General features: G+C 55.4%; 5 protein-coding genes across 5 annotated transcripts; all 5 read right to left on the bottom strand.

Moving 5' to 3' along the window:
* Positions 1-7,207: 7,207 nt before the first annotated feature.
* Positions 7,208-9,675, bottom strand: LOC138718556 (forkhead box protein J1-like). The gene is made up of 2 exons (XM_069853062.1): positions 9,172-9,675; positions 7,208-7,987 (listed from the first exon to the last, which is right to left on the bottom strand). The coding sequence occupies exons 1-2, from the start codon at positions 9,673-9,675 to the stop codon at positions 7,208-7,210; spliced, it is 1,284 nt and encodes a 427-aa protein (XP_069709163.1).
* A 5,927-nt stretch (positions 9,676-15,602) lies between these two features.
* Positions 15,603-18,071, bottom strand: LOC138718555 (forkhead box protein J1-like). Its single transcript, XM_069853061.1, has 2 exons — positions 17,568-18,071; positions 15,603-16,382 (listed from the first exon to the last, which is right to left on the bottom strand). The coding sequence occupies exons 1-2, from the start codon at positions 18,069-18,071 to the stop codon at positions 15,603-15,605; spliced, it is 1,284 nt and encodes a 427-aa protein (XP_069709162.1).
* An 18,642-nt stretch (positions 18,072-36,713) lies between these two features.
* On the bottom strand, positions 36,714-39,182 carry LOC138718554 (forkhead box protein J1-like). Its single transcript, XM_069853060.1, has 2 exons — positions 38,679-39,182; positions 36,714-37,493 (listed from the first exon to the last, which is right to left on the bottom strand). Exons 1-2 carry the CDS (start codon positions 39,180-39,182, stop codon positions 36,714-36,716), a joined length of 1,284 nt encoding a protein of 427 aa, XP_069709161.1.
* A 5,929-nt stretch (positions 39,183-45,111) lies between these two features.
* On the bottom strand, positions 45,112-47,580 carry LOC138718500 (forkhead box protein J1-like). Its single transcript, XM_069853009.1, has 2 exons — positions 47,077-47,580; positions 45,112-45,891 (listed from the first exon to the last, which is right to left on the bottom strand). Exons 1-2 carry the CDS (start codon positions 47,578-47,580, stop codon positions 45,112-45,114), a joined length of 1,284 nt encoding a protein of 427 aa, XP_069709110.1.
* A 5,929-nt stretch (positions 47,581-53,509) lies between these two features.
* LOC138718499 (forkhead box protein J1-like) lies at positions 53,510-55,978 on the bottom strand. Its single transcript, XM_069853007.1, has 2 exons — positions 55,475-55,978; positions 53,510-54,289 (listed from the first exon to the last, which is right to left on the bottom strand). Exons 1-2 carry the CDS (start codon positions 55,976-55,978, stop codon positions 53,510-53,512), a joined length of 1,284 nt encoding a protein of 427 aa, XP_069709108.1.
* Between the last annotated feature and the right edge of the window lie 12,125 nt (positions 55,979-68,103).

Raw genomic sequence — 68,103 nt, 5'->3', positions numbered from 1 at the left:
CGTCCCCTGCCTCTCATTTATCCACTCTTCCGTGATCCCCTCGTGTTTAGGCACGGCACGTCCACAGGATGATCCAGAACATCCAGAGAGACAAAGGGAGCGGGAAGCTGAGGACACCTGGCTGACTTCACCAAGCGCAAGCCGCATTGCCATGGTAATGAGCACATCAGCAGGAGACTCGTGTGAGCGAAGGGATCCAGAATGAGCGGGGTGGCATGGCCTCACTGTCTCCAGTGAGGGGGTTGCTGCTGTCCCCGAGCAGGGACCCAGCAGCAGCTTCAGCTCTCTTGGCTTCCACCAAGCCCCGGTTCTCCGCGGGCCCAGCGCTGTGCCCACAGCCTCCACCCTTCCTCCCCCATGCTGAGGGCTCTCTGTCCCCGTGCTCCATTGTGCACCGAGTGCAGCCCCTGCTGCCAGCTTTCCTGCGGGCACTGCTGCCAGGACATCTGTGCCCAGAGCTGCTCCCCCAGCTCAGCGGAGTAGCACCATCCGGGCACTCGGTGAGACGTGTCTTCCCTGCCTTCCTTCCACCCGCAGGCATTTGGAAGATACCTCGAGCCTTCTGAGAAGACAGAGCTCATCCTCATGGCCATTAAGGCCCTGAGAGACTCAAGCCTGGATGCCAAGGAGGCGGCGAGCAGCATCCTGGATGTGGCCATGGGAGAGCCCGCCTCATGGCTAGCGCAGGTAAGTGGCATGTGGCTGCCTTGCTGTGCCCTTCCCTTGAGCGCTTCCAGGCTTTGTGTGTCCCCGTATCCCTCTCTCCCTCACCCAGGTGCCTCAGGCACCTGGCAGCACAGTCGGATGGGAAGTGGTTTCTTGGGAAATGGCTGCACTCCAGCAGCAGCCCTGACCTCCCCTGTGTGCCCTCCAGGTTCCGGACATCGTGAGGTGCATCTATGAAAACAGGGAGTGCATCTGCACGGCATCAGCCCGGCACAGCCTGGACTCGCTGCTTCTGCTGGTGACCGACTGGTGTCCCAGGGAAGTGGTCACGATCCTGTTGGGGTTGTCTCCGTCGTGTGACAGGTACTGACCCCAACAGTCCCTGTGAGCTTCTTCCATGCCCAGCAGCAACAGGAACGCTATCCCAGACCCCTCCTGCTCACCCAGGCAGGGACCCGGCCCCCAAGCAAAGGTCTGGAAGGGGCCGGGGCTGCAGGACTGCCTGGATCCTGCGGGCTGTCCCAGGAACCGCGCGGTGTCGAGGCAGCTCTGCTGACAGAGCACTCTGGTCCTGCAGGGCTGCTCTGGCCATCTGGGATGTGCTGCTTTCCCAGCCCCACACGGTGGAGAAGGCCTTGAGCGAGCTGCTCCGACAGCTCCAGGGCAAGTGGCTGCACGGCGTCTTCAGCTCCAACGCAGAGGAGGTCGCCTGCTTCCTTCGTTTGTCTGTGAGTGGCCAGAGCAGTCCTTGCTCGCTCTCTGGGCTGCATCTGCCTCTGTGGGAAAAGGGGCCCGGCCATCTCCCCTCCCACCTGCCCCCAGATGGTCACCTCCTCCAGGACATACGGCCACGGCCCCTTGGGGCCGGCAGGGACCGGCCCAGCACTGGGTTCCTTTGCGCCAACTGTGCCAGGGCCACCCCACGCTGCGTGGGCCCCGGAGCCCTTGCCCTCAGGGAGCCTCACGGTGTGGGGAACCCTGCAACTCCTGCCAGTCTCCCACTGCTCTCTTTCTTCCAGCTGCTGGCCTCAGGTTACGGGAACGCAGAGGAGATTGCTGGCCAGGACCAAACCCAGAGGTTCCTGCAGCGTACAAGCCCGGGTCTGCTCTCACTGGAGCTCACAAGCCTGGTGACACTGTCGCAGAGACCTGAGACGGTGAGTGGGGCACGGGCAGGCTGCAGCCACGTTGGCAGCCTGGGGCTGGGGCTGTGGGTAACGCGGAGGCTAGTGCTCAGTGGCCAGAGAATTTGTGCTAGGGTGCTCTTTCCCCATTTTGCGAAAGGGAATTCTGTGCTTGATACAGGCAAGGAAAATGCTAGACCTGCTGCCGGACGTCATGGGCACCCAGGAGAATGCCGGCTCTGAGGACAAGATGAAGGCTCTGCTGGTTGTCCAGAACGTGCTGCGTCATCTGGGGAGGAAGGAGGCCAGCCCCGTGGCTCTGCAGCTGCTGGAGAAGCTCCGGCCGGTCTTTGATGATGTAAGGCTGCTGTGGGAGCCTCAGCCCCACCGCTCGGCCCTCTGCAAGGACAACTGCCCATCAGCCCAGCCCCGCAGGGCTATTTGGGCCGGGGTTTTCCCTCCTGGCTGTGGAGTCTGGCTCCAAAGCATCTCCTCTCACAGCAGCCCTGCCCTCGACCCTGCTCTGGGAGCGGCTCTCGCTCCAAGTCTCCTGTCCTCCTCCCTTCCAGGAGTGCAGCCAGCTGCGAGAGCTCTCCATCTGCCTCTTCAAAGATGCGATGCAGATGGTGGTGGGGAACAACAAGCAGCAGACAAAGGAGCATGTGTGGAGAAGCCTGATCCCACTGTTCTTTCGCATGAGTGACCAGACCAAGAGCGTGGCCAAGGTACAGATTACGAACCTGAGCAGGGATGCGGGGAAGGCTGAGCTGACACCACAAGTGTGGCCTGGGCACCAGGGAGGGAAAAGGGCTGCTGGCAGTCCGACACGAGGAGTCTGTGTGGTCTCAGGGTCCAAGAGCTGGAGTCACTGAGGACGGGGCAGACCCTGCTTCCCTGCATGGATCCCACCACTGCCTTCCTGTGGCCTCCTGCCACAGAGGCGAGGAAGATGGGCTCCTGTTTCTCCCTCCTTCCCCCATTCACCTCTCCTCCAGCGCACCCAGAGAGAGGATCAAAAGGAAGGAAGGAGAAGCTGGCACGGACATCTCCCACGCCTGCAATACGTGGTCCAGCAGGGCTCAGCAGCAGTCCATGGCCACCAACACCTGAGCACGAGAGTCCCTAGAGACTTTCTGGCTGTCCCTGCACGTGCTGGAGGCCAGGGCTTTGAGTCCCTGGAACCCCAGCCCCTGTCCTTCTCCACAGGCAGCTCAGGAAGCCCTCCTCGTTGCTGCAAAGCTGCTGAAGTTGAGAAATCTCACCCGCCTGACCCAGACGCAGCAGATATTCCGAGTTGGGGAGTACTTGGTGAGGACAAGCCCCAAGCCCTAGAGCCCAGTCTGGACAAGGGGACAGCCGTTCCTGCTCTGCTCCAGCCTAGAGCCCAGAGCCCAGAGCCTGGAGCCTCCTTCCCTTCCCCTGGGCCCAGAGCCCCCGGGGCTGCTTCTCCAAGCCCCTTTCCCCTCCCCACTCTCATGGTGTGGAAGGAGACCCTAGGCTGTCTGGGCCCTGGCAGCGGGACAGAAGGGTCACAGGACCTCCAGACCCCTATGCCTGCAGCTGTCTCTGTGCCTCAGCGCCACAGGGCTCCTGTCTGGGAGATGGGAATGGCCTGAGGTGGCAGGGGTAAAGGGGATGCTGGTCCAGCTGCCTGGGAAGGCTGCGTGACACTCTGTGCCCCTCTACTCTCTCCAGCTGGTGAAGGCCAAAGGCAGAGCTGCAGAATACCTGCACGAGAGCCTGGCATACTTGCAGGATGCTCAGGACACCTTGCGAGAGGCGGCCGTGCGGTTTGTCGGTGAGCCACAGCCCCCGGGGTCCCTCTGTTGCAGCCTGGCCCCAGTCCCCGCCGCTGCGCTGGCAGCAAGGGGAGCCCTGGGGCTGCCAGAGCCCTGGGTGCCCCGTGACGGGCCTGGGCAGCCAGGGCTCGGTGCCTCCCTCTCCCACCCCTGCCCACGACGCTGGGCTTGGCTGCAGCCTCGCTCAGTCCCTCACCCCAGCCCGGCACTGCCCTTCCCTGGGGTCTCCCTGCTGAGGGGGAGCAGGGGCTGCAGCCAGACCGGCAGAGCCGGGAGCTGTGCTGCTGGGAGCACGCTGGGGAGCAGGCGGCTGACAGAGCTCTGTGCCTAGGGCTTGCCGCGCGCCACCTGAGGCACCAACGGGAGGAGAAGCTGCCTGAGATCTGCCAGGGTGAGTAGGGGCAGTGCTGTGCGTGCCGGGGCTGCTGGGGCAGGGGACAGAGCCTGGGCAGCGAGCTGCTGCGCCTTGCCCTGCTTCAGGGTTCGAGGGCAGAGGAACATCTCGGGGGCATTGGGGGCCTTCCTGAGCAGCAGCTGCCAGCCGAGGTATTTGTCCCACCTGCTCCTCCCGGCCAGGGAAAGGGAAGGGTGGGGCTGGCAAGGTCTGGCGGAGATGCCTGAGGGTCTCTGCAAAGAGGTGGGGTTCAGCTCCCTTCTCTTTCCTTTGTCGCAGCCCTCCAGGTTTTGGAGAAAGATCCCCAGCTCTCCGTCTCATCTCTGGCAACTCAGAACATCCATATTCTGAGAGCTCTAGGGGAGCAGCCAACGTCACCACGGAAGCGGTGGGCGCGGTGCTGCTGGCCCTGGATGGCCGGGCAGGAGTGAAGCTCTCCTCAAGAAAATGCCTCCATTGGATGAAAGCTGGAACCTGGTTGGTCTCTTGTAGCAATGATTGGGCACGTTGCTGTAAGATTTGGTCAAATGTTCGATTTCTGTCTCAACATTTTCTCATTTTTAACCTCCAAACTTGACTGTATAAATCACAAATTCAGGCCTCAGGAAAACGGCCAGAGCTGGCACGGAACGAATACTTTGTACCTAACTACCTGTACCTTCCTCCTTATCTCAACAATGTTTTGTACCTGTCTTCAAACCTCCTTGCTCCCTACCATTGTGAAAGATCCATGAAGCAAGGAGGAAAAGACAGGAAGATTAATGACGGGACTTACCACAGACCCATAACCAACACAGCATGCGTGCAAGGTGATGATGACTACTGGCCTTCATTGGGAGACCCCAGGTTGACCACTGGCGCCAGGAGGAGCACATGCGCAAGGGGAGGAGACCTGCAGACACTCCTCTCTTGGCACGTGTGGCCTGCTACGTGGAGATAGGCACATCTCCACAGGCAAAGGTGGGTCACAGGTGTATTGACTGGCATAAAAGACAGCTCTGGAGCAGCTGAATTAGGGGGGAACAGAAGACCGAGACAGAAGAAGACCCCCCCACCCTGGGATCACCTCCATCAAAGACCAAAACAGCAGAACGCCTTCTGGACCTTGTCTCCCAGAGACAAGGGACCCGTGGGGACCATCTGGGGACCCGTGGTGGTAGCCATGAACCCCTTTTCCTTCCCTCTTCTCCCCATCTCTTTCCTTGTTCTCTGTCTCTTTCTATCGTACGTCGCTTTACGGGCATAAGTAATAAAGTGCCAGGTTAGATTGAAGTTTGACTCCCTTGACTCTTTGAATTATTTGCGCTCTGAAACCATAAATGAAACGAACCATCACGCGTCCACGAGTGGACCGTGACAGTTGCCTGGAAAGCTGTTACTGTTAACGCTGTTAATCCCTACGAATCATTTATTACATTTATTGTTGTAATGAGTAAAACTTGATTTCACAGAGTATTGGAGAGTTTGGGCTTTTATGCTGATCGCACTTTGTGCTGCGCACCCTGTGTTAAAACACCTCGGAGCTTCCCAAACCTGCTGCCTCTTGACCCACTGCCCCCACCGCGCCTGCCCCAGCAGCTGAGCATGAGGTGATCTTCTTCACAGCCCTGGCAGAGCCTGACTGCTTCTCAGCTTAGTTGATTTTGCAAGGATTTGGTTGTTTCTGCAGCTTCTGTGCAGCTCTGCTCACACTCCTGTGCCCACCAGGTCTCCAAAGCCACTTGTGTTTCACAGGGCATGTGGAGGGATAGAGAAGAGGAGGCTGAGGGGAGACCTTGTTGCTCTCTACAACTAATTTTTCACAGAAAGGGTCATTGGGCACTGGCAGAGGCTGCCCAGTGAGGGGATTGAGTCATGTAAATGGCAGGTGGATGAGGTGCTGAGGGGCACGGTTTAGTGGTTGATAGGAATGATTGGACTAGATGAGCCTGGAGGTCTTTCCATACCTAGTGATTCTGTGAATACGCAGGTAGGAACATGGCATGAGCAGAAGGACAGTGTCGAGTGCTTACACCATGTCACGCCCAGGAGCTCCGCGCAGGGACAGGGAAGGATGCTCCAGGGGCTGGGAGCAGCTCCCAGGCCTCGGGACAGAGCCACCCTTGTGCCACAGAGAGCGTGTAGCCGTTGTCACGCAGCTGGCTGTTTGTGCATCAGTTTTCCCGTGAGGAATCACTGTGCTGCTGCGGAGCGGCGTGAGGGCATCTGTGTATCCGGGCCGGGTGTACAGGCAGGGCTGGGCTGGTGGGGTGACCCCCACCTCCAGGAGAGAGGGTCTGACAGGGTAAGGAGGGGCTGGAGGAGAACAAGGAGGCAAAAGGCTTGTTCTTATTTATTCTTTTTAATTGTAAATAACATCCCATTAAAAGGTGAAATCACACACAAATCTCTGCAGCCCTTTGGCACCGTATGGAGGCCCCAACAGAGGGAAATATAATGAGAACAGCAAATAAAGAGAGGCCTTATCAGTACAGACAAATACATCCACACCACACTCCAGAGCCTGTAGCCCTGTGCCCACTGGACACTATCCCTACCAATGTGGTGGCATCCCAGGGGACTTCAGGCGGTGGCACCTGGACAAAGCAACAGCCCAAGGCCCTGCTCTGCCCCTTGCGTGACCTGAAGATATTCAATTCTCAGCTTGCCTCGTGCTTTACTCGGGAAGAAATGCAGAACTTTTCCAGGGAAGTTGTGGCTGCATCATCCCTGGAGGTGCTCAAGGCCAGGTTGGACAGGGCCCTGGGCAGCCTGATCTTGTGGGAGGTGTCCCTGCCCATGGCAGGGGAGTTGGAACTAGATGATCTCTAAGGTCCCTTTAACCCAAAGTATTCTACGATTCTGTGGTTCTATGATTCTCCCACCTCCACACTCCCACCCTCTCCCCAAATTTGAGTACAAATTGCAACAAGGATAATGGCATTTTTTAAAGGCTTCTTTATTAATTCATAAGCTACAACCTCTCTCAATAAATATTGCGGCTAACATTAAAGGTCCTAAATGCTGTTGTTACTAAACAGAAATTCTCTACAATCTTTGACTTCTCAACAAGTCTAAGGCAAACCACTGACACTACAGCTTCTGCTCACTCCTACCTGATGCCTACTCTATCTCTAATAACCTACAGCGAAGGAGAGGTGAAGAATCCAGTTCTTGGAAGTCCCAGTAGCGTGGGGGGAGCATCCTGCTAAAGCACACGTGGGCTTTGATCGGTGACTGGCCTCTTACAAGAGGGAATCCAGATTGATCCAGTTGCTGACATCCGCTATTACAGAGGCATCGTTGACTTCAAACAACTGCTCCGCATTGGCAGAATTTGAGAGATCGCTTGTCCCTTCATCACAGAGATGCTGCAGGAAAGAAGTGGCCACGAAGCTTTCGTCCAGGCTCAGGCTGTTCTGGGAGGACTCAGTGAGGACCTGCTCCGGCCCCTGGGGACATTCAAAGTGGTGCCCTTGTGCCATCAACTCCAGGTTGAGCGTTTTGAGGCTGACTGGAGATAAGAGCTCCAGATCCCCAAAAGTGGAGACCTCTCTGTTCAGGCTGGGGTCAGAGTCCCCTTTCAGGGATCCCAGCTGGGTCTGCTCCTCCTGGCTCAGCAAGGCAGAATTGGAAAGCCGACCAGCTTTGGCTGTTTGCTTGGGCAAGGGCTGCTTGCGCTTGAGCCCTCTTTTGCCATCCACTGGATTCCAGTTCTGGTTGCCAAGACCTTCTTCAAACTCCTTCAGCAGCAGCTGTGACTCCATGTTGACAGAGAGGACTTTATTGGAGGCACAAGCTGAAGCGGCCAGGGAGGCACCACGCTGTGCTTCTTGCTGGGCTTTCGCAGTGGAGGCTGGGTGGATCTGCACTGGGCGCATCCTCTGCTTTTTGAAGGCACCGCTCTTGAGCTGCTCAACGTATTGCGGGTCAAGCTTCCAAAAGCCACCTCTCCCTGGCTTGTCCTTCTCTCGAGGCACCTTGATGAAGCGCTTGTTTGAGGAGAGGTTGTGCCGGATGGAGTTCTGGGAAAAAAGAGAAAAAAAACAAGGTGGAACAATCATCGGCTGGTGCCGCAACTATCTGCGTGGGGAGGCTGGTGGAGAAGCATCTTTGCAGCCAGGAGGAAGAGGAGGGTCTTTACATCCATGTGGCCCCATTACCAGCGGCAACATGTGGCATCACCATGGTGGACAGCACCATCAGGGCCCTCCTCGCATCCCCAGCTTGACCCACACCTCCTGTTAGTGTTGCGGGGAAAGCGGTTTGCTAAAATACAGGCACATGTCTGCCTGCTGCCAGGCTGACACAAACCGGACGGGCAAAACTGGAGAGGCACGGGGGCTGTCCCACCCCAGCCCTGTGTGTCCCCAGAGGTGCCTTCTGGCCCAGAGGAGCTCCGGGTAAAATCACTGCATCCTCATCAGCCACTGCTTAAAGGAGGTGGGGGGAAGACTATGGGGAAGAGAAAGAAAGAAAAAGAGGATTTTCTGCTTTTCCAGCCATATTTCCTGGTGGGTTAATATATTAATCCTTCCTCCCTGCAAGAACCTTGTGTACCTCCTGCATCTCTTCCTTCTGTCAATGAACACTTTGAATTAAAAGTGTGGTGAATATCCAGCCATGAGTTTGCAAGAGAATGTCAAGATTCTGGTACTCAGCTTCTCCCATAGAGTCCCTCCCGTAAGTTTTCCAGCACGGGGAGTCTGGGGAACACCTGTGGCCCTGGAGAGGGACCAAGGGCTTCCCTACCTTTCTCTCTGGTGGGCTTCAATAGCCTCCAGACACCCACTTGCCCAGGGAGGTGGTGGACAGTTCCTGGGCGGGGGGCTAAGAAAGGTTTAGCTCAGCCCTGCCTGGGGGAGCAGTGGTGCAGGATAGCTGGCACGCTCTGGATTTGGGCTGGGAATAACTAGAGCAGAGGGAGGAGCAATCCAGGTGCCTCCTGCCCCACCACATTCTAGAAAGCCACCCGTGCTGGAGAGTGTCCTCTGAGATGGAGCAGGGCAGCAAGCTACAGGAAGCTGAAGTGGGAGACAGAGACACCTTCACTCCAGAGTCAAGAGGAGATGCAGGGACCAACAGCGCAATGGGGACCTTTCCACTCCAAAAATGACCCTGAGCTCTCTCTTACACGATGGAAGCTGTGAAAGGCCCTTCCCAGCCATAAGGGGAGATGGGGCAGGGCAAGAGTTCTCAAATGTCCTACCTGCCACACGGGATCAGCTTGACGGAAGTAGCAGAAGTTGTCGGTAATCCACTTGTAGATGTCTGAGAGGGTGACGTGGGGCTCCTTGCTGGCTTCCATCGCCATGCAGATGAGGGTGGTGTAGGAGTAGGGTGGCTTGATGTAGGGGTTGGTCTGGTAGTCAATGCCCTCCGTCAGCTGAGGGTGCGTGGACACAACGTGGTGCTCCGTCATCCAGCTGGAGGAGGAGATGGGCATGCGGGGAGTGTGGGGCGTTTCCATGCGCACTGAGTCAGTGCCCAGGGGTGAGCACGGTGCGGCAAAGCTGGGGATGCCCTGACAGCTGTGGGGGTCCGGGCTGCTGGGGCAGCAGGAGGAGTTGCCCATGCTAGCGCTGATGATGGAGAAGTCCAGCAGCCACGTCAGGTTGGGCAGGCTGTCGTCCACATCGTCCGAGTCTCTCCTGCTGCCCTCCTGCCCTCTGTCCTTCCCTGTCTCCTCGTGGCTCAGCCACCTCTCAGCCATGCCTCATCGGCAGCTCTGGAATTCACGGGGTGCGTCTGAAGCGGAGGGAGGGGACGGAGCAGATCCTGCAATGACAACAGGGAAGGGATGAGGCTCTCTGAGGAGCAGCTGCTCTCTGGCCTGTGAGCAAGGCTGGGACTGGGTGCTCCCAGTGCCGCTGAGTGAGATCCATCCCCGGGCTGCTGCGCACCAGAGCCGTGACACCTCCCCTGGATGATCTACCAGCCCGGAAGCTTGCGAAAATTCACTCAAACCCCTACATCCCAGTATCACCCAACCCTCGTGGGCCCAGCAAGTCTTGGATTCAGAAAGTAATCAATAAAACAACAACGACTAAAACCACCCCTTACGTAACCAACATCCAGCCCTGCTGTCCCAAACAGAGTGGGCGTTTCTCCCACACGTTGCTAAGCAGGACAAAATGTCAAGATGAAAGACCTGGACAAAACGCCTTCAGCTTCCCTCTCTTCCACGTTATTCCTGCTCCTCCCTGCTCCTGGCACCCCAACACAGCGGTGGGGGACCGCGCAGACCCACCCCAGGCACACCCTCACGCAGAGCCAGCTGCCCGTTCAGCCCTCCGTTACTCCCAGGCTGGGGATGCAGTGTCTGCCTTCCCTGCTTTGCTACGAACCTGCGATCCCGTGTCTTTGGGCAAGGAGCGAGCCCGCCGAGGCCGGCCGGGGACGAGGAGCTCTGCACGGGCTGCGCGGGGCGGCTGGGGCTGGAGGTTACTCCTTTCGAATGACGCTGCGCCCAACAGTCAGCGGGGGGCGGGGCCAGCAGAACCACCTGCCCCGCTCCCACAGAACAGGCTTTTCTCCCCAAAAGAAGCTTCAGGGCAGCCACACCTTGTTCCGAAGCTTGGTGCCCAGTGTCACCACCCGGCCCCTGCCAGCTCCTGTGCCCACACTAAGGGAGATCCCAGAAGCGCTCGTTGCTGCCCTTGGTTCCTCCAACAGTATCCCCAAATGGATCCAGGTTGGAGATGAGGCCGTGTCTGTCCAGAGGCCAGTGTTTCGCCTGGCAAGAAACCTTGTAGCTGCCCACAACCTGATAGACAACAAGGATTACCTGCCCGGTAAGACAGCAGTTCAAACCCTGGCTGTCTGCGTGGTCGTTGCATCCCTTCCCCGGATCTGAGAGGCTTCTCTTAAAACAACACCCTGTCTGCAGAGAAGGTCCAAAAATATGACCTGTTTGGGTGATGCAATGGTTGCAATGGGCACCCTTGGGAAAGGCCTGCGGAAGTGACACTGGATGAGTGCCTCCATCCATCTTGTGTGGTTTTCCAGGACACAAGGAGCTGGAGCCCCTCAAGTACTCAAAGGTGGCCACGGCTGCCTCTGAAGACTGATCAGGTCTACATTCCACTAGGGCCAGCAGCATCCCAGTGATGCTCTTCTGATAAGGTTTCTCTTTCCACTTTCCAGGGGCATTTGCTGAACTGCCCTCAGTTGCTGCTGCTAGCTTGAGTCATATTGAAATCCCAGGATTCCGGAAAATGAAGAATACGGTGATGCAGAAGAAGTCTCTGGTCAGGTGAGGCAGGCAATCTGAGGCTGGTGTCTGTACAGGTTCACTTTTGGACCAGGGAAGAATCCGTTTCCAGCCCCAAACACATACCATTCATCACTGCCCAACAGTGGTGACGGCAGCGCTCAGAGGGCTGGGGTGGGGCTGCTGGAAGCCCCACATTTCAGAGGGTTGGTTCCTCTCTGGCCCTTCAGGAGAGTCCCCTGCATGGTTCTGCTCAGGGACAGCTGCTTGTCAGCCGAGCGTCCTGACGCAGGGATTTTACTCTCCTGAGCTGAGCGCAGCCATCAGTTGAGGTGCCAGTGGCTGCACACACAGGCACGTGGCTTGTTGCATTCTCAGGCAAATTTCCCCTGTTGTGTCCTTTCCCAGGAGGCAGCCAGCCATCCCACAGGACTCCGCTGGAAAAACCTCCGCTGGAAAAAAGCTGGTTGTGACTAGCCAGCCCAAGGGTAAACCCACACAAGGCAGCCAAGCAGCAAAGCAGAGCCAAATGCAGGCAGGGGAACCTCAGAGCTGCAGAGGAGGAGGACAAGGAGAAAAGAAAGTTCCTGTCAGACAGAAATTACTGTCAACAAGTTCTGTGACCAGGATGTACGATAAACCTGAGGTCTTCACTCCACAGCCACCAGGACTTAGGACAGCAGAATTACTGAAATCAAGGCCTGAGGCATTCTGGTCTGTGCTGAAAGAACCTCAGAAGGCCATATTAGCAGGATACAGCTTCCAGCCCTCCCTTTTGGAGTTCAGGTCTAAACACCAGTCACTGGAGACCACACCCATCACCTCCATGACTGAGTGGTCCTGACTGCAGCGATCAGGGCTTGGGGTGCCAGGAGCAGCAGGAGCATCACCTGAGGCAGCAAAACAGGTACGTGGCCCAGGTCCGTGTTGTTTAGAGCGAACATCAAGAGATCCCCAGGCCAACCTCACGCTCAGAGCACATCCCATCGGGCTGCTCAAGGACATGCCCAACTGAGGGATGAACACTCTCTTGGTACAAGGTGTGCACACTCTTTGGGTAAAAAAAAGCTTTTTTAAAGCTCAGGTTCTTGGCTTTGAGCCATAACCTACCTGGGTTTGGCACAAAGCCTGTAAAATTTTGTAGTCCAAAGCTACGTTTTGAAGGCACAGAACACAAATCTAATGGTACAAAAGCCTCAATTTGGAGCCTAAGTCATCATTTTTAGGGCCCAAAGCTCTTTTTATTAATTTCCAAATGCTCATTCGTAGAGCCCAAAGCCACATCTTCAGGGTCCAAACCTTCATTTTAGGTCAAATACATTAAACTAGGCCTGATGCTTAGTTTTCAGGGTCAAAACCTCAGTTTTAGATCACAAAGTCTCATTTTTAGCATCCAAATATTAGTTTGAGACACAAAAGGTCATTTCAGATTCTAAATCCTCATTTCGGTATCCAAACCTAAGATTAAAGAACTCAAAAGTTTTAGATTTAGGGTCTAAATTCTCATTGACGGGGTCCAAGCCTATCTTTTGCAGCTCCAAGTCTTAATTTTAGGACCCATCATCTTATTTTAAGGCCCAAAGCTTCATCTTGCAGGTCTACACTCTCATTTTTAGGGCCAAAGCCACTTTCTTCCTAAGACTTGCAGTTGTAGAGTTTGAGTTATCACTGTAGGGTCCAAAGTACCATTTTCAGTTTCAAAAGTAATAGTTAGAGTCCAAAGCATGAGTTCTAGGGTACAAAGCCGCAATGTAATTGTTCAGACTCGTCATCTAAACCTCATTTAAGGCCTTAAAGCCTCATTTTTTTATTGTTGAAAGCCTTATTGTATCATCCAAACATATTTTGGGTCCAACATTTTTAAGGCTCAAAGAATCAGTTTCAAATCCAGATCCTAATTTTTAGAATACAAGGCCTCATCTGTAGTGTGTCAACCCTTCTTGGTTGGGGTACTAAGCTTATATTTTAGAGTTGTAATCCTCATTTTAGGGTATGAAGCTTTATTTTTAGGGTGCAAAGTCTTTAGTTTACAGACTCAAATGTGGAGAGCCAAAACTCGCATTGATATAGCCCGAAGTCTTTTTATTAGGATCCAAAGCCTATAGGACATGAAAGCCAATTTTAAGAGTATAAATCTACATTTTTAGGCTGCAAAGCCAGAGTTGAATGCGCAAGGCATGTATTGACTGGCATAAAAGACAGCTCTGGAGCAGCTGAATTAGGGGGGAACAGAAGACCGAGACAGAAGAAGACCCCCCCACTCTGGGATCACCTCCATCAAAGACCAAAACAGCAGAACGCCTTCTGGACCTTGTCTCCCAGAGACGCCGGACATCTGGGGACCCGTGGTGGTAGCCATGAACCCCTTTTCCTTCCCTCTTCTCCCCATCTCTTTCCTTGTTCTCTGTCTCTTTCTATCGTACGTCGCTTTACGGGCATAAGTAATAAAGTGCCAGGTTAGATTGAAGTTTGACTCCCTTGACTCTTTGAATTATTTGCGCTCTGAAACCATAAATGAAATGAACCATCACGCGTCCACGAGTGGACCGTGACAGTTGCCTGGAAAGCTGTTACTGTTAACGCTGTTAATCCCTACGAATCATTTATTACATTTATTGTTGTAATGAGTAAAACTTGATTTCACAGAGTATTGGAGAGTTTGGGCTTTTATGCTGATCGCACTTTGTGCTGCGCACCCTGTGTTAAAACACCTCGGAGCTTCCCAAACCTGCTGCCTCTTGACCCACTGCCCCCACCGCGCCTGCCCCAGCAGCTGAGCATGAGGTGATCTTCTTCACAGCCCTGGCAGAGCCTGACTGCTTCTCAGCTTAGTTGATTTTGCAAGGATTTGGTTGTTTCTGCAGCTTCTGTGCAGCTCTGCTCACACTCCTGTGCCCACCAGGTCTCCAAAGCCACTTGTGTTTCACAGGGCATGTGGAGGGATAGAGAAGAGGAGGCTGAGGGGAGACCTTGTTGCTCTCTACAACTAATTTTTCACAGAAAGGGTCATTGGGCACTGGCAGAGGCTGCCCAGTGAGGGGATTGAGTCATGTAAATGGCAGGTGGATGAGGTGCTGAGGGGCACGGTTTAGTGGTTGATAGGAATGATTGGACTAGATGAGCCTGGAGGTCTTTCCATACCTAGTGATTCTGTGAATACGCAGGTAGGAACATGGCATGAGCAGAAGGACAGTGTCGAGTGCTTACACCATGTCACGCCCAGGAGCTCCGCGCAGGGACAGGGAAGGATGCTCCAGGGGCTGGGAGCAGCTCCCAGGCCTCGGGACAGAGCCACCCTTGTGCCACAGAGAGCGTGTAGCCGTTGTCACGCAGCTGGCTGTTTGTGCATCAGTTTTCCCATGAGGAATCACTGTGCTGCTGCGGAGCGGCGTGAGGGCATCTGTGTATCCGGGCCGGGTGTACAGGCAGGGCTGGGCTGGTGGGGTGACCCCCACCTCCAGGAGAGAGGGTCTGACAGGGTAAGGAGGGGCTGGAGGAGAACAAGGAGGCAAAAGTCTTGTTCTTATTTATTCTTTTTAATTGTAAATAACATCCCATTAAAAGGTGAAATCACACACAAATCTCTGCAGCCCTTTGGCACCGTATGGAGGCCCCAACAGAGGGAAATACAATGAGAACAGCAAATAAAGAGAGGCCTTATCAGTACAGACAAATACATCCACACCACACTCCAGAGCCTGTAGCCCTGTGCCCACTGGACACTATCCCCACCAATGTGGTGGCATCCCAGGGGACTTCAGGCGGTGGCACCTGGACAAAGCAACAGCCCAAGGCCCTGCTCTGCCCCTTGCGTGACCTGAAGATATTCAATTCTCAGCTTGCCTCGTGCTTTACTCGGGAAGAAATGCAGAACTTTTCCAGGGAAGTTGTGGCTGCATCATCCCTGCAGGTGCTCAAGGCCAGGTTGGACAGGGCCCTGGGCAGCCTGATCTTGTGGGAGGTGTCCCTGCCCATGGCAGGGGAGTTGGAACTAGATGATCTCTAAGGTCCCTTTAACCCAAAGTATTCTACGATTCTGTGGTTCTATGATTCTATGATTCTCCCACCTCCACACTCCCACCCCCTCCCCAAATTTGAGTACAAATTGCAACAAGGATAATGGGATTTTTTAAAGGCTTCTTTATTAATTCATAAGCTACAACCTCTCTCAATAAATATTGCGGCTAACATTAAAGGTCCTAAATGCTGTTGTTACTAAACAGAAATTCTCTACAATCTTTGACTTCTCAACAAGTCTAAGGCAAACCACTGACACTACAGCTTCTGCTCACTCCTACCTGATGCCTACTCTATCTCTAATAACCTACAGCGAAGGAGAGGTGAAGAATCCAGTTCTTGGAAGTCCCAGTAGCGTGGGGGGAGCATCCTGCTAAAGCACACGTGGGCTTTGATCGGTGACTGGCCTCTTACAAGAGGGAATCCAGATTGATCCAGTTGCTGACATCCGCTATTACAGAGGCATCGTTGACTTCAAACAACTGCTCCGCATTGGCAGAATTTGAGAGATCGCTTGTCCCTTCATCACAGAGATGCTGCAGGAAAGAAGTGGCCACGAAGCTTTCGTCCAGGCTCAGGCTGTTCTGGGAGGACTCAGTGAGGACCTGCTCCGGCCCCTGGGGACATTCAAAGTGGTGCCCTTGTGCCATCAACTCCAGGTTGAGCGTTTTGAGGCTGACTGGAGATAAGAGCTCCAGATCCCCAAAAGTGGAGACCTCTCTGTTCAGGCTGGGGTCAGAGTCCCCTTTCAGGGATCCCAGCTGGGTCTGCTCCTCCTGGCTCAGCAAGGCGGAATTGGAAAGCCGACACGCTTTGGCTGTTTGCTTGGGCAAGGGCTGCTTGCGCTTGAGCCCTCTTTTGCCATCCACTGGATTCCAGTTCTGGTTGCCAAGACCTTCTTCAAACTCTTTCAGCAGCAGCTGTGACTCCAGGTTGACAGAGAGGACTTTATTGGAGGCACAAGCTGAAGCAGCCAGGGAGGCACCACGCTGTGCTTCTTGCTGGGCTTTCGCAGTGGAGGCTGGGTGGATCTGCACTGGGCGCATCCTCTGCTTTTTGAAGGCACCGCTCTTGAGCTGCTCAACGTATTGCGGGTCAAGCTTCCAAAAGCCACCTCTCCCTGGCTTGTCCTTCTCTCGAGGCACCTTGATGAAGCGCTTGTTTGAGGAGAGGTTGTGCCGGATGGAGTTCTGTGAAAAAAGAGAAAAAAAAACAAGGTGGAACAATCATCGGCTGGTGCCGCAACTATCTGCGTGGGGAGGCTGGTGGAGAAGCATCTTTGCAGCCAGGAGGAAGAGGAGGGTCTTTACATCCATGTGGCCCCATTACCAGCGGCAACATGTGGCATCACCATGGTGGACAGCACCATCAGGGCCCTCCTCGCATCCCCAGCTTGACCCACACCTCCTGTTAGTGTTGCGGGGAAAGCGGTTTGCTAAAATACAGGCACATGTCTGCCTGCTGCCAGGCTGACACAAACCGGACGGGCAAAACTGGAGAGGCACGGGGGCTGTCCCACCCCAGCCCTGTGTGTCCCCAGAGGTGCCTTCTGGCCCAGAGGAGCTCCGGGTAAAATCACTGCATCCTCATCAGCCACTGCTTAAAGGAGGTTGGGGGAAGACTATGGGGAAGAGAAAGAAAGAAAGAGAGGATTTTCTGCTTTTCCAGCCATATTTCCTGGTGGGTTAATATATTAATCCTTCCTCCCTGCAAGAACCTTGTGTACCTCCTGCATCTCTTCCTTCTGTCAATGAACACTTTGAATTAAAAGTGTGGTGAATATCCAGCCATGAGTTTGCAAGAGAAAGTCAAGATTCTGGTACTCAGCTTCTCCCATAGAGTCCCTCCCGTAAGTTTCCCAGCACGGGGAGTCTGGGGAACACCTGTGGCCCTGGAGAGGGACCAAGGGCTTCCCTACCTTTCTCTCTGGTGGGCTTCAATAGCCTCCAGACACCCACTTGCCCAGCGAGGTGGTGGACAGTTCCTGGGCGGGGGGCTAAGAAAGGTTTAGCTCAGCCCTGCCTGGGGGAGCAGTGGTGCAGGATAGCTGGCACGCTCTGGATTTGGGCTGGGAATAACTAGAGCAGAGGGAGGAGCAATCCAGGTGCCTCCTGCCCCACCACATTCTAGAAAGCCACCCGTGCTGGAGAGTGTCCTCTGAGATGGAGCAGGGCAGCAAGCTACAGGAAGCTGAAGTGGGAGACAGAGACACCTTCACTCCAGAGTCAAGAGGAGATGCAGGGACCAACAGCGCAATGGGGACCTTTCCACTCCAAAAATGACCCTGAGCTCTCTCTTACACGATGGAAGCTGTGAAAGGCCCTTCCCAGCCATAAGGGGAGATGGGGCAGGGCAAGAGTTCTCAAATGTCCTACCTGCCACACGGGATCAGCTTGACGGAAGTAGCAGAAGTTGTCGGTAATCCACTTGTAGATGTCGGAGAGGGTGACGTGGGGCTCCTTGCTGGCTTCCATCGCCATGCAGATGAGGGTGGCATAAGAATAGGGTGGTTTGATGTAGGGGTTGGTCTGGTAGTCAATACCCGCCGTCAGCTGAGGGTTCGTGGACACAACGTGGTGCTCCGTCATCCAGCTGGAGGAGGAGATGGGCATGCGTGGAGTTTGGGGCATTTCCATGCACAGTTGGTCAGTGCCCAGGGGTGAGCACGGTGCAGCAAAGCTGGGGATGTCCTGACAGCTGTCGGGGTCCGGGCTGCTGGGGCAGCAGGAGGAGTTGCCCATGCTAGCGCTGATGATGGAGAAGTCCAGCAGCCACGTCAGGTTGGGCAGGCTGTCGTCCACATCGTCCAAGTCTCTCCTGCTGCCCTCCTGCCCTCTGTCCTTCCCTGTCTCCTCGTGGCTCAGCCACCCCTCAGCCATGCCTCATCGGCAGCTCTGGCATTCACGGGGTGCGTCTGAAGCGGAGGGAGGGGATGGAGCAGATCCTGCAATGACAACAGGGAAGGGATGAGGCTCTCTGAGGAGCAGCTGCTCTCTGGCCTGTGAGCAAGGCTGGGACTGGGTGCTCCCAGTGCCGCTGAGTGAGATCCATCCCCGGGCTGCTGCGCACCAGAGCCGTGACACCTCCCCTGGATGATCTACCAGCCCGGAACCTTGGGAGAATTCACTCAAACCCCTACATCCCAGTATCACCCAACCCTCGTGGGCCCAGCAAGTCTTGGATTCAGAAAGTAATCAATAAAACAACAACGACTAAAACCACCCCTTACGTAACCAACATCCAGCCCTGCCGTCCCAAACAGAGTGGGCGTTTCTCCCACACGTTGCTAAGCAGGACAAAATGTCAAGATGAAAGACCTGGACAAAACGTCTTCAGCTTCCCTCTCTTCCACGTTATTCCTGCTCCTCCCTGCTCCTGGCACCCCAACACAACGCGGTGGGGGACCGCGCAGACCCACCCCAGGCACACCCTCACGCAGAGCCAGCTGCCCGTTCAGCCCTCCGTTACTCCCAGGCTGGGGATGCAGTGTCTGCCTTCCCTGCTTTGCTACGAACCTGCGATCCCGTGTCTTTGGGCAAGGAGCGAGCCCGCCGAGGCCGGCCGGGGACGAGGAGCTCTGCACGGGCTGCGCGGGGCGGCTGGGGCTGGAGGTTCCTCCTTTCGAATGACGCTGCGCCCAACAGTCAGCGGGGGGCGGGGCCAGCAGAACCACCTGCCCCGCTCCCACAGAACAGGCTTTTCTCCCCAAAAGAAGCTTCAGGGCAGCCACACCTTGTTCCGAAGCTTGGTGCCCAGTGTCACCACCCGGCCCCTGCCAGCTCCTGTGCCCACACTAAGGGAGATCCCAGAAGCACTCGCTGCCGTGGTCTGGATGGGGGCACAGGGGAATTCAAAGAAGAAAAAGAGCGATAACAATAACCATCCCCTGTGCAAACCCACTGCTCCTGACAGCCGGCAAACGCTCTGCAGGACGCTTCAAAACATCTGAGAAGGCACTTTCCAGGGGACTGTCTTTAAAGTGTCCAGCATACTTCCAGGAGAACTTTCTGGAAAGCTTCCTGTAGCAGGAACATCTGCCCTGAGAGGGAGGAGGCTGAGGCAGGGTGCAGGGGAGCTGGGGCTCAGCTTACAGACCCCACCCTGGTGCTGCCTGGGGACCCTCCAGCTGCCAACATGACCATATATGACCATGATCCCATTCTGCCTTGAGCCTAAAGGCAGCCCTGCCAGAGGCCATTTTGAGGCCTCCTCGAGCAGTAGGAGTGTGGGGGGAGGTTGTCCCTGTGCTAGGAGTACATAGGCTGGTCTTCTCCTTGCGGTTTGGTGTCACCTCTTCACCAGGTGAGTACATGCGCTGTAGGATCCTCCCCCACCTCCTAAAGCCCTTAGAGATTCTGGTTATTTGTGCAGTAGTGTTGTGTAGCCCCAGTGACTGGTACCAGCTCGTGGGTGTGTGCATTGTTCCAAGGACTTTCCATAGGACTGTCCTCTGATATCTCCTCTGAAGCCCAGTTTTAGGCCCCGCAGCTTAAGTTTTTGTTTCTAGAGATCCATTTTCAGTCTCTCAACCCCATTTTTTGAGCCCCCGAAATCCTGTGTTTAGAAGCCAAAGCTTTGTTTTTAGGTTGCATGGGGGGGAATGATGGGGTTCCAAAACACTTTCCTTAAGGTTCAGGTCTTCTGTTTTGTGCCCCAGAGGAGCATAATTAGTTTTGAAACCCTCATTTCAGTGCCCAAAGTGTAATATGAGGTTCAAAAGCCTGTGTTTGAGGGTTCAAAGCATCACTTAAGGGCACAAAGGGTTAGCTGTTCTGCAGAGCTTCATTTTAGAGCCGCAGGGTTGAGGCTGTTGTGGGAGGTGTTTTTTAACAAAGCAGAGGGGTTTGGGTCTGACTGTGCATTACTTGGCTGCCATAAACTTGAACTGCCGGAGGGTGACAGTTCACAGGGATTGGAGCTGCTAGGAAGACATTCTGGCTTCCAGCACACCACAGATTCCAAGCCTCTTACTCAGAAATGCGTCAGAAGCTGGGTTTAATGGGTCTGAGGTTGAATTTTAGGGGGTCCAAACAGTCAGTAATTGGGTCAAACACCCTCTTCCTGCGGGTCAAAATCTAATTTATGTAGCCTAATTTCTAGTTTGCAAAGCTCACTTTTAGGCGCAGAGCTTCATTTTTAGGGCAGAAACGTTCACTGCATTCTCAATTCCCAAGACGTGATTTTAGGTTCCAAATCCTCATTTTAGGATCCAAGGCTGCGTTTTTAGGGTCTAAGCCCTCAGGGTCTAAGCCGGTCACCACCCGGCCCCTGCCAGCTCCTGTGCCCACACTAAGGGAGATCCCAGAAGCCCTCGCTGCCGTGGTCTGGATGGGGCACGGGGGAATTCAAAGAAGAAAAAGAGTGATAACAATAACCATCCCCTGTGCAAACTCACTGCTCCTGACAGCCGGCTTCGCTCCAGCCACACGGCTCAGCCCTCAGCACTGCTATCCCATGGGCTCGTCCCATCTCCCTCCCCAGAGAGTCCAACGCTCCCCGCGGCTTTCTGCCACCGCTGCCGCCCCTGATCCCGTCCGAGTGACAACCCCCAACTTGAAAATAACAGTTGCCATAGGAGATCAGCTTTTATTGTCTGATATGATGTCTTTCAAGGTCTGCATTCCCCACAACGAAGCCGGCTGAGACACCTCTCCCTCTGCCATGCTCTCCTCCTCTTCTTCCACAAGGATTTCTTCACGCCAGCTGCTGATTGAGCTGCTTTCCTGATGTCACCGTGTCTCACAACTGCAGCCAACTGCCGTTTTCTGCTATGTGGAAGCTCTTTATAGTGATTTAAAGAGAAGGTGGCTGGGAGAGAGACACTTCGCTACGGCCACCATCATTCCTAGAGTGGACAACGCGAAGATGTGAAGCTGTGCGATGTCAGGCCTCAATCCTTTGAGGCTTTTTAGACCCCACTGGATGAACCCCCCCAGCATCTTGGCCTGACATCATCACTGGCACTGCTGGAGCTTGAGGTCTAAAGGACTACCCACCCCGTCCTTCCCAACTTGCATGAACTGGTGACCGTATGATTTCCATGCTCCTCTTTTCCACCCTGCTTCCCACCCCCATCCACCTAGATCCATTCCTTTCCCCAGCCTTTGGTCCTTCCCAAGGAATTCCCTGCACACGATGTCTGGGGGACCTGTGGGACAGGCACACAAGGTTTGCATGATGGAGGAGGGCTGCAGCCTTTGTGCCTCAGCTGAGTGGAGAGAAGCAGCTCCAAGTGCTGAGCAAAGACAGCCCTTGTTTCCCTGGAATCTCCTCTGCTAGCAGGGGGCAGCAAGCTTGGGGAAAGCCAAGGAACATGCGTGTGGAAGGGAGCCCTTAGGCTGCGCACGCTGGTGGGAGAGCTGCTGCTTCTCTGCAGAGCTCCAGGAGAACCTTTTGGGAGGCCCCTGGCTGTCCAACTCCACAGCTTCTGGAGTTTCTCCACCCTCTTGTCCGTTTGGGAGGCAAGGTCAGGACCTTGGCACAGCTGTCTTTGCAGGACACGAGCTTTGCAAGAGGAGGACTTAGAAAACACACACACTCACACACACACAAAAAAAAAAAAAAAAGGCAATCTGTGGTAAAAACTGGGCTCCCAGGGGTATTCAGCACCTGGAGTGATGCCCCGTCTCCCCAACCTCTCAGTGTCAGTCCCAAGCCCAGCTCAGTCACCATGGGCTGGGCAGGGGCTGCGTTAACACCCTCATCCCCCTCTCCCACTGCAAATAGTTCTGCAAGCAGAGAGGTGCTGGCAAGTGAACACACAATCCTGTTACTGAATTAAACAAGGAACAGGGATCTGGGAGAGGGCTGGGGCTGGAGAGGGTGAGTGCAGGCACCGGCCTTTGGATCTCTCTGTGTCCCAGCACTGCCCACCGCCGCTCCGTCCTTGTCCAGATTCACCTCTCAGAGGCTCCTCTAGTGTTTGGCCAGCCGGCGCACTGGCTTTGTCTTTTTTTTCTTCAGTGGGATATTATCCTGCAGGGAGGCCTCCTGCTTCTTGGTGGTGTTGGCTGGAGCATGGTGCTTGGCCTTCTTGCTGACTGCCCCTCCTGATCTGGGCTGTACCCGGCAGGAGATGCCGGAGGTGCCGGTCAGGAACATCTGCCCTGAGAGGGAGGAGGCTGAGGCAGGGTGCAGGCGGGGCTGATGGGGGCTGGGAGCAGAGGCACTGTCCTCGATGTCCCCAGCCTTGTTGGTTGGACATCTCTGATGGCTTGTGGTTGCTGCTGAAAAGGGTGGGGTTTTAGTGGGGTTGTGGTGGGGGTCTGTCCCAGCTGTGGGGAAGCGTCGTGGGGCAGGGGGTGGGTGTCCTACCCTGAGGGGTCTGCCAGCGCAAGGGCTGTGCCAGCACTTAGTGAGAGTTGAAGGAGCCTTCCCCTGCACCCTCGGATGGGATCTGGGAGCCTGTGGGACACCAGACTTGTCCAGATTTATTGTGCCAACAGCGGGGAATAGCGAGGTGAGAAAAACACGTGCAGCCCCTGTGGGACAAGTGATGGGCTCCGTCCTTCCTTCTGGCCACAGGAGGATGTCCTGGGTGTCAGGACAGGACATCTCACCACCCAGGAAGGCAAGGCTGAGGAAGGCCCTTGGTGCTGGGCTCAGCACTGGCGTGGGGATGGGGCACAGCCGTGTCTCCTGCCAGGTGCAAACGCGGCTGATGTGAGCAGCTCCTGTCACGCAGCTCCTCCTGCCATGGCTGTAGCTGGAGCACGGACTGGGGCTGAGGCACCTCTGCGACGAGGACAGGCTGAGAGAGTTTGGGTTGTTCAGCCTGGAGAAGAGAAGGCTCTCGGGAGACCTCGTAGTGGCCTTGTGGCACCTGAAGGGGCTACAATAAAGCTGGGGATGGCACGTGGTGACAGGGCGAGTGGGAGTGAGTTCAGGTTTGAAAGGGGAGGACTTAGAGTAGACATGAGGAAGAAATTCTTTGTGATGAGGCTGGTGTTGCCTGCAGAGTGGGACAGGGATCGGGGGGACAGGGACTCGAGGCCCTGGTCTGCAACACCAGCAGGGACAGCTGGAAAACCTCTGGGGACTCTCCTGGTCAGGTCTTTGTGGCCGTGGTCTGCTGCTCAGCCCTACTGGACGTCTGTGCCTGCGTCTCTGTCCTTTCTTGGGATGGGTATGCTGGGATCCTTCCCCTGGGATGCTCCGGAGGAGAGGTGAATGGGGAGAGGAGGGAGGGAGGGAGAGGACGCCACCTTCCTGTCTTCTGTGGCAGGAGGTACAGGGGGAGGAGGAAGACAGTGGTGGGATCCATGCAGGACCCATGAGGGTCTGCCGTCTTCTCAGTGCTGGAAAGCCTGGGGACCAAGAGGCTCAATGCCCTCTCCCTCAATGAGTGCCTTATCCTTTGCCCTCTGCCTCCCTAAAGAAAAGGACTCCCACGGGGGGTTAACAAACATGACTTCTTTTGGGGGGCAGCCTAACAGAGGGAGGAAACGCAGGAACAACAGTGGGCAAGGGCGTTCCCCTAATCTTGTGGGGGGGAGATGTGTTAAGTGCAATGGGAAAAGGCATTGGAAACATGAAGGAGTGAAAAATTGGGTGCGTTGCAGAAGTTCGTGGAGGAGCAAACAGATCAAGGGCATATAGTCCCAACTAACAGTCCTTGGAACACACCTGTATGTGTGATCAAAAAGAAATCTGGCAAAATGGCATTTATTACATGATATTTCTAGACAAATTACAAGAGGCCTTAAATAGGCAGGCGGGCAATATCGCCACTCGAGAAGTTTATGCTTAAACAATTAGCCTTAGAGAATGCAAAACCAGGCTTAGTGCACAGTTAATTGCAGGATCACCTGTCACAAAGTTTGTTGGTTTTACCGGAATTGACTGATGCCGACTTTACGAGAGCAATACAAACGATGGCTTGGATTGCGTGTGCCTCCTCGCTTTATACCAAAGGGCACAAGAATTACTCAGATGGTTTGTTTGCCAGCAATTGAACCCCATGCAGAAAGTAGCATATAGGGAGACGGAGGCTTTGGGTCAACTGACCAGTCCGTGACTCTTTGGACGTGGAAACTACAAAAATCATGACTGCTGTTAAACTGCAAAGTACGATACTCACAAAGCAATGGAGAACAATATTTTACCAGACTTGAAATGCTTGTTAGACAATTGATGCAAGCCTTATTAGATAATGCATGTGCATATTTTAAGTGTTGTATGTGCCTGGTATCATATATTGTTTAAATATCCATAACATCGAAAAACTGTGGATCCAATAGTGAACAACCCAGGCTGTTATTTTCGACTAGTCAAAACTTGACTAAAACTGAAGACCCACAGCTGATGGATGGTGATGAGCAGTGCGTGTCTGGGGCTGGGAGCGGGCTCTTGTCTGGTCCACAAGTGACCCTATGCAGACACCAGCCCCAAATCTCCTGCCTCACCTGACCAGAGACTTCTTCCACTTCACAATCTTCCTCTTTCCTGGAGCTGTGGGTCTTCAATTTTAGTCAAGCTTGAAGGGGCACGCGAGGGCATTTCAGCAAATGCCCCTGGAAATGGGAAGGAGAAACCTTATCAGAGGAGCATCACTGGGATGCTGCTGGCCTTGGTGGAATGTAGATGTGATCAGTCTCCTTCCCACAACATCGAAGGGGGCTGTTCTGCTGCCCTTGCAGCCACCTGACACTCACTCATGCTCAGCTCTTCATTTCCACATCACAGTGTGGTTTTGTGACCATGTTATCGGCACCAGATTTAGGAAAGAGGAGCTGGGTGGTGCTGGAGCTGGTGATGGGACAGGGACTTCTGCAGAGGGCTCATTTCCTGGGGGCCTTGGATTGCTATCCTCCTACTGTTCCCTTTGGGCACGTCCCATCCCAGCGTTCAGTTCTGTGGAAGCCAAGGATTTGTTTGCAGAAAAGGCTGTGCCGAGCTGCCAGGAAGCTTTGGCAGAAATCTGAGCCTTCTGACATTCATCGCTGAAGGATTTCCCCAGCGTACCAGAGCAGCTGGTTGGCTGTGCATTGTAAAGAGCCAGGAGCAGCTTTACCTTTACCTTTCGTGCCCTGCCGAACCCAGCACAGCCTCCCCCAGGGCGGGAGGTGGTTTTCCACGCTGTGCTCCAGCATTGCAACCCATCTGCCAGGCACCCTCCAGACGAGACACCCACGGGAAAGCTGGGCCAGGGGAGCGGGGACAGGTCTGGACAGAGGGCAGAGCTCCTTCTTCTCCTCACGTTTACCTGCAGCCCCTCTCTACAGCCCTCCCTACTTTCCTCCTTTGCTAGGTGACTCCTCTGCTGCGTCCAGCTTGGTGACTCAGGACAGAGGGCAAGAAGAACCCGTGCAGCTCATCCTCGGGTCTCTAACCTTCTCAGTGAAGGTACTCGCATCCCTTTGCATGGGAGCTGTGCCCGTGTCTCCCGAGGGGGCCGCCGGCTCTGCTGCCGGGGCTGCTGGCCAGACAGAGCGTCTCCCCTGGCTCTCCTGGGCAGCACTGCAGCCCCAGCACCCCAGTCCTGCTGGCCGTGTGCCAACCTTCTCACGCTCCCCGTTTGCCTCTCTGTCCCTGGCTGCCAGGAGGAGGCCCAGACGATGCATTCCCCACAGTCCCTCTGCACCCTGTGCAAACCTGCCCAGTGCCAGGACTTGCCCCAGGACCTGAGCGCCTACTGCCGCAGATTGGAGCTGGGAGAGAATATCGAGGTGAGTGACAGGCAGCAGGTCTGGGGATGGGGTCAATGTTCCGGGCACCGGCACACTGTGAGGAGGGCAGGGACAAGCGTGCGTGGACACTGAGCTGCCCCGAGGGGACTCGGGTGCCGCTGTGAAGCCCTGCAAGCAGAGAGCCTGGCACTGGCGGGGGCGGAGGGTTCCCTGGGGGCAGAGGCAGAGGGTCTCCTCCTGCTCCACCGCCTGGTGCTGGGTCTGCTGGCGGCTGCCAGGAACCGTTGTGGTTGTGCTCTGCAGATGCTGGTGAAAGAGGAGCCCAAGAACTACCTGAACACAGCAATGCGGCAGCTAGCCATGCTTTGCGACGCTGCCTTGAGGTACGTGCCCAGCCCCTTCTTCCGCGAGCACCTCTCAACAGCCCGTGGCCCCGTCCCCTTCTGGGAGCATCCCCCATGCCAGCAGAGCCCAGTGGTGCCAGGAGGGGAACTCTGCGGACAGCAGAGGGATCCTGCAGCTCCACGCCCGGTCTCAGCTGTTCCCCACAGACGGAGGCAGGAGACTTGCCTGCCAGGATGTCCTTGGGCCAAGGCAATGCCAGGGACAGAGGAGGTGCCCCTTGGTGGGGCTTCCCGCACAGCCTCCATCCCTCTTGGCAATCCCTCCTCCAGAGGTCCCTGTCCACCTGCCCAAGGCATCGAGGCACCACTCCCAGCACCAGTGTCCAACATGGCCCTGTCTCGCTTTGCAGCCAAGTGCAGATGGTGCTGGACAAGAAAATGAAACGCCTCTTGCAGGTCTGTTTCAGCAGCGTCTTCTTCCTTCCACCACAAATGGACATGCCGGCCCCTCTCAAAGGTCTCTACTTCAGGGTAAGCGCTGGCTGAGCTACGGGAGCCCCGAGTCCCTCTGATCTTCTCCCTGACACCGCCTGCTGAGAGACAGCCAAGGCAGGGCAGGGACTCAACTCTGCCTTCCCGCCCTCAAGCCTTCATCCCCTTCCCACGGGTCTGGCCATGTCCAGCACCGCAGGCTGCTCTGTCAGATCTGTCCCTGGGGTGAGAGGGACTGCAGAAAGATTGCCACCACCCTCTGTCCTCCTTGCAGGCCCTGGAGGACGTGGACACCATGCTGCAGATACTGCTCCGTTCTTCCGCCGCTTTCTTTGTGGAACTGCAGACAATCTTACAGGTCTGGCATTGGCAAAGAGTGGGGTTCACGAGGCCTCTTCCTGAGGGGACCGTCCTAAGGGGACGGTCCCCAGCCCAGTACCACACACAGAGCACTCTGCAGGGAGGGTGCCCAGCTCCCTTACGCAGCCAAGGGTGGCCCATCACGCTCTTCTGGGAGCCCAGCGTCCCCTGCCCGCAGTCCATGTGATGTCCCCTCTGCATCCCACTGCTGCGTCACAGCAAAGCCTTGCCCGCGGCACTTCTGGGCCAGCTCTGTCCCCAGAGCTCTCCTTGCACCGAGGCAGCGGGAGGCCTTTGATCCCTCTCCTCAGGCACCGCAGCAGCGGCAGCTGGTGCTGCCCGTCCCCTGCCTCGCGGTCCCCTGTTCTCTCCTCTCCACATCTGCTGGGCAGCAACCCACTGGGACCTTCCTGTCCCACACAGGGACCCCAACCCTGGAGCCCTGCACTCCTGGCTTCTCAGGGGGCTGGACTGCCATTCCCCTCTGCAGACCCCCAGGCAGGCTCCTGTCCCAAAGTCCAGCCTCCATGGAGAGGGCGCTCAGGGCTCTGTTTTGGGGAGGGCAGGACAAGGAGCAGGTGTTGCCCTGGGGACCTACGTGAGTCCCACCAGGACATGGGCAGCGCTTCTTCTGCTGGCGCGGGTGCCGGCTCCCAGGACACACCAGCAGTTTCTCTCCTCCCAGATGCTTCTGCCCTTCACCACCTGCCAGAGCACAGCTGCGTGTGAGAGGGCGGTGGGGCGGATTGTGAGGCTGAGTGACTTCCTCCTGGCCAGCGGTTCCTCAGCACAGGTAAGGAGACAGGCACCCTCCAGCTGGGGGTTCTTCCCTTCCCTGCACACCGGAGCAGCCCCTAGCTCGGAGATGCCTGTGAGGCGAGTCTGGTTGAGGTGTTCAGTGAGGCTCTGCCCTGGAGAGAAGGTCTCCGTTTCTTTCCTATTCCCACGGTCTCCTCTCCCCAGTGCCCTCTCTGCCAGGACTCGTCTCAGTCCCCAGGCCTGTGCAGGACAGGACTGCCCAAGGAGCATGGTGGGAGGCCAGGTCTGCAGCTCTCCCTGCCCTGCTGCCCTACAAGCACCTTTGGGAGGGTCCTCCAAATCCTGTCTCACTGGGGATATTTCCTTGTGGAAGCTCCTGGGTTCAGGACTTTGATTGCACCTGCTGCCCCTCAGCCCTTCTACCTCTCTTGCCTCCCACACCCAGGGCTGGAGCACCTGCGAAGGAGACGATGACAGCCGTGCCTGCCTCACAGAGATCCGTATCCCCCTCCTGGGACAGCTGCTGGGACGTCTCATCTTTTGCTGCTTTTGCAAAAACTGGGAGATCAGATCGGGGGCTTTGGATGCTCTTCATTACCTCTTCAGATTCTTCCAGCAGCAAAAATGTAAGAGGAGCTGGGGTGGGCTGCCTCCCTCCACACACACACAGACCTCTCCTCATGCACCTGGTTGTTTCCCCGAGTCTTGCAAGGGACTGTTCCGGTGCTTCTGGAAGTCATCCATGAGAGCCTGCCAGCTTCCAGACGTCCCCTGCCTCTCATTTATCCACTCTTCCGTGATCCCCTCGTGTTTAGGCACGGCACGTCCACAGGATGATCCAGAACATCCAGAGAGACAAAGGGAGCGGGAAGCTGAGGACACCTGGCTGACTTCACCAAGCGCAAGCCGCATTGCCATGGTAATGAGCACATCAGCAGGAGACTCGTGTGAGCGAAGGGATCCAGAATGAGCGGGGTGGCATGGCCTCACTGTCTCCAGTGAGGGGGTTGCTGCTGTCCCCGAGCAGGGACCCAGCAGCAGCTTCAGCTCTCCTGGCTTCCAGCAAGCCCCGGTTCTCCGCGGGCCCAGCGCTGTGCCCACAGCCTCCACCCTTCCTCCCCCATGCTGAGGGCTCTCTGTCCCCGTGCTCCATTGTGCACCGACTGCAGCCCCTGCTGCCAGCTTTCCTGCGGGCACTGCTGCCAGGACATCTGTGCCCAGAGCTGCTCCCCCAGCTCAGCGGAGTAGCACCATCCGGGCACTCGGTGAGACGTGTCTTCCCTGCCTTCCTTCCGCCCGCAGGCATTTGGAAAATACCTCGAGCCTTCTGAGAAGACAGAGCTCGTCCTCATGGCCATTAAGGCCCTGAGAGACTCAAGCCTGGATGCCAAGGAGGCGGCGAGCAGCATCCTGGATGTGGCCATGGGAGAGCCCGCCTCATGGCTAGCGCAGGTAAGTGGCATGTGGCTGCCTTGCTGTGCCCTTCCCTTGAGCGCTTCCAGGCTTTGTGTGTCCCCGTATCCCTCTCTCCCTGACCCAGGCGCCTCAGGCGCCTGACAGCACAGTCGGATGGGAAGGGCAGTGGTTTCTTGGGAAATGGCTGCACTCCAGCAGCAGCCCCAACCTCCCCTGTGTGCCCTCCAGGTTCCGGACATCGTGAGGTGCATCTATGAAAACAGGGAGTGCATCTGCACGGCATCAGCCCGGCACAGCCTGGACTCGCTGCTTCTGCTGGTGACCGACTGGTGTCCCAGGGAAGTGGTCACGATCCTGTTGGGGTTGTCTCCGTCGTGTGACAGGTACTGACCCCAACAGTCCCTGTGAGCTTCTTCCATGCCCAGCAGCAACAGGAACGCTATCCCAGACCCCTCCTGCTCGCCCAGGCAGGGACCCGGCCCCCAAGCAAAGGTCTGGAAGGGGCCGGGGCTGCAGGACTGCCTGGATCCTGCGGGCTGTCCCAGGAACCGCGCGGTGTCGAGGCAGCTCTGCTGACAGAGCACTCTGGTCCTGCAGGGCTGCTCTGGCCATCTGGGATGTGCTGCTTTCCCAGCCCCACACGGTGGAGAAGGCCTTGAGCGAGCTGCTCCGACAGCTCCAGGGCAAGTGGCTGCACGGCGTCTTCAGCTCCAACGCAGAGGAGGTCGCCTGCTTCCTTCGTTTGTCTGTGAGTGGCCAGAGCAGTCCTTGCTCGCTCTCTGGGCTGCATCTGCCTCTGTGGGAAAAGGGGCCCGGCCATCTCCCCTCCCACCTGCCCCCAGATGGTCACCTCCTCCAGGACATACGGCCACGGCCCCTTGGGGCCGGCAGGGACCGGCCCAGCACTGGGTTCCTTTGCGCCAACTGTGCCAGGGCCACCCCACGCTGCGTGGGCCCCGGAGCCCTTGCCCTCAGGGAGCCTCACGGTGTGGGGAACCCTGCAACTCCTGCCAGTCTCCCACTGCTCTCTTTCTTCCAGCTGCTGGCCTCAGGTTACGGGAACGCAGAGGAGATTGCTGGCCAGGACCAAACCCAGAGGTTCCTGCAGCGTACAAGCCCGGGTCTGCTCTCACTGGAGCTCAGAAGCCTGGTGACACTGTCGCAGAGACCTGAGACGGTGAGTGGGGCACGGGCAGGCTGCAGCCACGTTGGCAGCCTGGGGCTGGGGCTGTGGGTAACGCGGAGGCTAGTGCTCAGTGGCCAGAGAATTTGTGCTAGGGTGCTCTTTCCCCATTTTGCAAAAGGGAATTCTGTGCTTGATACAGGCAAGGAAAATGCTAGACCTGCTGCCGGACATCATGGGCACCCAGGAGAATGCCGGCTCCGAGGACAAGATGAAGGCTCTGCTGGTTGTCCAGAACGTGCTGCGTCATCTGGGGAGGAAGGAGGCCAGCCCCGTGGCTCTGCAGCTGCTGGAGAAGCTCCGGCCGGTCTTTGATGATGTAAGGCTGCTGTGGGAGCCTCAGCCCCACCGCTCGGCCCTCTGCAAGGACAACTGCCCATCAGCCCAGCCCCGCAGGGCTATTTGGGCCGGGGTTTTCCCTCCTGGCTGTGGAGTCTGGCTCCAAAGCATCTCCTCTCACAACAGCCCTGCCCTCGACCCTGCTCTGGGAGCGGCTCTCGCTCCAAGTCTCCTGTCCTCCTCCCTTCCAGGAGTGCAGCCAGCTGCGAGAGCTCTCCATCTGCCTCTTCAAAGATGCGATGCAGATGGTGGTGGGGAACAACAAGCAGCAGACAAAGGAGCATGTGTGGAGAAGCCTGATCCCACTGTTCTTTCGCATGAGTGACCAGACCAAGAGCGTGGCCAAGGTACAGATTACGAACCTGAGCAGGGATGCGGGGAAGGCTGAGCTGATGCCACAAGTGTGGCCTGGGCACCAGGGAGGGAAAAGGGCTGCTGGCAGTCCGACACGAGGAGTCTGTGTGGTCTCAGGGTCCAAGAGCTGGAGTCACTGAGGACGGGGCAGACCCTGCTTCCCTGCATGGATCCCACCACTGCCTTCCTGTGGCCTCCTGCCACAGAGGCGAGGAAGATGGGCTCCTGTTTCTCCCTCCTTCCCCCATTCACCTCTCCTCCAGCGCACCCAGAGAGAGGATCAAAAGGAAGGAAGGAGAAGCTGGCACGGACATCTCCCACGCCTGCAATACGTGGTCCAGCAGGGCTCAGCAGCAGTCCATGGCCACCAACACCTGAGCACGAGAGTCCCTAGAGACTTTCTGGCTGTCCCTGCACGTGCTGGAGGCCAGGGCTTTGAGTCCCTGGAACCCCAGCCCCTGTCCTTCTCCACAGGCAGCTCAGGAAGCCCTCCTCGTTGCTGCAAAGCTGCTGAAGTTGAGAAATCTCACCCGCCTGACCCAGACGCAGCAGATATTCCGAGTTGGGGAGTACTTGGTGAGGACAAGCCCCAAGCCCTAGAGCCCAGTCTGGACAAGGGGACAGCCGTTCCTGCTCTGCTCCAGCCTAGAGCCCAGAGCCCAGAGCCTGGAGCCTCCTTCCCTTCCCCTGGGCCCAGAGCCCCCGGGGCTGCTTCTCCAAGCCCCTTTCCCCTCCCCACTCTCATGGTGTGGAAGGAGACCCTAGGCTGTCTGGGCCCTGGCAGCGGGACAGAAGGGTCACAGGACCTCCAGACCCCTATGCCTGCAGCTGTCGCTGTGCCTCAGCGCCACAGGGCTCCTGTCTGGGAGATGGGAATGGCCTGAGGTGGCAGGGGTAAAGGGGATGCTGGTCCAGCTGCCTGGGAAGGCTGCGTGACACTCTGTGCCCCTCTACTCTCTCCAGCTGGTGAAGGCCAAAGGCAGAGCTGCAGAATACCTGCACGAGAGCCTGGCATACTTGCAGGATGCTCAGGACACCTTGCGAGAGGCGGCCGTGCGGTTTGTCGGTGAGCCACAGCCCCCGGGGTCCCTCTGTTGCAGCCTGGCCCCAGTCCCCGCCGCTGCGCTGGCAGCAAGGGGAGCCCTGGGGCTGCCAGAGCCCTGGGTGCCCCGTGACGGGCCTGGGCAGCCAGGGCTCGGTGCCTCCCTCTCCCACCCCTGCCCACAACGCTGGGCTTGGCTGCAGCCTCGCTCAGTCCCTCACCCCAGCCCGGCACTGCCCTTCCCTGGGGTCTCCCTGCTGAGGGGGAGCAGGGGCTGCAGCCAGACCGGCAGAGCCGGGAGCTGTGCTGCTGGGAGCACGCTGGGGAGCAGGCGGCTGACAGAGCTCTGTGCCTAGGGCTTGCCGCGCGCCACCTGAGGCACCAACGGGAGGAGAAGCTGCCTGAGATCTGCCAGGGTGAGTAGGGGCAGTGCTGTGCGTGCCGGGGCTGCTGGGGCAGGGGACAGAGCCTGGGCAGCGAGCTGCTGCGCCTTGCCCTGCTTCAGGGTTCGAGGGCAGAGGAACATCTCGGGGGCATTGGGGGCCTTCCTGAGCAACAGCTGCCAGCCGAGGTATTTGTCCCACCTGCTCCTCCCGGCCAGGGAAAGGGAAGGGTGGGGCTGGCAAGGTCTGGCGGAGATGCCTGAGGGTCTCTGCAAAGAGGTGGGGTTCAGCTCCCTTCTCTTTCCTTTGTCGCAGCCCTCCAGGTTTTGGAGAAAGATCCCCAGCTCTCCATCTCATCTCTGGCAACTCAGAACATCCATATTCTGAGAGCTCTAGGGGAGCAGCCAACGTCACCACGGAAGCGGTGGGCGCGGTGCTGCTGGCCCTGGATGGCCGGGCAGGAGTGAAGCTCTCCTCAAGAAAATGCCTCCATTGGATGAAAGCTGGAACCTGGTTGGTCTCTTGTAGCAATGATTGGGCACGTTGCTGTAAGAGTTGGTCAAAGGTTCGATTTCTGTCTCAACATTTTCTGTCTCAACATTTTCTCATTTCTCATCAGGAAAACGGCCAGAGCTGGCACAGAGTGAATACTTTGTACCTAACTACCTGTACCTTTCTTCCTTATCTCAACAAAGTTTTGTACCTGTCTTCAAACCTCCTTGCTCCCTACCATTGTGAAAGATCCATGAAGCAAGGAGGAAAAGACAGGAAGATTAATGACGGGACTTCCCACAGACCCATAACCAACACAGCATGCGTGCAAGGTGATGATGACTACTGGCCTTCATTGGGAGACCCCAGGTTGACCACTGGCGCCAGGAGGAGCGCATGCACAAGGGGAGGAGACCTGCAGACACTCCTTTCTTGGCACGTGTGGCCTGCTAGGTGGAGATTGGCACATCTCCACAGGCATAGGTGGGTCACAGGTGTATTGACTGGCATAAAAGACAGCTCTGGAGCAGCTGAATTAGGGGGGAACAGAAGACCGAGACAGAAGAATATCCCCCCACTCTGGGATCACCTCCATCAAAGACCAAAACAGCAGAACGCCTTCTGAACCTTGTCTCCTAGAGACAAGTTTTTTTTTTTTTCCTCAGTTTTAGATCACAAAGTCTCATTTTTAGCATCCAAATATTAGTTTGAGACACAAAAGGTCATTTCAGATTCTAAATCCTCATTTCGGTATCCAAACCTAAGATTAAAGAACTCAAAAGTTTTAGATTTAGGGTTTAAATTCTCATTGACGGGGTCCAAGCCTATCTTTTGCAGCTCCAAGTCTTAATTTTAGGACCCATCATCTTATTTTAAGGCCCAAAGCTTCATCTTGCAGGTCTACACTCCCATTTTTAGGGCCAAAGCCACTTTCTTCCTAAGACTTGCAGTTGTAGAGTTTGAGTTATCACTGTAGGGTCCAAAGTACCATTTTCAGTTTCAAAAGTAATAGTTAGAGTCCAAAGCATGAGTTCTAGGGTACAAAGCCGCAATGTAATTGTTCAGACTCGTCATCTAAACCTCATTTAAGGCCTTAAAGCCTCATTTTTTTATTGTTGAAAGCCTTATTGTATCATCCAAACATATTTTGGGTCCAACATTTTTAAGGCTCAAAGAATCAGTTTCAAATCAAGATCCTAATTTTTAGAATACAAGGCCTCATCTGTAGTGTGTCAACCCTTCTTGGTTGGGGTACTAAGCTTATATTTTAGAGTTGTAATCCTCATTTTAGGGTATGAAGCTTTATTTTTAGGGTGCAAAGTCTTTAGTTTACAGACTCAAATGTGGAGAGCCAAAACTCGCATTGATATAGCCCGAAGTCTTTTTATTAGGATCCAAAGCCTATAGGACATGAAAGCCAATTTTAAGAGTATAAATCTACATTTTTAGGCTGCAAAGCCAGAGTTGAATGCGCAAGGCATGTATTGACTGGCATAAAAGACAGCTCTGGAGCAGCTGAATTAGGGGGGAACAGAAGACCGAGACAGAAGAAGACCCCCCCACTCTGGGATCACCTCCATCAAAGACCAAAACAGCAGAACGCCTTCTGGACCTTGTCTCCCAGAGACGCCGGACATCTGGGGACCCGTGGTGGTAGCCATGAACCCCTTTTCCTTCCCTCTTCTCCCCATCTCTTTCCTTGTTCTCTGTCTCTTTCTATCGTACGTCGCTTTACGGGCATAAGTAATAAAGTGCCAGGTTAGATTGAAGTTTGACTCCCTTGACTCTTTGAATTATTTGCGCTCTGAAACCATAAATGAAACGAACCATCACGCGTCCACGAGTGGACCGTGACAGTTGCCTGGAAAGCTGTTACTGTTAACGCTGTTAATCCCTACGAATCATTTATTACATTTATTGTTGTAATGAGTAAAACTTGATTTCACAGAGTATTGGAGAGTTTGGGCTTTTATGCTGATCGCACTTTGTGCTGCGCACCCTGTGTTAAAACACCTCGGAGCTTCCCAAACCTGCTGCCTCTTGACCCACTGCCCCCACCGCGCCTGCCCCAGCAGCTGAGCATGAGGTGATCTTCTTCACAGCCCTGGCAGAGCCTGACTGCTTCTCAGCTTAGTTGATTTTGCAAGGATTTGGTTGTTTCTGCAGCTTCTGTGCAGCTCTGCTCACACTCCTGTGCCCACCAGGTCTCCAAAGCCACTTGTGTTTCACAGGGCATGTGGAGGGATAGAGAAGAGGAGGCTGAGGGGAGACCTCGTTGCTCTCTACAACTAATTTTTCACAGAAAGGGTCATTGGGCACTGGCAGAGGCTGCCCAGTGAGGGGATTGAGTCATGTAAATGGCAGGTGGATGAGGTGCTGAGGGGCACGGTTTAGTGGTTGATAGGAATGATTGGACTAGATGAGCCTGGAGGTCTTTCCATACCTAGTGATTCTGTGAATACAGGGGTAGGAACATGGCATGAGCAGAAGGACAGCGTCGAGTGCTTACACCATGTCACGCCCAGGAGCTCCGAGCAGGGACAGGGAAGGATGCTCCAGGGGCTGGGAGCAGCTCCCAGGCCTCGGGACAGAGCCACCCTTGTGCCACAGAGAGCGTGTAGCCGTTGTCACGCAGCTGGCTGTTTGTGCATCAGTTTTCCCGTGAGGAATCACTGTGCTGCTGCGGAGCGGCGTGAGGGCATCTGTGTATCCGGGCCGGGTGTACAGGCAGGGCTGGGCTGGTGGGGTGACCCCCACCTCCAGGAGAGAGGGTCTGACAGGGTAAGGAGGGGCTGGAGGAGAACAAGGAGGCAAAAGGCTTGTTCTTATTTATTCTTTTTAATTGTAAATAACATCCCATTAAAAGGTGAAATCACACACAAATCTCTGCAGCCCTTTGGCACCGTATGGAGGCCCCAACAGAGGGAAATATAATGAGAACAGCAAATAAAGAGAGGCCTTATCAGTACAGACAAATACATCCACACCACACTCCAGAGCCTGTAGCCCTGTGCCCACCGGACACTATCCCCACCAATGTGGTGGCATCCCAGGGGACTTCAGGCGGTGGCACCTGGACAAAGCAACAGCCCAAGGCCCTGCTCTGCCCCTTGCGTGACCGGAAGATATTCAATTCTCAGCTTGCCTCGTGCATTACTGGGGAAGGAATGCAGAACTTTTCCAGGGAAGTTGTGGCTGCATCATCCCTGCAGGTGCTCAAGGCCAGGTTGGACAGGGCCCTGGGCAGCCTGATCTTGTGGGAGGTGTCCCTGCCCATGGCAGGGGAGTTGGAACTAGATGATCTCTAAGGTCCCTTTAACCCAAAGTATTCTACGATTCTGTGGTTCTATGATTCTATGATTCTCCCACCTCCACACTCCCACCCCCTCCCCAAATTTGAGTACAAATTGCAACAAGGATAATGGGATTTTTTAAAGGCTTCTTTATTAATTCATAAGCTACAACCTCTCTCAATAAATATTGCGGCTAACATTAAAGGTCCTAAATGCTGTTGTTACTAAACAGAAATTCTCTACAATCTTTGACTTCTCAACAAGTCTAAGGCAAACCACTGACACTACAGCTTCTGCTCACTCCTACCTGATGCCTACTCTATCTCTAATAACCTACAGCGAAGGAGAGGTGAAGAATCCAGTTCTTGGAAGTCCCAGTAGCGTGGGGGGAGCATCCTGCTAAAGCACACGTGGGCTTTGATCGGTGACTGGCCTCTTACAAGAGGGAATCCAGATTGATCCAGTTGCTGACATCCGCTATTACAGAGGCATCGTTGACTTCAAACAACTGCTCCGCATTGGCAGAATTTGAGAGATCGCTTGTCCCTTCATCACAGAGATGCTGCAGGAAAGAAGTGGCCACGAAGCTTTCGTCCAGGCTCAGGCTGTTCTGGGAGGACTCAGTGAGGACCTGCTCCGGCCCCTGGGGACATTCAAAGTGGTGCCCTTGTGCCATCAACTCCAGGTTGAGCGTTTTGAGGCTGACTGGAGATAAGAGCTCCAGATCCCCAAAAGTGGAGACCTCTCTGTTCAGGCTGGGGTCAGAGTCCCCTTTCAGGGATCCCAGCTGGGTCTGCTCCTCCTGGCTCAGCAAGGCGGAATTGGAAAGCCGACAAGCTTTGGCTGTTTGCTTGGGCAAGGGCTGCTTGCGCTTGAGCCCTCTTTTGCCATCCACTGGATTCCAGTTCTGGTTGCCAAGACCTTCTTCAAACTCTTTCAGCAGCAGCTGTGACTCCAGGTTGACAGAGAGGACTTTATTGGAGGCACAAGCTGAAGCAGCCAGGGAGGCACCACGCTGTGCTTCTTGCTGGGCTTTCGCAGTGGAGGCTGGGTGGATCTGCACTGGGCGCATCCTCTGCTTTATGAAGGCACCGCTCTTGAGCTGCTCAACGTATTGCGGGTCAAGCTTCCAAAAGCCACCTCTCCCTGGCTTGTCCTTCTCTCGAGGCACCTTGATGAAGCGCTTGTTTGAGGAGAGGTTGTGCCGGATGGAGTTCTGGGAAAAAAGAGAAAAAAAAACAAGGTGGAACAATCATCGGCTGGTGCCGCAACTATCTGCGTGGGGAGGCTGGTGGAGAAGCATCTTTGCAGCCAGGAGGAAGAGGAGGGTCTTTACATCCATGTGGCCCCATGACCAGCGGCAACATGTGGCATCACCATGGTGGACAGCACCATCAGGGCCCTCCTCGCATCCCCAGCTTGACCCACACCTCCTGTTAGTGTTGCGGGGAAAGCGGTTTGCTAAAATACAGGCACATGTCTGCCTGCTGCCAGGCTGACACAAACCGGACGGGCAAAACTGGAGAGCCACGGGGGCTGTCCCACCCCAGCCCTGTGTGTCCCCAGAGGTGCCTTCTGGCCCAGAGGAGCTCCGGGTAAAATCACTGCATCCTCATCAGCCACTGCTTAAAGGAGGTGGGGGGAAGACTATGGGGAAGAGAAAGAAAGAAAAAGAGGATTTTCTGCTTTTCCAGCCATATTTCCTGGTGGGTTAATATATTAATCCTTCCTCCCTGCAAGAACCTTGTGTACCTCCTGCATCTCTTCCTTCTGTCAATGAACACTTTGAATTAAAAGTGTGGTGAATATCCAGCCATGAGTTTGCAAGAGAAAGTCAAGATTCTGGTACTCAGCTTCTCCCATAGAGTCCCTCCCGTAAGTTTCCCAGCACGGGGAGTCTGGGGAACACCTGTGGCCCTGGAGAGGGACCAAGGGCTTCCCTACCTTTCTCTCTGGTGGGCTTCAATAGCCTCCAGACACCCACTTGCCCAGGGAGGTGGTGGACAGTTCCTGGGCGGGGGGCTAAGAAAGGTTTAGCTCAGCCCTGCCTGGGGGAGCAGTGGTGCAGGATAGCTGGCACGCTCTGGATTTGGGCTGGGAATAACTAGAGCAGAGGGAGGAGCAACCCAGGTGCCTCCTGCCCCACCACATTCTAGAAAGCCACCCGTGCTGGAGAGTGTCCTCTGAGATGGAGCAGGGCAGCAAGCTACAGGAAGCTGAAGTGGGAGACAGAGACACCTTCACTCCAGAGTCAAGAGGAGATGCAGGGACCAACAGCGCAATGGGGACCTTTCCACTCCAAAAATGACCCTGAGCTCTCTCTTACACGATGGAAGCTGTGAAAGGCCCTTCCCAGCCATAAGGGGAGATGGGGCAGGGCAAGAGTTCTCAAATGTCCTACCTGCCACACGGGATCAGCTTGACGGAAGTAGCAGAAGTTGTCGGTAATCCACTTGTAGATGTCGGAGAGGGTGACGTGGGGCTCCTTGCTGGCTTCCATCGCCATGCAGATGAGGGTGGCGTAAGAATAGGGTGGTTTGATGTAGGGGTTGGTCTGGTAGTCAATACCCGCCGTCAGCTGAGGGTGCGTGGACACAACGTGGTGCTCCGTCATCCAGCTGGAGGAGGAGATGGGCATGCGTGGAGTTTGGGGCATTTCCATGCACAGTTGGTCAGTGCCCAGGGGTGAGCACGGTGCGGCAAAGCTGGGGATGCCCTGACAGCTGTGGGGGTCCGGGCTGCTGGGGCAGCAGGAGGAGTTGCCCATGCTAGCGCTGATGATGGAGAAGTCCAGCAGCCACGTCAGGTTGGGCAGGCTGTCGTCCACATCGTCCGAGTCTCTCCTGCTGCCCTCCTGCCCTCTGTCCTTCCCTGTCTCCTCGTGGCTCAGCCACCCCTCAGCCATGCCTCATCGGCAGCTCTGGCATTCACGGGGTGCGTCTGAAGCGGAGGGAGGGGACGGAGCAGATCCTGCAATGACAACAGGGAAGGGATGAGGCTCTCTGAGGAGCAGCTGCTCTCTGGCCTGTGAGCAAGGCTGGGACTGGGTGCTCCCAGTGCCGCTGAGTGAGATCCATCCCCGGGCTGCTGCGCACCAGAGCCGTGACACCTCCCCTGGATGATCTACCAGCCCGGAAGCTTGCGAAAATTCACTCAAACCCCTACATCCCAGTATCACCCAACCCTCGTGGGCCCAGCAAGTCTTGGACTCAGAAAGTAATCAATAAAACAACAACGACTAAAACCACCCCTTACGTAACCAACATCCAGCCCTGCCGTCCCAAACAGAGTGGGCGTTTCTCCCACACGTTGCTAAGCAGGACAAAATGTCAAGATGAAAGACCTGGACAAAACGCCTTCAGCTTCCCTCTCTTCCACGTTATTCCTGCTCCTCCCTGCTCCTGGCACCCCAACACAACGCGGTGGGGGACCGCGCAGACCCACCCCAGGCACACCCTCACGCAGAGCCAGCTGCCCGTTCAGCCCTCCGTTACTCCCAGGCTGGGGATGCAGTGTCTGCCTTCCCTGCTTTGCTACGAACCTGCGATCCCGTGTCTTTGGGCAAGGAGCGAGCCCGCCGAGGCCGGCCGGGGACGAGGAGCTCTGCACGGGCTGCGCGGGGCGGCTGGGGCTGGAGGTTACTCCTTTCGAATGACGCTGCGCCCAACAGTCAGCGGGGGGCGGGGCCAGCAGAACCACCTGCCCCGCTCCCACAGAACAGGCTTTTCTCCCCAAAAGAAGCTTCAGGGCAGCCACACCTTGTTCCGAAGCTTGGTGCCCAGTGTCACCACCCGGCCCCTGCCAGCTCCTGTGCCCACACTAAGGGAGATCCCAGAAGCGCTCGTTGCTGCCCTTGGTTCCTCCAACAGTATCCCCAAATGGATCCAGGTTGGAGATGAGGCCGTGTCTGTCCAGAGGCCAGTGTTTCGCCTGGCAAGAAACCTTGTAGCTGCCCACAACCTGATAGACACCAAGGATTACCTGCCCGGTAAGACAGCAGTTCAAACCCTGGCTGTCTGCGTGGTCGTTGCATCCCTTCCCCGGATCTGAGAGGCTTCTCTTAAAACAACACCCTGTCTGCAGAGAAGGTCCAAAAATATGACCTGTTTGGGTGATGCAATGGTTGCAATGGGCACCCTTGGGAAAGGCCTGCGGAAGTGACACTGGATGAGTGCCTCCATCCATCTTGTGTGGTTTTCCAGGACACAAGGAGCTGGAGCCCCTCAAGTACTCAAAGGTGGCCACGGCTGCCTCTGAAGACTGATCAGGTCTACATTCCACTAGGGCCAGCAGCATCCCAGTGATGCTCTTCTGATAAGGTTTCTCTTTCCACTTTCCAGGGGCATTTGCTGAACTGCCCTCAGTTGCTGCTGCTAGCTTGAGTCATATTGAAATCCCAGGATTCCGGAAAATGAAGAATACGGTGATGCAGAAGAAGTCTCTGGTCAGGTGAGGCAGGCAATCTGAGGCTGGTGTCTGTACAGGTTCACTTTTGGACCAGGGAAGAATCCGTTTCCAGCCCCAAACACATACCATTCATCACTGCCCAACAGTGGTGACGGCAGCGCTCAGAGGGCTGGGGTGGGGCTGCTGGAAGCCCCACATTTCAGAGGGTTGGTTCCTCTCTGGCCCTTCAGGAGAGTCCCCTGCATGGTTCTGCTCAGGGACAGCTGCTTGTCAGCCGAGCGTCCTGACGCAGGGATTTTACTCTCCTGAGCTGAGCGCAGCCATCAGTTGAGGTGCCAGTGGCTGCACACACAGGCACGTGGCTTGTTGCATTCTCAGGCAAATTTCCCCTGTTGTGTCCTTTCCCAGGAGGCAGCCAGCCATCCCACAGGACTCCGCTGGAAAAACCTCCGCTGGAAAAAAGCTGGTTGTGACTAGCCAGCCCAAGGGTAAACCCACACAAGGCAGCCAAGCAGCAAAGCAGAGCCAAATGCAGGCAGGGGAACCTCAGAGCTGCAGAGGAGGAGGACAAGGAGAAAAGAAAGTTCCTGTCAGACAGAAATTACTGTCAACAAGTTCTGTGACCAGGATGTACGATAAACCTGAGGTCTTCACTCCACAGCCACCAGGACTTAGGACAGCAGAATTACTGAAATCAAGGCCTGAGGCGTTCTGGTCTGTGCTGAAAGAACCTCAGAAGGCCATATTAGCAGGATACAGCTTCCAGCACTCCCTTTTGGAGTTCAGGTCTAAACACCAGTCACTGGAGACCACACCCATCACCTCCATGACTGAGTGGTCCTGACTGCAGCGATCAGGGCTTGGGGTGCCAGGAGCAGCAGGAGCATCACCTGAGGCAGCAAAACAGGTACGTGGCCCAGGTCCGTGTTGTTTAGAGCGAACATCAAGAGATCCCCAGGCCAACCTCACGCTCAGAGCAAATCCCATCGGGCTGCTCAAGGACATGCCCAACTGAGGGATGAACACTCTCTTGGTACAAGGTGTGCACACTCTTTGGGTAAAAAAAAGCTTTTTTAAAGCTCAGGTTCTTGGCTTTGAGCCATAACCTACCTGGGTTTGGCACAAAGCCTGTAAAATTTTGTAGTCCAAAGCTACGTTTTGAAGGCACAGAACACAAATCTAATGGTACAAAAGCCTCAATTTGGAGCCTAAGTCATCATTTTTAGGGCCCAAAGCTCTTTTTATTAATTTCCAAATGCTCATTCGTAGAGCCCAAAGCCACATCTTCAGGGTCCAAACCTTCATTTTAGGTCAAATACATTAAACTAGGCCTGATGCTTAGTTTTCAGGGTCAAAACCTCAGTTTTAGATCACAAAGTCTCATTTTTAGCATCCAAATATTAGTTTGAGACACAAAAGGTCATTTCAGATTCTAAATCCTCATTTCGGTATCCAAACCTAAGATTAAAGAACTCAAAAGTTTTAGATTTAGGGTCTAAATTCTCATTGACGGGGTCCAAGCCTATCTTTTGCAGCTCCAAGTCTTAATTTTAGGACCCATCATCTTATTTTAAGGCCCAAAGCTTCATCTTGCAGGTCTACACTCTCATTTTTAGGGCCAAAGCCACTTTCTTCCTAAGACTTGCAGTTGTAGAGTTTGAGTTATCACTGTAGGGTCCAAAGTACCATTTTCAGTTTCAAAAGTAATAGTTAGAGTCCAAAGCATGAGTTCTAGGGTACAAAGCCGCAATGTAATTGTTCAGACTCGTCATCTAAACCTCAATTAAGGCCTTAAAGCCTCATTTTTTTATTGTTGAAAGCCTTATTGTATCATCCAAACATATTTTGGGTCCAACATTTTTAAGGCTCAAAGAATCAGTTTCAAATCCAGATCCTAATTTTTAGAATACAAGGCCTCATCTGTAGTGTGTCAACCCTTCTTTGTTGGGGTACTAAGCTTATATTTTAGAGTTGTAATCCTCATTTTAGGGTATGAAGCTTTATTTTTAGGGTGCAAAGTCTTTAGTTTACAGACTCAAATGTGGAGAGCCAAAACTCGCATTGATATAGCCCGAAGTCTTTTTATTAGGATCCAAAGCCTATAGGACATGAAAGCCAATTTTAAGAGTATAAATCTACATTTTTAGGCTGCAAAGCCAGAGTTGAATGCGCAAGGCATGTATTGACTGGCATAAAAGACAGCTCTGGAGCAGCTGAATTAGGGGGGAACAGAAGACCGAGACAGAAGAAGACCCCCCCACTCTGGGATCACCTCCATCAAAGACCAAAACAGCAGAACGCCTTCTGGACCTTGTCTCCCAGAGACGCCGGACATCTGGGGACCCGTGGTGGTAGCCATGAACCCCTTTTCCTTCCCTCTTCTCCCCATCTCTTTCCTTGTTCTCTGTCTCTTTCTATCGTACGTCGCTTTACGGGCATAAGTAATAAAGTGCCAGGTTAGACTGAAGTTTGACTCCCTTGACTCTTTGAATTATTTGCGCTCTGAAACCATAAATGAAACGAACCATCACGCGTCCACGAGTGGACCGTGACAGTTGCCTGGAAAGCTGTTACTGTTAACGCTGTTAATCCCTACGAATCATTTATTACATTTATTGTTGTAATGAGTAAAACTTGATTTCACAGAGTATTGGAGAGTTTGGGCTTTTATGCTGATCGCACTTTGTGCTGCGCACCCTGTGTTAAAACACCTCGGAGCTTCCCAAACCTGCTGCCTCTTGACCCACTGCCCCCACCGCGCCTGCCCCAGCAGCTGAGCATGAGGTGATCTTCTTCACAGCCCTGGCAGAGCCTGACTGCTTCTCAGCTTAGTTGATTTTGCAAGGATTTGGTTGTTTCTGCAGCTTCTGTGCAGCTCTGCTCACACTCCTGTGCCCACCAGGTCTCCAAAGCCACTTGTGTTTCACAGGGCATGTGGAGGGATAGAGAAGAGGAGGCTGAGGGGAGACCTTGTTGCTCTCTACAACTAATTTTTCACAGAAAGGGTCATTGGGCACTGGCAGAGGCTGCCCAGTGAGGGGATTGAGTCATGTAAATGGCAGGTGGATGAGGTGCTGAGGGGCACGGTTTAGTGGTTGATAGGAATGATTGGACTAGATGAGCCTGGAGGTCTTTCCATACCTAGTGATTCTGTGAATACAGGGGTAGGAACATGGCATGAGCAGAAGGACAGTGTCGAGTGCTTACACCATGTCACGCCCAGGAGCTCCGCGCAGGGACAGGGAAGGATGCTCCAGGGGCTGGGAGCAGCTCCCAGGCCTCGAGACAGAGCCACCCTTGTGCCACAGAGAGCGTGTAGCCGTTGTCACGCAGCTGGCTGTTTGTGCATCAGTTTTCCCATGAGGAATCACTGTGCTGCTGCGGAGCGGGGTGAGGGCACCTGTGTATCCGGGCCGGGTGTACAGGCAGGGCTGGGCTGGTGGGGTGACCCCCACCTCCAGGAGAGAGGGTCTGACAGGGTCAGGAGGGGCTGGAGGAGAACAAGGAGGCAAAAGGCTTGTTCTTATTTATTCTTTTTAATTGTAAATAACATCCCATTAAAAGGTGAAATCACACACAAATCTCTGCAGCCCTTTGGCACCGTATGGAGGCCCCAACAGAGGGAAATATAATGAGAACAGCAAATAAAGAGAGGCCTTATCAGTACAGACAAATACATCCACACCACACTCCAGAGCCTGTAGCCCTGTGCCCACCGGACACTATCCCCACCAATGTGGTGGCATCCCAGGGGACTTCAGGCGGTGGCACCTGGACAAAGCAACAGCCCAAGGCCCTGCTCTGCCCCTTGCGTGACCTGAAGATATTCAATTCTCAGCTTGCCTCGTGCTTTACTGGGGAAGGAATGCAGAACTTTTCCAGGGAAGTTGTGGCTGCATCATCCCTGGAGGTGCTCAAGGCCAGGTTGGACAGGGCCCTGGGCAGCCTGATCTTGTGGGAGGTGTCCCTGCCCATGGCAGGGGAGTTGGAACTAGATGATCTCTAAGGTCCCTTTAACCCAAAGTATTCTACGATTCTGTGGTTCTATGATTCTATGATTCTCCCACCTCCACACTCCCACCCTCTCCCCAAATTTGAGTACAAATTGCAACAAGGATAATGGGATTTTTTAAAGGCTTCTTTATTAATTCATAAGCTACAACCTCTCTCAATAAATATTGCGGCTAACATTAAAGGTCCTAAATGCTGTTGTTACTAAACAGAAATTCTCTACAATCTTTGACTTCTCAACAAGTCTAAGGCAAACCACTGACACTACAGCTTCTGCTCACTCCTACCTGATGCCTACTCTATCTCTAATAACCTACAGCGAAGGAGAGGTGAAGAATCCAGTTCTTGGAAGTCCCAGTAGCGTGGGAGGAGCATCCTGCTAAAGCACACGTGGGCTTTGATCGGTGACTGGCCTCTTACAAGAGGGAATCCAGATTGATCCAGTTGCTGACATCCGCTATTACAGATGCATCGCTGACTTCAAACAACTGCTCCGCATTGGCAGAATTTGAGAGATCGCTTGTCCCTTCATCACAGAGATGCTGCAGGAAAGAAGTGGCCACGAAGCTTTCGTCCAGGCTCAGGCTGTTCTGGGAGGACTCAGTGAGGACCTGCTCCGGCCCCTGGGGACATTCAAAGTGGTGCCCTTGTGCCATCAACTCCAGGTTGAGCGTTTTGAGGCTGACTGGAGATAAGAGCTCCAGATCCCCAAAAGTGGAGACCTCTCTGTTCAGGCTGGGGTCAGAGTCCCCTTTCAGGGATCCCAGCTGGGTCTGCTCCTCCTGGCTCAGCAAGGCGGAATTGGAAAGCCGACACGCTTTGGCTGTTTGCTTGGGCAAGGGCTGCTTGCGCTTGAGCCCTCTTTTGCCATCCACTGGATTCCAGTTCTGGTTGCCAAGACCTTCTTCAAACTCTTTCAGCAGCAGCTGTGACTCCAGGTTGACAGAGAGGACTTTATTGGAGGCACAAGCTGAAGCAGCCAGGGAGGCACCACGCTGTGCTTCTTGCTGGGCTTTCGCAGTGGAGGCTGGGTGGATCTGCACTGGGCGCATCCTCTGCTTTTTGAAGGCACCGCTCTTGAGCTGCTCAACGTATTGCGGGTCAAGCTTCCAAAAGCCACCTCTCCCTGGCTTGTCCTTCTCTCGAGGCACCTTGATGAAGCGCTTGTTTGAGGAGAGGTTGTGCCGGATGGAGTTCTGGGAAAAAAGAGAAAAAAAAACAAGGTGGAACAATCATTGGCTGGTGCCGCAACTATCTGCGTGGGGAGGCTGGTGGAGAAGCATCTTTGCAGCCAGGAGGAAGAGGAGGGTCTTTACATCCATGTGGCCCCATGACCAGCGGCAACATGTGGCATCACCATGGTGGACAGCACCATCAGGGCCCTCCTCGCATCCCCAGCTTGACCCACACCTCCTGTTAGTGTTGCGGGGAAAGCGGTTTGCTAAAATACAGGCACATGTCTGCCTGCTGCCAGGCTGACACAAACCGGACGGGCAAAACTGGAGAGGCACGGGGGCTGTCCCACCCCAGCCCTGTGTGTCCCCAGAGGTGCCTTCTGGCCCAGAGGAGCTCCGGGTAAAATCACTGCATCCTCATCAGCCACTGCTTAAAGGAGGTGGGGGGAAGACTATGGGGAAGAGAAAGAAAGAAAAAGAGGATTTTCTGCTTTTCCAGCCATATTTCCTGGTGGGTTAATATATTAATCCTTCCTCCCTGCAAGAACCTTGTGTACCTCCTGCATCTCTTCCTTCTGTCAATGAACACTTTGAATTAAAAGTGTGGTGAATATCCAGCCATGAGTTTGCAAGAGAAAGTCAAGATTCTGGTACTCAGCTTCTCCCATAGAGTCCCTCCCGTAAGTTTCCCAGCACGGGGAGTCTGGGGAACACCTGTGGCCCTGGAGAGGGACCAAGGGCTTCCCTACCTTTCTCTCTGGTGGGCTTCAATAGCCTCCAGACACCCACTTGCCCAGGGAGGTGGTGGACAGTTCCTGGGCGGGGGGCTAAGAAAGGTTTAGCTCAGCCCTGCCTGGGGGAACAGTGGTGCAGGATAGCTAGCACGCTCTGGATTTGGGCTGGGAATAACTAGAGCAGAGGGAGGAGCAATCCAGGTGCCTCCTGCCCCACCACATTCTAGAAAGCCACCCGTGCTGGAGAGTGTCCTCTGAGATGGAGCAGGGCAGCAAGCTACAGGAAGCTGAAGTGGGAGACAGAGACACCTTCACTCCAGAGTCAAGAGGAGATGCAGGGACCAACAGCGCAATGGGGACCTTTCCACTCCAAAAATGACCCTGAGCTCTCTCTTACACGATGGAAGCTGTGAAAGGCCCTTCCCAGCCATAAGGGGAGATGGGGCAGGGCAAGAGTTCTCAAATGTCCTACCTGCCACACGGGATCAGCTTGACGGAAGTAGCAGAAGTTGTCGGTAATCCACTTGTAGATGTCGGAGAGGGTGACGTGGGGCTCCTTGCTGGCTTCCATCGCCATGCAGATGAGGGTGGTGTAGGAGTAGGGTGGCTTGATGTAGGGGTTGGTCTGGTTGTCAATGCCCTCCGTCAGCTGAGGGTGCGTGGACACAACGTGGTGCTCCGTCATCCAGCTGGAGGAGGAGATGGGCATGCGGGGAGTGTGGGGCGTTTCCATGCGCACTGAGTCAGTGCCCAGGGGTGAGCACGGTGCGGCAAAGCTGGGGATGCCCTGACAGCTGTGGGGGTCCGGGCTGCTGGGGCAGCAGGAGGAGTTGCCCATGCTAGCGCTGATGATGGAGAAGTCCAGCAGCCACGTCAGGTTGGGCAGGCTGTCGTCCACATCGTCCGAGTCTCTCCTGCTGCCCTCCTGCCCTCTGTCCTTCCCTGTCTCCTCGTGGCTCTGCCACCCCTCAGCCATGCCTCATCGGCAGCTCTGGCATTCACGGGGTGCGTCTGAAGCGGAGGGAGGGGACGGAGCAGATCCTGCAATGACAACAGGGAAGGGATGAGGCTCTCTGAGGAGCAGCTGCTCTCTGGCCTGTGAGCAAGGCTGGGACTGGGTGCTCCCAGTGCCGCTGAGTGAGATCCATCCCCGGGCTGCTGCGCACCAGAGCCGTGACACCTCCCCTGGATGATCTACCAGCCCGGAAGCTTGCGAAAATTCACTCAAACCCCTACATCCCAGTATCACCCAACCCTCGTGGGCCCAGCAAGTCTTGGACTCAGAAAGTAATCAATAAAACAACAACGACTAAAACCACCCCTTACGTAACCAACATCCAGCCCTGCCGTCCCAAACAGAGTGGGCGTTTCTCCCACACGTTGCTAAGCAGGACAAAATGTCAAGATGAAAGACCTGGACAAAACGCCTTCAGCTTCCCTCTCTTCCACGTTATTCCTGCTCCTCCCTGCTCCTGGCACCCCAACACAACGCGGTGGGGGACCGCGCAGACCCACCCCAGGCACACCCTCACGCAGAGCCAGCTGCCCGTTCAGCCCTCCGTTACTCCCAGGCTGGGGATGCAGTGTCTGCCTTCCCTGCTTTGCTACGAACCTGCGATCCCGTGTCTTTGGGCAAGGAGCGAGCCCGCCGAGGCCGGCCGGGGACGAGGAGCTCTGCACGGGCTGCGCGGGGCGGCTGGGGCTGGAGGTTACTCCTTTCGAATGACGCTGCGCCCAACAGTCAGCGGGGGGCGGGGCCAGCAGAACCACCTGCCCCGCTCCCACAGAACAGGCTTTTCTCCCCAAAAGAAGCTTCAGGGCAGCCACACCTTGTTCCGAAGCTTGGTGCCCAGTGTCACCACCCGGCCCCTGCCAGCTCCTGTGCCCACACTAAGGGAGATCCCAGAAGCGCTCGTTGCTGCCCTTGGTTCCTCCAACAGTATCCCCAAATGGATCCAGGTTGGAGATGAGGCCGTGTCTGTCCAGAGGCCAGTGTTTCGCCTGGCAAGAAACCTTGTAGCTGCCCACAACCTGATAGACACCAAGGATTACCTGCCCGGTAAGACAGCAGTTCAAACCCTGGCTGTCTGCGTGGTCGTTGCATCCCTTCCCCGGATCTGAGAGGCTTCTCTTAAAACAACACCCTGTCTGCAGAGAAGGTCCAAAAATATGACCTGTTTGGGTGATGCAATGGTTGCAATGGGCACCCTTGGGAAAGGCCTGCGGAAGTGACACTGGATGAGTGCCTCCATCCATCTTGTGTGGTTTTCCAGGACACAAGGAGCTGGAGCCCCTCAAGTACTCAAAGGTGGCCACGGCTGCCTCTGAAGACTGATCAGGTCTACATTCCACTAGGGCCAGCAGCATCCCAGTGATGCTCTTCTGATAAGGTTTCTCTTTCCACTTTCCAGGGGCATTTGCTGAACTGCCCTCAGTTGCTGCTGCTAGCTTGAGTCATATTGAAATCCCAGGATTCCGGAAAATGAAGAATACGGTGATGCAGAAGAAGTCTCTGGTCAGGTGAGGCAGGCAATCTGAGGCTGGTGTCTGTACAGGTTCACTTTTGGACCAGGGAAGAATCCGTTTCCAGCCCCAAACACATACCATTCATCACTGCCCAACAGTGGTGACGGCAGCGCTCAGAGGGCTGGGGTGGGGCTGCTGGAAGCCCCACATTTCAGAGGGTTGGTTCCTCTCTGGCCCTTCAGGAGAGTCCCCTGCATGGTTCTGCTCAGGGACAGCTGCTTGTCAGCCGAGCGTCCTGACGCAGGGATTTTACTCTCCTGAGCTGAGCGCAGCCATCAGTTGAGGTGCCAGTGGCTGCACACACAGGCACGTGGCTTGTTGCATTCTCAGGCAAATTTCCCCTGTTGTGTCCTTTCCCAGGAGGCAGCCAGCCATCCCACAGGACTCCGCTGGAAAAACCTCCGCTGGAAAAAAGCTGGTTGTGACTAGCCAGCCCAAGGGTAAACCCACACAAGGCAGCCAAGCAGCAAAGCAGAGCCAAATGCAGGCAGGGGAACCTCAGAGCTGCAGAGGAGGAGGACAAGGAGAAAAGAAAGTTCCTGTCAGACAGAAATTACTGTCAACAAGTTCTGTGACCAGGATGTACGATAAACCTGAGGTCTTCACTCCACAGCCACCAGGACTTAGGACAGCAGAATTACTGAAATCAAGGCCTGAGGCGTTCTGGTCTGTGCTGAAAGAACCTCAGAAGGCCATATTAGCAGGATACAGCTTCCAGCACTCCCTTTTGGAGTTCAGGTCTAAACACCAGTCACTGGAGACCACACCCATCACCTCCATGACTGAGTGGTCCTGACTGCAGCGATCAGGGCTTGGGGTGCCAGGAGCAGCAGGAGCATCACCTGAGGCAGCAAAACAGGTACGTGGCCCAGGTCCGTGTTGTTTAGAGCGAACATCAAGAGATCCCCAGGCCAACCTCACGCTCAGAGCAAATCCCATCGGGCTGCTCAAGGACATGCCCAACTGAGGGATGAACACTCTCTTGGTACAAGGTGTGCACACTCTTTGGGTAAAAAAAAGCTTTTTTAAAGCTCAGGTTCTTGGCTTTGAGCCATAACCTACCTGGGTTTGGCACAAAGCCTGTAAAATTTTGTAGTCCAAAGCTACGTTTTGAAGGCACAGAACACAAATCTAATGGTACAAAAGCCTCAATTTGGAGCCTAAGTCATCATTTTTAGGGCCCAAAGCTCTTTTTATTAATTTCCAAATGCTCATTCGTAGAGCCCAAAGCCACATCTTCAGGGTCCAAACCTTCATTTTAGGTCAAATACATTAAACTAGGCCTGATGCTTAGTTTTCAGGGTCAAAACCTCAGTTTTAGATCACAAAGTCTCATTTTTAGCATCCAAATATTAGTTTGAGACACAAAAGGTCATTTCAGATTCTAAATCCTCATTTCGGTATCCAAACCTAAGATTAAAGAACTCAAAAGTTTTAGATTTAGGGTCTAAATTCTCATTGACGGGGTCCAAGCCTATCTTTTGCAGCTCCAAGTCTTAATTTTAGGACCCATCATCTTATTTTAAGGCCCAAAGCTTCATCTTGCAGGTCTACACTCTCATTTTTAGGGCCAAAGCCACTTTCTTCCTAAGACTTGCAGTTGTAGAGTTTGAGTTATCACTGTAGGGTCCAAAGTACCATTTTCAGTTTCAAAAGTAATAGTTAGAGTCCAAAGCATGAGTTCTAGGGTACAAAGCCGCAATGTAATTGTTCAGACTCGTCATCTAAACCTCAATTAAGGCCTTAAAGCCTCATTTTTTTATTGTTGAAAGCCTTATTGTATCATCCAAACATATTTTGGGTCCAACATTTTTAAGGCTCAAAGAATCAGTTTCAAATCCAGATCCTAATTTTTAGAATACAAGGCCTCATCTGTAGTGTGTCAACCCTTCTTTGTTGGGGTACTAAGCTTATATTTTAGAGTTGTAATCCTCATTTTAGGGTATGAAGCTTTATTTTTAGGGTGCAAAGTCTTTAGTTTACAGACTCAAATGTGGAGAGCCAAAACTCGCATTGATATAGCCCGAAGTCTTTTTATTAGGATCCAAAGCCTATAGGACATGAAAGCCAATTTTAAGAGTATAAATCTACATTTTTAGGCTGCAAAGCCAGAGTTGAATGCGCAAGGCATGTATTGACTGGCATAAAAGACAGCTCTGGAGCAGCTGAATTAGGGGGGAACAGAAGACCGAGACAGAAGAAGACCCCCCCACTCTGGGATCACCTCCATCAAAGACCAAAACAGCAGAACGCCTTCTGGACCTTGTCTCCCAGAGACGCCGGACATCTGGGGACCCGTGGTGGTAGCCATGAACCCCTTTTCCTTCCCTCTTCTCCCCATCTCTTTCCTTGTTCTCTGTCTCTTTCTATCGTACGTCGCTTTACGGGCATAAGTAATAAAGTGCCAGGTTAGACTGAAGTTTGACTCCCTTGACTCTTTGAATTATTTGCGCTCTGAAACCATAAATGAAACGAACCATCACGCGTCCACGAGTGGACCGTGACAGTTGCCTGGAAAGCTGTTACTGTTAACGCTGTTAATCCCTACGAATCATTTATTACATTTATTGTTGTAATGAGTAAAACTTGATTTCACAGAGTATTGGAGAGTTTGGGCTTTTATGCTGATCGCACTTTGTGCTGCGCACCCTGTGTTAAAACACCTCGGAGCTTCCCAAACCTGCTGCCTCTTGACCCACTGCCCCCACCGCGCCTGCCCCAGCAGCTGAGCATGAGGTGATCTTCTTCACAGCCCTGGCAGAGCCTGACTGCTTCTCAGCTTAGTTGATTTTGCAAGGATTTGGTTGTTTCTGCAGCTTCTGTGCAGCTCTGCTCACACTCCTGTGCCCACCAGGTCTCCAAAGCCACTTGTGTTTCACAGGGCATGTGGAGGGATAGAGAAGAGGAGGCTGAGGGGAGACCTTGTTGCTCTCTACAACTAATTTTTCACAGAAAGGGTCATTGGGCACTGGCAGAGGCTGCCCAGTGAGGGGATTGAGTCATGTAAATGGCAGGTGGATGAGGTGCTGAGGGGCACGGTTTAGTGGTTGATAGGAATGATTGGACTAGATGAGCCTGGAGGTCTTTCCATACCTAGTGATTCTGTGAATACAGGGGTAGGAACATGGCATGAGCAGAAGGACAGTGTCGAGTGCTTACACCATGTCACGCCCAGGAGCTCCGCGCAGGGACAGGGAAGGATGCTCCAGGGGCTGGGAGCAGCTCCCAGGCCTCGAGACAGAGCCACCCTTGTGCCACAGAGAGCGTGTAGCCGTTGTCACGCAGCTGGCTGTTTGTGCATCAGTTTTCCCATGAGGAATCACTGTGCTGCTGCGGAGCGGCGTGAGGGCACCTGTGTATCCGGGCCGGGTGTACAGGCAGGGCTGGGCTGGTGGGGTGACCCCCACCTCCAGGAGAGAGGGTCTGACAGGGTCAGGAGGGGCTGGAGGAGAACAAGGAGGCAAAAGGCTTGTTCTTATTTATTCTTTTTAATTGTAAATAACATCCCATTAAAAGGTGAAATCACACACAAATCTCTGCAGCCCTTTGGCACCGTATGGAGGCCCCAACAGAGGGAAATATAATGAGAACAGCAAATAAAGAGAGGCCTTATCAGTACAGACAAATACATCCACACCACACTCCAGAGCCTGTAGCCCTGTGCCCACCGGACACTATCCCCACCAATGTGGTGGCATCCCAGGGGACTTCAGGCGGTGGCACCTGGACAAAGCAACAGCCCAAGGCCCTGCTCTGCCCCTTGCGTGACCTGAAGATATTCAATTCTCAGCTTGCCTCGTGCTTTACTGGGGAAGGAATGCAGAACTTTTCCAGGGAAGTTGTGGCTGCATCATCCCTGGAGGTGCTCAAGGCCAGGTTGGACAGGGCCCTGGGCAGCCTGATCTTGTGGGAGGTGTCCCTGCCCATGGCAGGGGAGTTGGAACTAGATGATCTCTAAGGTCCCTTTAACCCAAAGTATTCTACGATTCTGTGGTTCTATGATTCTATGATTCTCCCACCTCCACACTCCCACCCTCTCCCCAAATTTGAGTACAAATTGCAACAAGGATAATGGGATTTTTTAAAGGCTTCTTTATTAATTCATAAGCTACAACCTCTCTCAATAAATATTGCGGCTAACATTAAAGGTCCTAAATGCTGTTGTTACTAAACAGAAATTCTCTACAATCTTTGACTTCTCAACAAGTCTAAGGCAAACCACTGACACTACAGCTTCTGCTCACTCCTACCTGATGCCTACTCTATCTCTAATAACCTACAGCGAAGGAGAGGTGAAGAATCCAGTTCTTGGAAGTCCCAGTAGCGTGGGAGGAGCATCCTGCTAAAGCACACGTGGGCTTTGATCGGTGACTGGCCTCTTACAAGAGGGAATCCAGATTGATCCAGTTGCTGACATCCGCTATTACAGATGCATCGCTGACTTCAAACAACTGCTCCGCATTGGCAGAATTTGAGAGATCGCTTGTCCCTTCATCACAGAGATGCTGCAGGAAAGAAGTGGCCACGAAGCTTTCGTCCAGGCTCAGGCTGTTCTGGGAGGACTCAGTGAGGACCTGCTCCGGCCCCTGGGGACATTCAAAGTGGTGCCCTTGTGCCATCAACTCCAGGTTGAGCGTTTTGAGGCTGACTGGAGATAAGAGCTCCAGATCCCCAAAAGTGGAGACCTCTCTGTTCAGGCTGGGGTCAGAGTCCCCTTTCAGGGATCCCAGCTGGGTCTGCTCCTCCTGGCTCAGCAAGGCGGAATTGGAAAGCCGACACGCTTTGGCTGTTTGCTTGGGCAAGGGCTGCTTGCGCTTGAGCCCTCTTTTGCCATCCACTGGATTCCAGTTCTGGTTGCCAAGACCTTCTTCAAACTCTTTCAGCAGCAGCTGTGACTCCAGGTTGACAGAGAGGACTTTATTGGAGGCACAAGCTGAAGCAGCCAGGGAGGCACCACGCTGTGCTTCTTGCTGGGCTTTCGCAGTGGAGGCTGGGTGGATCTGCACTGGGCGCATCCTCTGCTTTTTGAAGGCACCGCTCTTGAGCTGCTCAACGTATTGCGGGTCAAGCTTCCAAAAGCCACCTCTCCCTGGCTTGTCCTTCTCTCGAGGCACCTTGATGAAGCGCTTGTTTGAGGAGAGGTTGTGCCGGATGGAGTTCTGGGAAAAAAGAGAAAAAAAAACAAGGTGGAACAATCATTGGCTGGTGCCGCAACTATCTGCGTGGGGAGGCTGGTGGAGAAGCATCTTTGCAGCCAGGAGGAAGAGGAGGGTCTTTACATCCATGTGGCCCCATGACCAGCGGCAACATGTGGCATCACCATGGTGGACAGCACCATCAGGGCCCTCCTCGCATCCCCAGCTTGACCCACACCTCCTGTTAGTGTTGCGGGGAAAGCGGTTTGCTAAAATACAGGCACATGTCTGCCTGCTGCCAGGCTGACACAAACCGGACGGGCAAAACTGGAGAGGCACGGGGGCTGTCCCACCCCAGCCCTGTGTGTCCCCAGAGGTGCCTTCTGGCCCAGAGGAGCTCCGGGTAAAATCACTGCATCCTCATCAGCCACTGCTTAAAGGAGGTGGGGGGAAGACTATGGGGAAGAGAAAGAAAGAAAAAGAGGATTTTCTGCTTTTCCAGCCATATTTCCTGGTGGGTTAATATATTAATCCTTCCTCCCTGCAAGAACCTTGTGTACCTCCTGCATCTCTTCCTTCTGTCAATGAACACTTTGAATTAAAAGTGTGGTGAATATCCAGCCATGAGTTTGCAAGAGAAAGTCAAGATTCTGGTACTCAGCTTCTCCCATAGAGTCCCTCCCGTAAGTTTCCCAGCACGGGGAGTCTGGGGAACACCTGTGGCCCTGGAGAGGGACCAAGGGCTTCCCTACCTTTCTCTCTGGTGGGCTTCAATAGCCTCCAGACACCCACTTGCCCAGGGAGGTGGTGGACAGTTCCTGGGCGGGGGGCTAAGAAAGGTTTAGCTCAGCCCTGCCTGGGGGAACAGTGGTGCAGGATAGCTAGCACGCTCTGGATTTGGGCTGGGAATAACTAGAGCAGAGGGAGGAGCAATCCAGGTGCCTCCTGCCCCACCACATTCTAGAAAGCCACCCGTGCTGGAGAGTGTCCTCTGAGATGGAGCAGGGCAGCAAGCTACAGGAAGCTGAAGTGGGAGACAGAGACACCTTCACTCCAGAGTCAAGAGGAGATGCAGGGACCAACAGCGCAATGGGGACCTTTCCACTCCAAAAATGACCCTGAGCTCTCTCTTACACGATGGAAGCTGTGAAAGGCCCTTCCCAGCCATAAGGGGAGATGGGGCAGGGCAAGAGTTCTCAAATGTCCTACCTGCCACACGGGATCAGCTTGACGGAAGTAGCAGAAGTTGTCGGTAATCCACTTGTAGACGTCGGAGAGGGTGACGTGGGGCTCCTTGCTGGCTTCCATCGCCATGCAGATGAGGGTGGTGTAGGAGTAGGGTGGCTTGATGTAGGGGTTGGTCTGGTAGTCAATGCCCTCCGTCAGCTGAGGGTGCGTGGACACAACGTGGTGCTCCGTCATCCAGCTGGAGGAGGAGATGGGCATGCGGGGAGTGTGGGGCGTTTCCATGCGCACTGAGTCAGTGCCCAGGGGTGAGCACAGTGCGGCAAAGCTGGGGTTGCCCTGACAGCTGTGGGGGTCCGGGCTGCTGGGGCAGCAGGAGGAGTTGCCCATGCTAGCGCTGATGATGGAGAAGTCCAGCAGCCACGTCAGGTTGGGCAGGCTGTCGTCCACATCGTCCAAGTCTCTCCTGCTGCCCTCCTGCCCTCTGTCCTTCCCTGTCTCCTCGTGGCTCTGCCACCCCTCAGCCATGCCTCATCGGCAACTCTGGCATTCACGGGGTGCGTCTGAAGCGGAGGGAGGGGACGGAGCAGATCCTGCAATGACAACAGGGAAGGGATGAGGCTCTCTGAGGAGCAGCTGCTCTCTGGCCTGTGAGCAAGGCTGGGACTGGGTGCTCCCAGTGCCGCTGAGTGAGATCCATCCCCGGGCTGCTGCGCACCAGAGCCGTGACACCTCCCCTGGATGATCTACCAGCCCGGAAGCTTGGGAAAATTCACTCAAACCCCTACATCCCAGTATCACCCAACCCTCGTGGGCCCAGCAAGTCTTGGATTCAGAAAGAAATCAATAAAACAACGACTAAAACCACCCCTTACGTAACCAACATCCAGCCCTGCTGTCCCAAACAGAGTGGGCGTTTCTCCCACACGTTGCTAAGCAGGACAAAATGTCAAGATGAAAGACCTGGACAAAACGTCTTCAGCTTCCCTCTCTTCCACGTTATTCCTGCTCCTCCCTGCTCCTGGCACCCCAACACAACGCGGTGGGGGACCGCGCAGACCCACCCCAGGCACACCCTCACGCAGAGCCAGCTGCCCGTTCAGCCCTCCGTTAATCCCAGGCTGGGGATGCAGTGTCTGCCTTCCCTGCTTTGCTACGAACCTGCGATCCCGTGTCTTTGGGCAAGGAGCGAGCCCGCCGAGGCCGGCCGGGGATGAGGAGCTCTGCACGGGCTGCGCGGGGCGGCTGGGGCTGGAGGTTCCTCCTTTCGAATGACGCTGCGCCCAACAGTCAGCGGGGGGCGGGGCCAGCAGAACCACCTGCCCCGCTCCCACAGAACAGGCTTTTCTCCCCAAAAGAAGCTTCAGGGCAGCCACACCTTGTTCCGAAGCTTGGTGCCCAGTGTCACCACCCGGCCCCTGCCAGCTCCTGTGCCCACACTAAGGGAGATCCCAGAAGCACTCGCTGCCGTGGTCTGGATGGGGCACGGGGGAATTCAAAGAAGAAAAAGAGTGATAACAATAACCATCCCCTGTGCAAACTCACTGCTCCTGACAGCCGGCTTCGCTCCAGCCACACGGCTCAGCCCTCAGCACTGCTATCCCATGGGCTCGTACCATCTCCCTCCCCAGAGAGTCCAACGCTCCCCGCGGCTTTCTGCCACCGCTGCCGCCCCTGAACCCGTCCGAGTGACATCCCCCAACTTGAAAATAACAGTTGCCATAGGAGATCAGCTTTTATTGTCTGATACTTTGTCTTTCAAGGTCTGCATTCCCCACAACGAAGCCGGCTGAGACACCTCTCCCTCTGCCATGCTCTCCTCCTCTTCTTCCACAAGGATTTCTTCACGCCAGCTGCTGATTGAGCTGCTTTCCTGATGTCACCGTGTCTCACAACTGCAGCCAACTGCCGTTTTCTGCTATGTGGAAGCTCTTTATAGTGATTTAAAGAGAAGGTGGCTGGGAGAGAGACACTTCGCTACGGCCACCATCATTCCTAGAGTGGACAACGCGAAGATGTGAAGCTGTGCGATGTCAGGCCTCAATCCTTTGAGGCTTTTTAGACCCCACTGGATGAACCCCCCCAGCATCTTGGCCTGACATCCTCACTGGCACTGCTGGAGCTTGAGGTCTAAAGGACTACCCACCCCGTCCTTCCCAACTTGCATGAACTGGTGACCGTATGATTTCCGTGCTCCTCTTTTCCACCCTGCTTCCCACCCCCATCCACCTAGATCCATTCCTTTCCCCAGCCTTTGGTCCTTCCCAAGGAATTCCCTGCACACGATGTCTGGGGGACCTGTGGGACAGGCACACAAGGTTTGCATGATGGAGGAGGGCTGCAGCCTTTGTGCCTCAGCTGAGTGGAGAGAAGCAGCTCCAAGTGCTGAGCAAAGACAGCCCTTGTTTCCCTGGAATCTCCTCTGCTAGCAGGGGGCAGCAAGCTTGGGGAAAGCCAAGGAACATGCGTGTGGAAGGGAGCCCTTAGGCTGCGCACGCTGGTGGGACAGCTGCTGCTTCTCTGCAGAGCTCCAGGAGAACCTTTTGGGAGGCCCCAGGCTGTCCAACTCCACAGCTTCTGGAGTTTCTCCACTCTCTGGTCCGTTTGGGAGGCAAGGTCAGGACCTTGGCACAGCTGTCTTTGCAGGACACGAGCTTTGCAAGAGGAGGACTTAGAACACACACACACTCACACACACACAAAACAAAAAAAAAAAGGCAATCTGTGGTAAAAACTGGGCTCCCAGGGGTATTCAGCACCTGGAGTGATGCCCCGTCTCCCCAACCTCTCAGTGTCAGTCCCAAGCCCAGCTCAGTCACCATGGGCTGGGCAGGGGCTGCGTTAACACCCTCATCCCCCTCTCCCACTGCAAATAGTTCTGCAAGCAGAGAGGTGCTGGCAAGTGAACACACAGTCCTGTTACTGAATTAAACAAGGAACAGGGATCTGGGAGAGGGCTGGGGCTGGAGAGGGTGAGTGCAGGCACCGGCCTTTGGATCTCTCTGTGTCCCAGCACTGCCCACCGCCGCTCCGTCCTTGTCCAGATTCACCTCTCAGAGGCTCCTCTAGTGTTTGGCCAGCCGGCGCACCGGCTTTGTCTTTTTTTTCTTCAGTGGGATGTTATCCTGCAGGGAGGCCTCCTGCTTCTTGGTGGTGTTGGCTGGAGCATGATGCTTGGCCTTCTTGCTGACTGCCCCTCCTGATCTGGGCTGTACCCGGCAGGAGATGCCGGAGGTGCCGGTCAGGAACATCTGCCCTGAGAGGGAGGAGGCTGAGGCAGGGTGCAGGCGGGGCTGATGGGGGCTGGGAGCAGAGGCACTGTCCTCGATGTCCCCAGCCTTGTTGGTTGGACATCTCTGATGGCTTGTGGTTGCTGCTGAAAAGGGTGGGGTTTTAGTGGGGTTGTGGTGGGGGTCTGTCCCAGCTGTGGGGAAGCGTCGTGGGGCAGGGGGTGGGTGTCCTACCCTGAGGGGTCTGCCAGCGCAAGGGCTGTGCCAGCACTTGGTGAGAGTTGAAGGAGCCTTCCCCTGCACCCTCAGATGGGATCTGGGAGCCTGTGGGACACCAGACTTGTCCAGATTTATTGTGCCAACAGCGGGGAATAGCGAGGCGAGAAAAACACGTGCAGCCCCTGTGGGACAAGTGATGGGCTCCGTCCTTCCTTCTGGCCACAGGAGGATGTCCTGGGTGTCAGGACAGGACATCTCACCACCCAGGAAGGCAAGGCTGAGGAAGGCCCATGGTGCTGGGCTCAGCACTGGCGTGGGGATGGGGCACAGCCGTGTCTCCTGCCAGGTGCAAACGCGGCTGATGTGAGCAGCTCCTGTCACGCAGCTCCTCCTGCCGTGGCTGTAGCTGGAGCACGGACTGGGGCTGAGGCACCTCTGCGACGAGGACAGGCTGAGAGAGTTTGGGTTGTTCAGCCTGGAGAAGAGAAGGCTCTCGGGAGACCTCGTAGTGGCCTTGTGGCACCTGAAGGGGCTACAATAAAGCTGGGGATGGCACGTGGTGACAGGGCGAGTGGGAGTGAGTTCAGGTTTGAAAGGGGAGGACTTAGAGTAGACATGAGGAAGAAATTCTTTGTGATGAGGCAAAGCAATGGAGAACAATATTTTACCAGACTTGAAATGCTTGTTAGACAATTGATGCAAGCCTTATTAGATAATGCATGTGCATATTTTAAGTGTTGTATGTGCCTGGTATCATATATTGTTTAAATATCCATAACATCGAAAAACTGTGGATCCAATAGTGAACAACCCAGGCTGTTATTTTCGACTAGTCAAAACTTGACTAAAACTGAAGACCCACAGCTGATGGACGGTGATGAGCAGTGCGTGTTTGGGGCTGGGAGCGGGCTCTTGTCTGGTCCACAAGTGACCCTATGCAGACACCAGCCCCAAATCTCCTGCCTCACCTGACCAGAGACTTCTTCCACTTCACAATCTTCCTCTTTCCTGGAGCTGTGGGTCTTCAATTTTAGTCAAGCTTGAAGGGGCACGCGAGGGCATTTCAGCAAATGCCCCTGGAAATGGGAAGGAGAAACCTTATCAGAGGAGCATCACTGGGATGCTGCTGGCCTTGGTGGAATGTAGATGTGATCAGTCTCCTTCCCGCAACATCGAAGGGGGCTGTTCTGCTGCCCTTGCAGCCACCTGACACTCACTCATGCTCAGCTCCTCATTTCCACATCACAGTGTGGTTTTGTGACCATGTTATCGGCACCAGGTTTAGGAAAGAGGAGCTGGGTGGTGCTGGTGATGGGACAGGGACTTCTGCAGAGGGCTCATTTCCTGGGGGCCTTGGATTGCTATCCTCCGACTGTTCCCTTTGGGCACGTCCCATCCCAGCGTTCAGTTCTGTGGAAGCCAAGGAGTTGTTTGCAGAAAAGGCTGTGCCGAGCTGCCAGGAAGCTTTGGCAGAAATCTGAGCCTTCTGACATTCATTGCTGAAGGATTTCCCCAGCGTACCAGAGCAGCTGGTTGGCTGTGCATCGTAAAGAGCCAGGAGCAGCTTTACCTTTACCTTTCGTGCCCTGCCGAACCCAGCACAGCCTCCCCCAGGGCGGGAGGTGGCTTTCCACGCTGTGCTCCAGCATTGCAACCCATCTGCCAGGCACCCTCCAGACGAGACACCCACGGGAAAACTGGGCCAGGGGAGCGGGGACAGGTCTGGACAGAGGGCAGAGCTCCTTCTTCTCCTCACGTTTACCTGCAGCCCCTCTCTACAGCCCTCCCTACTTTCCTCCTTTGCTAGGTGACTCCTCTGCTGCGTCCAGCTTGGTGACTCAGGACAGAGGGCAAGAAGAACCCGTGCAGCTCATCCTCGGGTCTCTAACCTTCTCAGTGAAGGTACTCGCATCCCTTTGCATGGGAGCTGTGCCCGTGTCTCCCGACGGGGCCGCCGGCTCTGCTGCCGGGGCTGCTGGCCGGACAGAGCGTCTCCCCTGGCTCTCCTGGGCAGCACTGCAGCCCCAGCACCCCAGTCCTGCTGGCCGTGTGCCAACCTTCTCACGCTCCCCGTTTGCCTCTCTGTCCCTGGTTGCCAGGAGGAGGCCCAGACGATGCATTCTCCACAGTCCCTCTGCACCCTGTGCAAACCTGCCCAGTGCCAGGACTTGCCCCAGGACCTGAACGCCTACTGCCGCAAATTGGAGCCGGCAGAGAATTTCGAGGTGAGCGGACAGGCAGCGGGTCTGGGGATGGGGTCAATGTTCCGGGCACCGGCACACTGTGAGGAGGGCAGGGACAAGCGTGCGTGGACACTGAGCTGCTACGAGGGGACTCGGGTGCCGCTGTGAAGCCCTGCAAGCAGAGAGCCTGGCACTGGGGGTGGTGGAGGGTTCTCTGGGGGCAGAGGCAGAGGGTCTCCTCCTGCTCCACCGCCTGGTGCTGGGTCTGCTGGCGGCTGCCAGGAACCGTTGTGGTTGTGCTCTGCAGATGCTGGTGAAAGAGGAGCCCAAGAACTACCTGAACACAGCAATGCGGCAGCAAGCCAGCTTCCAGACGTCCCCTGCCTCTCATTTATCCACTCTTCCGTGATCCCCTCGTGTTTAGGCACGGCACGTCCACAGGATGATCGAGAACATCCAGAGAAACAAAGGGAGCAGGAAGCTGAGGACACCTGGCTGACTTCACCAAGCGCAAGCCGCATTGCCATGGTAATGAGCACATCAGCAGGAGACTCGTGTGAGCAAAGGGATCCAGAATGAGTGCGGTGGCATGGCCTCAGTGAGGGGGTTGCTGCTGTCCGCGAGCAGGGACCCAGCAGCAGCTTCAGATCTCCTGGTGTCCAGCAAGCCCCGGTTCTCCGCGGGCCCAGCACTGTGCCCACAGCCTCCACCCTTCCTCCCCCATGCTGAGGGCTCTCTGTCCCCGTGCTCCATTGTGCACCGAGTGCAGCCCCTGCTGCCAGCTTTCCTGCGGGCACTGCTGCCAGGACATCCGTGCCCAGAGCTGCTCCCCCAGCTCAGCGGAGTAGCACCATCCGGGCACTCGGTGAGACGTGTCTTCCCTGCCTTCCTTCCGCCCGCAGGCATTTGGAAAATACCTCGAGCCTTCTGAGAAGACAGAGCTCGTCCTCATGGCCATTAAGGCCCTGAGAGACTCAAGCCTGGATGCCAAGGAGGCGGCGAGCAGCATCCTGGATGTGGCCATGGGAGAGCCCGCCTCATGGCTAGCGCAGGTAAGTGGCATGTGGCTGCCTTGCTGTGCCCTTCCCTTGAGCGCTTCCAGGCTTTGTGTGTCCCCGTATCCCTCTCTCCCTGACCCAGGTGCCTCAGGCACCTGGCAGCACAGTCGGATGGGAAGGGCAGTGGTTTCTTGGGAAATGGCTGCACTCCAGCAGCAGCCCCGACCTCCCCTGTGTGCCCTCCAGGTTCCGGACATCGTGAGGTGCATCTATGAAAACAGGGAGTGCATCTGCACGGCATCAGCCCGGCACAGCCTGGACTCGCTGCTTCTGCTGGTGACCGACTGGTGTCCCAGGGAAGTGGTCACGATCCTGTTGGGGTTGTCTCCGTCGTGTGACAGGTACTGACCCCAACAGTCCCTGTGAGCTTCTTCCATGCCCAGCAGCAACAGGAACGCTATCCCAGACCCCTCCTGCTCGCCCAGGCAGGGACCCGGCCCCCAAGCAAAGGTCTGGAAGGGGCCGGGGCTGCAGGACTGCCTGGATCCTGCGGGCTGTCCCAGGAACCGCGCGGTGTCGAGGCAGCTCTGCTGACAGAGCGCTCTGGTCCTGCAGGGCTGCTCTGGCCATCTGGGATGTGCTGCTTTCCCAGCCCCACACGGTGGAGAAGGCCTTGAGCGAGCTGCTCCGACAGCTCCAGGGCAAATGGCTGCACGGCGTCTTCAGCTCCAACGCAGAGGAGGTCGCCTGCTTCCTTCGTTTGTCTGTGAGTGGCCAGAGCAGTCCTTGCTCGCTCTCTGGGCTGCATCTGCCTCTGCGGGAAAAGGGGCCCGGCCATCTCCCCTCCCACCTGCCCCCAGATGGTCACCTCCTCCAGGACATACGGCCACGGCCCCTTGGGGCCGGCAGGGACCGGCCCAGCACTGGGTTCCTTTACGCCAACTGTGCCAGGGCCACCCCACGCTGCGTGGGCCCCGGAGCCCTTGCCCTCAGGGAGCCTCACGGTGTGGGGAACCCTGCAACTCCTGCCAGTCTCCCACTGCTCTCTTTCTTCCAGCTGCTGGCCTCAGGTTACGGGAACGCAGAGGAGATTGCTGGCCAGGACCAAACCCAGAGGTTCCTGCAGCGTACAAGCCCGGGTCTGCTCTCACTGGAGCTCAGAAGCCTGGTGACACTGTTGCAGAGACCTGAGACGGTGAGCGGGGCACGGACAGGCTGCAGCCACGTTGGCAGCCTGGGGCTGGGGCTGTGGGTAACGCGGAGGCTAGTGCTCAGTGGCCAGAGAATTTGTGCTAGGGTGCTCTTTCCCCATTTTGCGAAAGGGAATTCTGTGCTTGATACAGGCAAGGAAAATGCTAGACCTGCTGCCGGACGTCATGGGCACCCAGGAGAATGCCGGCTCCGAGGACAAGATGAAGGCTCTGCTGGTTGTCCAGAACGTGCTGCGTCATCTGGGGAGGAAGGAGGCCAGCCCCGTGGCTCTGCAGCTGCTGGAGAAGCTCCGGCCGGTCTTTGATGATGTAAGGCTGCTGTGGGAGCCTCAGCCCCACCGCTCGGCCCTCTGCAAGGACAACTGCCCATCAGCCCAGTCCCGCAGGGCTATTTGGGCCGGGGTTTTCCCTCCTGGCTGTGGAGTCTGGCTCCAAAGCATCTCCTCTCACAGCAGCCCTGCCCTCGACCCTGCTCTGGGAGCGGCTCTCGCTCCAAGTCTCCTGTCCTCCTCCCTTCCAGGAGTGCAGCCAGCTGCGAGAGCTCTCCATCTGCCTCTTCAAAGATGCGATGCAGATGGTGGTGGGGAACAACAAGCAGCAGACAAAGGAGCATGTGTGGAGAAGCCTGATCCCACTGTTCTTTCGCATGAGTGACCAGACCAAGAGCGTGGCCAAGGTACAGATTACGAACCTGAGCAGGGATGCGGGGAAGGCTGAGCTGATGCCACAAGTGTGGCCTGGGCACCAGGGAGGGAAAAGGGCTGCTGGCAGTCCGACACGAGGAGTCTGTGTGGTCTCAGGGTCCAAGAGCTGGAGTCACTGAGGACGGGGCAGACCCTGCTTCCCTGCATGGATCCCACCACTGCCTTCCTGTGGCCTCCTGCCACAGAGGCGAGGAAGATGGGCTCCTGTTTCTCCCTCCTTCCCCCATTCACCTCTCCTCCAGCGCACCCAGAGAGAGGATCAAAAGGAAGGAAGGAGAAGCTGGCACGGACATCTCCCACGCCTGCAATAGGTGGTCCAGCAGGGCTCAGCAGCAGTCCATGGCCACCAACACCTGACCACGAGAGTCCCTAGAGACTTTCTGGCTGTCCGTGCACGTGCTGGAGGCCAGGGCTTTGAGTCCCTGGAACCCCAACCCCTGTCCTCCACAGGCAGCTCAGGAAGCCCTCCTCGTTGCTGCAAAGCTGCTGAAGTTGAGAAATCTCACTCGCCTGACCCAGACGCAGCAGATATTCTGAGTTGGGGAGTACTTGGTGAGGACAAGCCCCAAGCCCTAGAGCCCAGTCTGGACAAGGGGACAGCCGTTCCTGCTCTGCTCCAGCCTAGAGCCCAGAGCCCAGAGCCTGGAGCCTCCTTCCCTTCCCCTGGGCCCAGAGCCCCCGGGGCTGCTTCTCCAAGCCCCTTTTCCCTCCCCACTCTCATGGTGTGGAAGGAGACCCTAGGCTGTCTGGGCCCTGGCAGCGGGACAGAAGGGTCACAGGACCTCCAGACCCCTATGCCTGCAGCTGTCTCTGTGCCTCAGCGCCACAGGGCTCCTGTCTGGGAGATGGGAATGGCCTGAGGTGGCAGGGGTAAAGGGGATGCTGGTCCAGCTGCCTGGGGAGGCTGCGTGACACTCTGTGCCCCTCTACTCTCTCCAGCTGGTGAAGGCCAAAGGCAGAGCTGCAGAATACCTGCACGAGAGCCTGGCATAATTGCAGGATGCTCAGGACACCTTGCGAGAGGCGGCCGTGCGGTTTGTCGGTGAGCCACAGCCCCCGGGGTCCCTCTGTTGCAGCCTGGCCCCAGTCCCCACCGCTGCGCTGGCAGCAAGAGGAGCCCTGGGGCTGCCAGAGCCCTGGGTGCCCCGTGACGGGCCTGGGCAGCCAGGGCTCGGTGCCTCCCTCTCCCACCCCTGCCCACGACGCTGGGCTTGGCTGCAGCCTCGCTCAGTCCCTCACCCCAGCCCGGCACTGCCCTTCCCTGGGGTCTCCCTGCTGAGGGGGAGCAGGGGCTGCAGCCAGACCGGCAGAGCCGGGAGCTGTGCTGCTGGGAGCACGCTGGGGAGCAGGCGGCTGACAGAGCTCTGTGCCTACGGCTTGCCGCGCGCCACCTGAGGCACCAACGGGAGGAGAAGCTGCCTGAGATCTGCCAGGGTGAGTAGGGGCAGTGCTGTGCGTGCCGGGGCTGCTGGGGCAGGGGACAGAGCCTGGGCAGCGAGCTGCTGTGCCTTGCCCTGCTTCAGGGTTCGAGGGCAGAGGAACATCTCGGGGGCATTGGGGGCCTTCCTGAGCAGCAGCTGCCAGCCGAGGTATTTGTCCCACCTGCTCCTCCCGGCCAGGGAAAGGGAAGGGTGGGGCTGGCAAGGTCTGGCGGAGATGCCTGAGGGTCTCTGCAAAGAGGTGGGGTTCAGCTCCCTTCTCTTTCCTTTGTCGCAGCCCTCCAGGTTTTGGAGAAAGATCCCCAGCTCTCCATCTCATCTCTGGCAACTCAGAACATCCATATTCTGAGAGCTCTAGGGGAGCAGCCAACGTCACCACGGAAGCGGTGGGCGCGGTGCTGCTGGCCCTGGATGGCCGGGCAGGAGTGAAGCTCTCCTCAAGAAAATGCCTCCATTGGATGAAAGCTGGAACCTGGTTGGTCTCTTGTAGCAATGATTGGGCACGTTGCTGTAAGAGTTGGTCAAAGGTTCGATTTCTGTCTCAACATTTTCTGTCTCAACATTTTCTCATTTCTCATCAGGAAAACGGCCAGAGCTGGCACAGAGTGAATACTTTGTACCTAACTACCTGTACCTTTCTTCCTTATCTCAACAAAGTTTTGTACCTGTCTTCAAACCTCCTTGCTCCCTACCACTGTGAAAGATCCATGAAGCAAGGAGGAAAAGACAGGAAGATTAATGACGGGACTTAGCACAGACCCATAACCAACACAGCATGCGTGCAAGGTGATGATGACTACTGGCCTTCATTGGGAGACCCCAGGTTGACCACTGGCGCCAGGAGGAGCGCATGCGCAAGGGGAGGAGACCTGCAGACACTCCTTTCTTGGCACGTGTGGCCTGCTAGGTGGAGATTGGCACATCTCCACAGGCATAGGTGGGTCACAGGTGTATTGACTGGCATAAAAGACAGCTCTGGAGCAGCTGAATTAGGGGGGAACAGAAGACCGAGACAGAAGAAGATCCCCCCACTCTGGGATCACCTCCATCAAAGACCAAAACAGCAGAACGCCTTCTGGACCTTGTCTCCCAGAGACGCCGGACATCTGGGGACCCGTGGTGGTAGCCATGAACCCCTTTTCCTTCCCTCTTCTCCCCATCTCTTTCCTTGTTCTCTGTCTCTTTCTATCGTACGTCGCTTTACGGGCATAAGTAATAAAGTGCCAGGTTAGATTGAAGTTTGACTCCCTTGACTCTTTGAATTATTTGCACTCTGAAACCATAAATGAAACGAACCATCACGCGTCCACGAGTGGACCGTGACAGTTGCCTGGAAAGCTGTTACTGTTAACGCTGTTAATCCCTACGAATCATTTATTACATTTATTGTTGTAATGAGTAAAACTTGATTTCACAGAGTATTGGAGAGTTTGGGCTTTTATGCTGATCGCACTTTGTGCTGCGCACCCTGTGTTAAAACACCTCGGAGCTTCCCAAACCTGCTGCCTCTTGACCCACTGCCCCCACCGCGCCTGCCCCAGCAGCTGAGCGTGTGCCGATTTTCTGCACGGCCCTGGCAGAGCCCGACTGCTTCTCAGCTTAGTTGATTTTGCAAGGATTTGGTTGTTTCTGCAGCTTTTGTGCAGCTCTGCTCACACTCCTGTGCCCACCAGGTCTCCAAAGCCACTTGTGTTTCACAGGGCATGTGGAGGGATAGAGAAGAGGAGGCTGAGGGGAGACCTTGTTGCTCTCTACAACTAATTTTTCACAGAAAGGGTCATTGGGCACTGGCAGAGGCTGCCCAGTGAGGGGATTGAGTCATGTAAATGGCAGGTGGATGAGGTGCTGAGGGGCACGGTTTAGTGGTTGATAGGAATGATTGGACTAGATGAGCCTGGAGGTCTTTCCATACCTAGCGATTCTGTGAATACAGGGGTAGGAACATGTCATGAGCAGAAGGTCAGTGTCGAGTGCTTACACCATGTCACGCCCAGGAGCTCCGCGCAGGGACAGGGAAGGATGCTCCAGGGGCTGGGAGCAGCTCCCAGGCCTCGGGACAGAGCCACCCTTGTGCCACAGAGAGCGTGTAGCCGTTGTCACGCAGCTGGCTGTTTGTGCATCAGTTTTCCCATGAGGAAAACCCATCACTGTGCTGCTGCGGAGCGGGGTGAGGGCATCTGTGTATCCGGGCCGGGTGTACAGGCAGGGCTGGGCTGGTGGGGTGACCCCCACCTCCAGGAGAGAGGGTCTGACAGGGTAAGGAGGGGCTGGAGGAGAACAAGGAGGCAAAAGGCTTGTTCTTATTTATTCTTTTTAATTGTAAATAACATCCCATTAAAAGGTGAAATCACACACAAATCTCTGCAGCCCTTTGGCACCGTATGGAGGCCCCAACAGAGGGAAATATAATGAGAACAGCAAATAAAGAGAGGCCTTATCAGTACAGACAAATACATCCACACCACACTCCAGAGCCTGTAGCCCTGTGCCCACCGGACACTATCCCCACCAATGTGGTGGCATCCCAGGGGACTTCAGGCGGTGGCACCTGGACAAAGCAACAGCCCAAGGCCCTGCTCTGCCCCTTGCGTGACCTGAAGATATTCAATTCTCAGCTTGCCTCGTGCTTTACTGGGGAAGGAATGCAGAACTTTTCCAGGGAAGTTGTG

The sequence above is a fragment of the Phaenicophaeus curvirostris genome, chromosome 3 (genome assembly GCF_032191515.1).
Source record: "Phaenicophaeus curvirostris isolate KB17595 chromosome 3, BPBGC_Pcur_1.0, whole genome shotgun sequence".
NCBI lineage: Eukaryota > Metazoa > Chordata > Aves > Cuculiformes > Cuculidae > Phaenicophaeus > Phaenicophaeus curvirostris.
The sequence above is the reverse complement of the archived record's forward strand: the minus strand, read 5'-3'. Positions and strand labels throughout refer to the sequence as shown.

Excerpts from the sequence above, each read along its gene's own strand:
- LOC138718556 (XM_069853062.1), bottom strand. The coding sequence starts at position 9,675 with ATGGCTGAGAGGTGGCTGAGCCACGAGGAGACAGGGAAGGACAGAGGG. Across the intron at positions 7,988-9,171 it reads AAGCTGATCCCGTGTGGCAG|AACTCCATCCGGCACAACCT; the intron begins GTAGGACATTTG and ends CTTTTTTCCCAG.
- LOC138718555 (XM_069853061.1), bottom strand. The coding sequence starts at position 18,071 with ATGGCTGAGGGGTGGCTGAGCCACGAGGAGACAGGGAAGGACAGAGGG. Across the intron at positions 16,383-17,567 it reads AAGCTGATCCCGTGTGGCAG|AACTCCATCCGGCACAACCT; the intron begins GTAGGACATTTG and ends CTTTTTTCACAG.
- LOC138718554 (XM_069853060.1), bottom strand. The coding sequence starts at position 39,182 with ATGGCTGAGGGGTGGCTGAGCCACGAGGAGACAGGGAAGGACAGAGGG. Across the intron at positions 37,494-38,678 it reads AAGCTGATCCCGTGTGGCAG|AACTCCATCCGGCACAACCT; the intron begins GTAGGACATTTG and ends CTTTTTTCCCAG.
- LOC138718500 (XM_069853009.1), bottom strand. The coding sequence starts at position 47,580 with ATGGCTGAGGGGTGGCAGAGCCACGAGGAGACAGGGAAGGACAGAGGG. Across the intron at positions 45,892-47,076 it reads AAGCTGATCCCGTGTGGCAG|AACTCCATCCGGCACAACCT; the intron begins GTAGGACATTTG and ends CTTTTTTCCCAG.
- LOC138718499 (XM_069853007.1), bottom strand. The coding sequence starts at position 55,978 with ATGGCTGAGGGGTGGCAGAGCCACGAGGAGACAGGGAAGGACAGAGGG. Across the intron at positions 54,290-55,474 it reads AAGCTGATCCCGTGTGGCAG|AACTCCATCCGGCACAACCT; the intron begins GTAGGACATTTG and ends CTTTTTTCCCAG.